This window comes from Grampus griseus (assembly GCF_964374135.1).
Source record: "Grampus griseus genome assembly, chromosome: 19".
Taxonomy (NCBI): domain Eukaryota; kingdom Metazoa; phylum Chordata; class Mammalia; order Artiodactyla; family Delphinidae; genus Grampus; species Grampus griseus.
In genome coordinates this window covers 51,552,246-51,624,334 of record NC_139013.1, presented here as the reverse complement: position 1 = coordinate 51,624,334, position 72,089 = coordinate 51,552,246, and the positions used below count along the sequence as shown (strand labels likewise).

At 46.8% G+C, this 72,089-nt stretch overlaps 2 protein-coding genes across 2 annotated transcripts in view; both read right to left on the bottom strand.

The window, feature by feature from the left end:
- Positions 1–8,463, bottom strand: part of GAN (gigaxonin) — a 53,465-nt gene extending 45,002 nt beyond the window's left edge. The window contains exon 1 of the mRNA XM_082676592.1: positions 8,279–8,463. Coding sequence (XP_082532718.1) covers positions 8,279–8,445 — 167 coding nt within the window. The 5' untranslated portion in view covers positions 8,446–8,463. The remainder of the gene's footprint in view (positions 1–8,278) is intronic.
- Positions 8,464–26,243: 17,780 nt separating this feature from the next.
- On the bottom strand, positions 26,244–65,743 carry BCO1 (beta-carotene oxygenase 1; the record flags this gene model as incomplete). The annotated part of the gene is given in 13 exon segments (XM_082677839.1): positions 26,244–26,376; positions 28,343–28,486; positions 30,447–30,558; positions 32,125–32,166; positions 32,170–32,219; positions 35,264–35,369; positions 42,174–42,431; positions 44,977–45,200; positions 47,475–47,622; positions 49,178–49,325; positions 50,904–51,033; positions 60,703–60,831; positions 65,734–65,743. Coding segments are annotated over 13 exon segments (1,542 nt in total). The 3' UTR covers positions 26,244–26,335.
- Between the last annotated feature and the right edge of the window lie 6,346 nt (positions 65,744–72,089).

Genomic DNA, 72,089 nt, shown 5'->3' with positions numbered 1-72,089 from the left:
CGGCAGACGGACTCTCAACCACTGCGCCACCAGGGAAGCCTTCTTTTCCCATTCTTAAAATTCTGGTACTACCACACTACACAGTACAGTAGTGAAAAATTAAGTGAACGTCAAAGATAATTTAAAAACTGTTAGCTTTATGTTTCTTTCCTTTACTGGCCACACAGGTGGAAAAAATAAGTTGAGTGATTTTGATCTCCACGTTCTCAGTCTCAGTTTTGACAGTGTTTGTGCGAGATCATTGAATATACACTCAAATGGCAGCCAGCACCCAAGAAAGACAATGGAGCCTGGGAAGGTGTAACACTCCGCAAACCATGAAATACAAACTCCTGCCCGTCTCGCCCCAGCACCCAGCTGTTGCTGATACCCAGTGTCTCCTGTGTATTTGTTGAAGGAATGATTAATCCTAATTAGTCAACACTAGTTATGTAAGGTCCCTTGACAGGGAACTCCGTCATGAATTAATACATGACACATTTCAACATTATGACAATGCTAATTCTTGAACTGTACTTTATTATTGGTGAGCACAATCCCACAAGCATATGGGTTAAGGTGGTGCTGACATTTCTAAAGAATGTACCAGCAGCATGACAATAGTGCACATTTTCATAGTCCCCTTTCCTATCAATAGGAAAACAGACAGTAAGGAAAGAGAACAGAGCACCTATTCTTCTCCTGTTCCATTGCAGGAGGTGAGAGAAATGAGAATTTTGCTCCCTCTCGGCCAGCAACAGGGATTCTCCCTTTTGGGCAAGGAACAAAGTTGGTAGCTCTGCTCATACAAGCAGCAGTGTTAAGAAGTCAGGCAGGAAAATAAACAAACCAACCAACCAACAACACCTGCAAGAAGTCTCTAATCTGCGAGGTAAGTCTGAACTTCCCATACCAGCTTTAGCACAGGAGGAAAAGCTGGACGGAGGTGGGAAACTCTTCCCTTGACTAACCAAATGGAATATTCAAGAAGACCCTGGGTTCTGCTGGCCTCCAATTCTATCCCTGAAGCAGAAGTGGGCTCCAGCGAGGAAAGAATAGAAATCAGTGATCAATGACCTTTCTTTCTAAGGATTCCCATGGCTTTTCTCAATTCCACCTTTCTCACACTGCCGGCCACTCCCAGTGAATGTGCTCTAAGTGTCAGAAGAGACTCATCCCAACCTCACACCCTAAATATGCAGTTTCCTCCAATTCAGGGACGGACTCATATAAACAATTTCAGTGACAAAAGTCTGAAAATATTTGGAACTCAACAGTACTAGACAATTTACAATTATTCAGAGGCATAGGCAACTGGTTAATGATGAATGCGAATATGACTATCAAACTATGTTTTACAATATTTCTACTCATCTTATCGTGTTAACATAAAAATCACAAGTGTCAAATGGTCTTTAAAAATGCTCCTAAAAAGATACCAAAATACTTAGTAGTTGAAAGAATCACAAAATACCTATGAACAAAGATGTACATTTAAGGTTCTGTATCCATTAGCACATTAACTCTAAACAGAAAAATGAAGGACACTGTATTGGTCTATATCCCATCATAACAGTCTGTTTTTAAAAACCAGTCTTCCCCCCTTCCACCTGATATGTGCTGCCTCCCAAAGCTTTACTGCCTGAAGGCTAACTGTTTTATCTAACAAAATACTTCACCAAGATCTCATTTTTCCCTAAGCATTCTATTTTTCTAAAACTCTCTGAAAAGAAGAAAAAAAATTATAATTTACTCCCACAGAGAAATGGAAGCAGCAAACACGAGACATTAGATCATTGTGTGGTGAAGATATTCTTTGGCAACACTTAGGAAAACGACTTCAGTCTCTGCTCTTCTGAGCATGGGGGTCAAGAACTCCACCTGAGTGACAGAGGACGTTTAGATGGACACACGACCTTTATCCTCCATAGAGCTACAGCTGCCATCTTTGATCTCCTTCCTTCTTTGGACTCATCGGGTCTTAGGAGGCAGAGGACCCATGGGAAGCACTCAAATTCAAGGCTGCAGCCCTAACCTGCCAACTGTCACACCCACACCTCCGCACCTCCACCCTTAACCTAGGATTCCAACTTTAAAATTATGCATTTATATTATAGCTCTAGTGTACAAAATGATAGATTTGTATCCTTCTGAAGGATGAATCCAAACAACTCCTTATTTGTCCTAATTATGTTTTCTTTATGGATTATAGATTTTAAGCCTCACTTTGATATCATGAGACAGACCGACGAACAGTGTACACAACGGATAAGGCGGTTTTGTAATCTGGATGCTCAGTCTCTATTACCCAAATCTAAATCCAAGGAACCAACCTTTCTATGTGGAAAAGCACTTTGCTTGACTCTCTAAATTATATAATGAAAATTACTTTAAGAACACTGAAGAGGACTTGCAGAGGAAAATACACACTGCAAGAAGAGGTAAAAGTCAGAGGGCACAGGTAAAAGGGGAGAACTTACCAGCTGGTGCTCAGTGGAGCTAGGATTTACTTCTATCACATTACTATCACTCAAAATGACAACCCTCAGGAAAGTTCTACAATAAATCTAAACATTCAACACTTCACTTTATGTTAGATTCACTAGTCTAACAAGAATTTTATTGATTTGTTTCATCGTTTGAAACCTTCCGAGAACCCGTCCAGAATTAGAGCATTCACTGCTACTAAGAGTGGCAACCGCCGCCTTGTACAAATAAACACATATATTTCACCTGAAATAAGTAATCTATGTTAAACTTAGAGCTCCAATTCACAAGCTCTTAGTTTCCTTAAGAAGCCCAGAGAAAATACTTCTTCGATCTTCTAAAAGACAACATACTTTAATATTGGTTTTGGAAAACTCACGTTAAGAAAAGGGTTTAATCAAATATGACTGCAAGTACTAAAGAGGAGGAGGGGGAGGGGGAAAGGGAAGGGAAGCAGGGGGAGGGGAGGGAAAGGGGGAAAGGGAAGGGGAGGAGGGGGAGGGGAGGGAAAGGGGGAAGGGGGAGGGGAGGGAAAGGGGGAAGGGGAAGGGGAGGAGGGGGGCAGGAAGAGGAGGAGAAGGATGGAGTCGATCATTTTGAACCATGGGACTGTAAGCCCTTCAGGACAGATTTCATCTTTTTAAGCAGTTGTAAGGGATGCCTTATAGTAGGTGGATAAAAACAAACAAGCCTAGATCCATCAAAAGATATTCAGGCCCAATGTATTTCCCATCACCATCAGAGGACAGCAAGCGGTAGGTACAGCGGATTTGATTTAAAGACTGCTCAGGATTCAGCAACAGTCTCAGAACTGGGAGCTTCTAGCTGAACCCTTGAGAACTAAGAAACTTAACAGGTTACAATTGCTATACAAAACCCTTATGACAATCATTCATGAGTTGCTACATACACAGGTGACTATGAACTCAGAGCACAAGTGAAAGAAAAGGGACTTGGGGGCTGACAGCTTGCTCTGCACATAGCAGACAACACTAGTGGACTTTACTGCTCATAAAATACAGGGCAGATTTCAAGTACCTAAAGAAAGGATGATAACAATTTCTGCATCACCATGAAACTTGGACTCCTACAGAGATCACAACCATCTCCTTAAGAAGTTTCATCAGCATCATCTATGAGTCAAATTTTAGATTTAAATGGCAAAACAGGCTCATCAATAACTAGGCCTTGGAAAGCATCCAGATTAACAGCATAAAATAAATGCTTGTTACAAAACAACTCTGCAGGGCTAGATTTATACAGCAGAATACCCAACCACGTCCTGTGTGACAGGGCAAAGGAAAGGCTTTAACATCAATGGGCAACAAAACTTTACATGATACAGTAAAGCCGTAAGAACAGAGACAGACCCCCTCCCCACAACACAGACACGCCAAGCGGACTGAAAACAGCACGGAGCCCAATCAACCTCACTTCACAGATGAGCAGACTAAGGCCCAGAAAAGTTGTCCAAGATGATCCAGGCTGGATTCTAGGCCCAATGCCTCCACTCCACCCCAACTAGACCAGCTTTCTCTCAAAAAACAAGGGCAAAAACTGCCATTCTTATTGTTGGCTAACTCATCAAAGGATCCCAAAATCCTGGGAATCTTTCTTTCCTTTACTATGCGGGACTGGAACCTGTACAGAGCCACTATAATGCCACTGCAGAATCACACGGCAATTCATTGCCAAATCCTTTCACATACATTACCCCCGAAGAACCACAGCTCACGAAAGAGAGGAGTCTGAACTCCACATCAGATCAAGGGAATTGTGCCAGAATGAGAAGAGCCTCAGACATGAAGCAAAGCAAACTTTGCAATATTCAAGAGAAAAGGAAATTTCCTATAAGCCTCAGGGAACCTTTCCCAGGAGGTCTCAGGGTTGCTGAGAAAGGAAAGGGTTGCTGTGGGTCGTTGTTACAAGCCATGAATTCAATGTCATCATTCTTGAAGGTCGTCAGCTACATTTAGATTTTGTTTTCCCAACAAACCAAAGGAAAAATGTCATTCAGGATCATGAGAAAATGCTGGGCAGAGGGCATGCTGGGAAAGTAGCTTCCCACTTACTGGGGTGAGTGATGAACTATGGAAGCTCCTGCCTGTCTTCCCTACAGCATTTGAATCTTAGGCTGCATGACACATACCCTACATAATCTTCTTTCAGGTTATCACTGGGGTTTTGTGGCCGAACTTGGGTTTTTTCTGGCTTTTTCCTTTTATACTGAAAGTGTTTCTAAGGCAGTATGATTGCTAAGACGACCCGGAGGAAAAACAAATGTTAAACCAAAGATAAAGCACAGGAAAAGAGTAAACCAGTAAGGCTAAAAGACTTCTATATTTAGTAGAAAGTATGCCAAATGAGTTGTTTTAATTCCTACTGCAACAGTGTTGGATTGGTTCCCTTGGTTGATGATACAGAAGCAATATATAACATTGTTTCTAAACTGCACAACTTCAGACCCCTATGACAGTTACTAAAACCAGGCTAACTGAAGACATTAAACAAAACTCAGATTTTTATAAAACTTCAGAGACTACCAAACTTTTGAACTCCCAATCCCTATATTAATGATATCACAGACCTAAATGCTTCAGCTTCCCAAGGGAAAATGAGAAACATCAAGTTCTAGAACATACAGACTCATTTTGTTTCAACAGAATTCTTTAAGTTCCATTCAAACAAAACAAATATGTTATAAAAGCCCAACATCATTGGTGTCAAAAATTAAAGTTTGTTTCTAAGCAGTAACACAAATTAGTCACATTACTTTGAAGTAGCCTTGAGATTGATAATTTTAAAAGAAACCCAAGAACAAATATACCACTTCAACAGTCAAATAAAGTTACAGCAATTAGTCACTGAAAAAACACATATTGACTAATTCATATTTATCTGTAAAATGTCAAAAATATCTGCCCTGCCTACTGTACAAGATGGTTGAAAATGAAAATCAAAGTGAGACAGCATGTGAAAGTACTTAATAAGCACGTAAATCATAACATTGTGTAAACTCTACCGCTTACTGACTTGGAAAGAATAGTTACATGTGAGTAATGCTGTAGTTTGGTATGGTAAACGAGTAGGAGACTAGGTGTCATTAACCTGCAGTCTAATCCTAGTTCAACCATTAAGTGCTAATAACCTCACTGTAATACAGATCACTAATGCCCACCGAGCACCACTTCTTCATCTGGAAAGTAACAGAATTGGATTAGAGGGGTCTGAAGTCCCTTTTGGCTCTGCTACTACGATTAGTAATATTTCACATCTAAATTACTGCTAGCAGGACTTCCCTGGTGGTCCAGAGGTAAAGAATCCGCCTTACAATACAGGGGACACGGGTTCGAGCCCTGGTCGGGGGAACTAAGATCCCACATGCCGCAGGGCAACCAAGCCCGCGCGCCAGCCAAGCCCGCACGCCACAACTACTGAGCTCGCGCGTCTCAACTAGAGAGCCCACGTGCCCTGGAGGCTGCACGCCACTAGGGAGAGAAAAACCCGCAGGCCACAACTAGAGAGAAGCCCGTGCACCGCAACGAAGAGCCCACACCGCAACGAAAGATCCCACGCCGCAACGAAAGATCCCACGTGCCGAAATGAAAGATCCCGTGTACCCCAACAAAGATCCCGCGTGCCGCAATTAAGACCCACGCAGCCAAGAATAAAATAAATAAATAAATAATAAATCTTAAAAAAAACTAAAAATAGAGAAAAAAAATACTGCTAGTCTAAATAACATTTCACATTACTAAATATTCTCATACGTGCCACCACGTCACAAGCGGATGCCCCACCTTTCCTAATTCAGCAGATATAGCAGTGATACCACTACCTTTGGAAACCTGTGTGCAGACCCGTGAGCGGCTCAAAGCACTATTACCTACTTCTTCACAGTGTGGGTCAAAGATTAAATGAGATGAAGACGCATTTTATCCCTCATTTATCAGACTAGTGAGCTGAAGCCAAGATGAAGTCATCTATGGACAACTCGCAGAAGAGTGAAAGCTGGGAGCAGAAAGCAGGTGCAGGGCTCTTCTCAATCAGGGACAACTGAGCATCTGAAATGGAAACGCACCAGGGCCGGTCCTCTCATGTCCAGTCTTCTGTGGCATAAAGGAAGGCAGTCCTTGCTTCAACCCATCTGCTAACCACTAGGCACTGGTCTTTCTGTGTGCCAGGGATACGGTAATGAACGAAAGGAAAGTCCCTGGCCTCTTGGAGCTTACACTGTGGGTGGGGAAGATCCACAGAGTAAATGAATAAAATATAGGGTATATTATAGTGGCAAGTGCTCTGGAGAAAAATGAACCACGGAAAGGGAATAGAGAGCATGTATTTGGTGATTTGCAATTTTCTTTTAAGCCAGCTGGATGTCACTTACAAAACTACACTAATACATCTAAAGTAGTTTTCCTAACCATTTCCCCAAACAGGGAATACTTTGGATACAGGGAAGACGCTGGCTTGCTGATGCCAATTTTATATTGACTGCTCAAAGCTCTGAACTGCCAGCTATGAGATATCTGTCATGTTGGCAATCTAAATCCACACTAATGACAACTCACCCCAACCGCACCTTTAAATCCACAAAGAAAGAGTGCAAGTGGATTTAAGAGAGCCAGGAGGAGCCAGAAGTTACCAGAGCGCTTGAACTGCTTCTGACTTAGCACAAATGTCTGCCAATGCAAAGGTTAAAATGCAGTTTGTGTGCCGAGTTCTGCTAGGACAATGCACTAAGAATGCAGCGCACATCATTTTGCCTTTTCTGACCTGTCAATTCTAGTGACATTCTCTACTATTAGTCTATATTTAACCAGCTTACTAGGCAGTTTCTCCAGCTTCTAGCATTTTTTTTTCTTTATTTAAAGAGTAACCCAGTTTGCAAGAAAGTTGCTGTAACATAACAGCCCTCTCAAGATGTGACACACTTGTATGAGCACTGTCCTATCAACCTTTAATTCACCTCGTTAGCTGAGCTGGCAAACCAGGTTAAGCTTTGTTTTAAATGCTTTCTCTAAGTCGCTAAAATCTCATGGTCCTCGGGCTGTAACAGCATCCTGAGAATTACAGTAAGTCTTTTAGAATGTGCTACAGCTTACTTTAACGTCTATAACGCACTACCCTTCTCTTTAAAAGGAGTTCCCACAAAGGGTGGAAAGTCACTTTTGCGAAGAACTTGGGGCTGGGGGGGAGGGGGTGTCGGATCGTCCATCCTAAGAAAAAGATCCGACAGGGTTTTCCCTCTGCCAACACCCGGAGAGGAGGTATTTGTTTGGCTTCTCCGCGGGAGGGACGCTCCCTGGCCGCTTTCGCGGCGCTGGGCCCGGCCCACTATGTGTCGATTTGGAGGCGAACGGCCGGCAAACTTCACCAGGGATCCGTGGGCTGGGCCGGGGCGAGGAGGCAGCTCTTCCCGGGCGCCGCCCAAGCCCTGCTCGCGGTCGCGGGGCCGGGTCCGGCCCAGGACGGCGTCTGGGGGCCTCCGGGGTTCTGAGGCCCCGGCCAGGGCCGGGCGGTGGGAACTCGAGGAGGGAGGGCGGGGGGACTGAGGTCCGGGGTCAACTCCAGGGGGAGTGGGGTCCTGTGGGGGGCACGGGCCCGGCCCGGCCGAAGCCATAGGAGCTGTCCTGCGGGGAGGCAACGAGTGGGGCCCGGCCGGGGTGTCTGCCGGGAGGGACACCGCGCTAAGCGGTGACCAGAGGGACCCCGGCAGCTGGGGGGTGGGGACCAGGGGCTCCGGGGACACGCCCGCCTCGCCCCGCCCCCGGGCTCCGGGCAGCGCGGCCCCGCCCGGCCCCCTCTTCACCTGATGTACGGGCTGGCAGCCGCCAGGATGTTCTTCTGTACGGGTATCTCCTCCCCGTCGAGGACCAGGTGCGCGTCGCAGAAGCGGGACTCCTCGCGGAAAGAGCTGAGCGCTCGCAGTAGGCGCGTGGCGTGCTGAGGGTCTGACACTGCGCTGCCCTCGGCCATCGCGGCGCCCTCTCCTCAGCCCGCCGGTCGGGCTCCGGACGCCGCCCAAACGGACCCCTCGAGCCGCCCGCGTCCAACGCACGCCCCGTCTGCACAGCCCGCTCGCGCCCGTCTGCCCGGGCCGGCTCCCAGCGATGCGAGCAAAATCCGGAGCCTCCGGAACGCGCCTGCGCCGTGCGCCGCTCGAGAGTCCGGCGCCTTTAAGGAGCCGCGGTGTTGCGTCATTTCTGCGCGACGCCCCTGCGCCTTTGTGCCCTCCCTCTTCCCCGGCGTCGCCGGAGGCTGCCAATCCGAAGCCTCGTTCCTCCTACTGAGCTGCTGGTCGCCGAACGGGCGCTGCCGGGCGCGGTCCGCCGCTGAGAGCGGTCGCTGCAGCGATGGAGGGGTGTGCGGGCAGGCTGGCACTCGGTGGTTAAGCCCGTGGTCTCTGGCGCCGTGAGTCTGAATCCGAGTCTCGGCTCTTCCACTCACTAGCTGTGTTACCATGGGTAAGGTGCCCATCCGTAATTTGTCCGTCTGCAAAATGAAGATGATATCTTAGTGTTGTTGCGGATTCATGTGAGATAACGCATGTAAGCGAGGGCGCGGTAGTTGTAGCGTTCACTATTTACGAGAGAAAAGGCGCTTCCCAGGTAAGAGCATAGAGACCCGAGAAACCAGGCCCTGAAAAGAGCGTTTGGGTTGCCGGCCAGGGAGGAGATGGAGCAGAAGCAGGGCCTCCTTAGCAGTGATAAGGAAGTTGGTCTTGATCCCGTAGGTGTTAGGAACCATGAGAGGGTTTTTAGCAGGTCGTTTCACGATCACTTAGCCGCTGCGTGGAGAATTGGTGTGTGTGTGGGGGGGGGGGGTGCCAAAGGCAGAAAAGTGCTTAAATATTGCCGTACTTGAGGGAAGAGAATGGTGGCCTGGATGGAAGGGTCATGATGGAGGTGGACAGTAGTGGATGGATGTAAACAAATAGGCAGAATTAGAAGGGAGAGGGAGTCCAGGATAATGTTCTGGGTTGAGTAACTAATTGCATGATGTTGGTACATTTCAGAGAGAGAGAGAAACGCTGAAGGGGTGGAAGGTAGAGAGGCCAGATGTTCAGATGTGACCAGGCTCCCCACCCAATGGAGATCAAGGTGGTGACAGGAAGCAAATCTGGGGCAGCTTGGCCTGCAGAGCAAGCCCCATACTGTCTGAGGTTTCTGGGAAGGTTGCTAAGGGCACATGGGAATGTGGAATGTAGCACCCGTTTTGTCCACACATTAGGGGCTCAACAAGCTTATAAGAAATTAGCAGTTTTACAAAGGCCAAGGACCAGAAGAATATGTTCAGTATTCCAGATAAGGCAGGATGGGGTTTTCACTGGATCAGCTCAGGCTTTTCCTTCTGTCAACTCAGAGGCTCCAATAAAGTCTTGGATCTTTACCCTGAACCAGTCAAGGATTTGGGGTTACTGGTGGGAATCAGGGTATATAACTCTGGTGGAGTAGTCACTGGCAAAAGAATAGATTGGGAGAAGGATGTTACTAGCGGAAAGTCCAGACATTTCCAGCTCAGTATTATGGATGAAATGATTAAAACGTCTAGGATTGGCTTCCAAACAAAACAAAGGGATGGAGTGAAGTGGGTGGAGGTATAAATGAATCAAAAGTGTCTATGACAAAGTGAGAGAGTGGCATGGACATATATACACTACCAAACGTAAAATAGATAGCTAGTGGGAAGCAGCCGTATAGCACAGGGAGATCAGCTCGGTGCTTTGTGACCACCTAGAGGGGTGGGATAGGGAGGGTGGGAGGGAGGGAGATGCAAGAGGGAAGAGATATGGGAACATATGTATATGTATAACTGATTCACTTTGTTATAAAGCAGAAACTAACATACCATTGTAAAGCAATTATACTCCAATAAAGCTGTTAAAAAAAATAATAATAATAGAAAAAAAAGTGGCTATGAGTTACTACTTTTAAAGCCGGGTCATTGGGTACATGGAGATTCGTTGTACTCGTCTCTATATTTTTGTGTATGTTGTAAAATGTCATGATACAAAGTCAATAAGATAGGCAGCTGGAGCTTATCTTCTCCGTGATACCTGCCCAGTATTCATGGGAGCAGTCAACACTTCTTTTTAAAGTTATTGCTGTACTTTGAACGTTGCTCTGGCAGGAAAATTACTGTAAGGGGTTTATTTATCCATGTCTCCTGCTAGCTTGTATATTTCAGTGCATCTCCATTTCTAGGTGCCAAGCTCACTGCCTGGCCCTATTAGTGCTCAGTAAATGTTGGATGGATGGAGGTATTTTAAAAATTGTGAATATCAGGCATTTAATAAATGTTTTCTGAATTGCAGTCTGTTTTCAGTTTGTGTTTGTCTTCTTTCTCAACTGGGTCGTTGTTGGAGCCAAAAATGATATATATGACAGAAAGAGTTCCAATCAAATACATAGGTGTTTGATAAACACTTACTGATCAATTACTTGGAATGCTGGTCTATTCTTCAAATGTCAGAGGTTCCAAAACAAAACAAAGAGCTCAAATAACAGAATCACCCTCAGGTAGCCAGTTTTTCCAGAATGGGAGTGTTGCCTTAGTTGAAGTAACTGGAGGTGAATGGGGATTAGTCAGGCAGGCTCTTCCTGGTAGAGGTAACCTTCTCTGGTGTTTTGACAGAAGGAAGGTATGGGAGGACTTGGGCAGAGGGTTGTAGACAGACCAGGATCAATCAGGGGAAAGGTAGTTGCTGGCTTGAGAGTTTCCCCTGTGCAACAGGCAGCAATTCGGCAGAAGATCTTATAAATGCTCTCCATTCCACCCCCACTGTTTGCAATATTCCCCACCAACCACCTGCCTGAATCATTCATATTCATCCTTCAAAATCCAGCTCAGTGACCTTCAGAGAACCTCCAACCAGTTTCTCAGGGCAGAGACCCCATGCTGTGCCATGGTCATGCCTTCTGTGCTGCATTTAGCTCACTGCACTGTAATTAACTGGTTTATACGCGAGCTCCTCCAGGGTAGTAGCTGTGTTGCGTTTACGTATTCCAAGAGACTTGCACAGTGCCTGGTGCTCAGTTGGTTATCCCTGAATGCGTCCCGTAATCTGTTAGAGGTGGCAAGTTGGGTGAATGAGCCCAGGAGGCAGGATATAGCACAGTAGGGGCAGGTGGGACCACAGGGAGCTGAAGAACACAGCCCCTGTGTCAGGTGGGAGGCTTGCCCTCACTTCCAGCTGATTGCTCCAGGTGATGAGGGCCCATGGGTGCCAAATCCAGCGATTTTTCAAGAGATCTGAAAACTCAGATCCACATGTCCAGTGTCCCAGTTTTTCAACATTAGCCACGAATTCCATCTGAGAAAAAAAGATACAGCATGTGTCTGCAGACAGGATCTGGCTTCCATTCATTTCCAGAGGCAATCAGAAGACCATCTTGGTTTACTGAGAAGGGAGTTAACAATGGAAAGAATGCTAGATTCTCAATAAAAATTGTTGAGTTGAACTCAAGTGCCCCAAAAAACCTCATCTTGGTTCTGTAGGGAAGGAAGAGGGCCCAAGTGTGGGAGGAAGGACTTGTGGGGCAGCTGCTACCAGAGCTACTCCTGGTTAGACCATGGACTGTTTCGCAGCCTTTCTTGACATTGCTCAAACCGAGACACCCTTGATATTGTTTATGGCCATCAGAGTGGTGTATTTAGTGTTATTGTTTCCCTACATTCCATAGATAACAGACATCAGCTGTTGTGAAATGTGTAATCTCAGAGATTCGATACAGTCCCAGCAAGTTTCAGTCTCTGGTGGCTATAACTATAGCCTCTTCAGAGGCTAAACAACCCCAGAGAAAGGATTCTTTTTTTCCTCTGAAGACTAAAAAGGATGTTTTCACAAGATACTAACAGTAGTCATTCATTCAATAAATATTTATTAAGCACCTGCTAATACGATACCTGTTGCAGAGGCACTGATGGTGAAAACAGACATAGTTACCTCCATGGTATCATTGTAGGGACTTTTTATTCTCTGTGCTTTTCTGAACATGTATCATTTTACAGTCAGGAAAAAAACACGTTTCATTTGCAAAAAGAAAATACTTTGCTTCAAAAAATGAACCCTCAAAAGAAAGAAGAATCACCTTGGAGTTTGGGGTTTTATTTTTAAATAAATGTTAGAAAGAGGAATAAGAGTCCAGGAGAAGATAATGCAAAGAAAAAAATTAGTAGTTTGGAAGCGCTTTGGAAAATACTGCCTTCAGTGGATTCATTTTATTGAAGTGAATACTGAAGCAAGATGATGAAGGACTCAGTCAAGGTCATACCTGTGATCTAGTTGGGCAGGACAGACAGGCCCAGAGCTTCTGCCTTCCAGCCCTGTAAGCTTTTCCATTACACCAAGTTGACTCTTCATAAACATTAATTTGGTTGAGGCAGTCTCTTCTGATTCATTTTAAGGCAGTCTTCAAATATTTTATTAGGTAAATCTGTCATTTGTCCAAAGCTATATATAGCTCCTTTCTTTCCGAGAATCTGAGCTCTTCCAAATTGCTGAGTCAGAGAACATCTCAGTATTTATAACTCTTGAGAGTTGATTCTATATATTTACACAATATTCAGAGAAGTGTCTCAGAAACCAGTGAACTAATTAAGCTGTAATGAAGATAGTGTATGTTTCTGGGCAAATCCATGCTGTATTCCCAGCACCTGGCACAGGGCCTGACACACAGTAGGTACTCAATAAATATTTGCTGAATGAATAAATGTTAATAAGTAGGGAGAACTGGGATTTTTCTATCCACAAGGGATTACTTCGCTTGTTGTTTTCCACAGTACCCCCATGAACTCCAAGCTGGTCTATGCAACAGCAGGCTAACATCTCTGGTTGAAAATAAACTCCTGATTTTACCCCTTAAACCTAATCATTCCCCAAATAAAGTGGTAGCTTCATTCGTTTAACCAAGGACAGAGATTTCGGGACATTCTTGCTCTTTTTTCTCATGCCCTTCATCCAATTCACTAGCAAACCCTGCAGCTTCTCCTGCAGACCGTGTCCTGAGTCCAGCCTCATCTCCTGACCCCCATCAGTACCACCTGAGTCCAGCCACCAGTCAGCTCCCCCTGGACTCCTGCAATAGCCTCCTAGGCTGTGCTCCCTGTTCCTCTTGCCCGCTTATGAGTTCTTTCTCGCTGTAAGTTAATCAGATCCAGTTGCTTCCCCAAACAAAACCCTCCAATAGCTTCCAATCAAACTTAGGGAAAAAAAGTCCAAAGTAGAAAGCCCTGAGAGATGTGGGCCTCGTACTTCCTCTGTGATGTCATTTCCTACCACTCTTCTCTCCCTCGATGTGCACTAACCAAACTGGCCTTCTTGCTGTTCCTTGGACAGGCCTCACAGATGCCCACCCCAGGGCCTTTGCACTGGCTGATTTCTAAGCCTGGAAATGTCTTTCCTCATATTTTCAGACTTTGATCTTTCCTTCTGCATACATCAGAGCTCAAATGTCAGCTCCTCAGAGAGGCCTTCACTTATCTTCCTGTATAATGAATGCTTCCCTCAACCTCCTTCATTTTTCCTCACTGCATTCAATGAGTACCTAAAATAATATATGTTTATTTGTGTATCGTGTGTCTCCTCTGATTATAAGTTTCATGAGGCCTGGCAGGAACTTCCTAGTTTATTTATCACTGTATTGCCAGCCTCTAAAACAATGCATGGAATATAACTGATACACAATAAATATAGACTTACTGAAAGAAAGAAACAGACTGAAGGAAGGGAGGAAGGGAGAAAATCTTCCTGGATCTTTTCGTCCCTTGCTGCCTAACCTGACCTTGCCAATGTGGAGAAAGATGAATTATCAAGAGTGATTCAAAGGACATGAAACTTCCAAGCCTCAGAAGGTCACGATATAACAGCTATGGGCAGAGGTCGCCCCAGTTACTTCTTTCAAACCAAGTCCTGTGCAAGAACCTTTATTTCCTCCTTCGAGCCACACCATTTTCCACTTTGTACTCTTTAAATTTAGTATGTTGTTGATATGCCCAAAAGCATGCAAAAGATACTCAATTTCTGTCCTCCCTCTAGAATTCTAGCCAATACGCTGCTGATTTATTCTGCAGCATTTATATCATGTAAGTCATTTGCCTGCTCCTTAGACCTGTTTTAACGTGAAGTCATTTGAATTCCTTTAAGTCATTGGATTTCCTCATTACCTCCCCACGGGGTCTCTTTCTCCTATTCTTGGAGGCTCCGGGTTAATTACTCCGCTTCTTCAGTTTCTCCCTCTGTAAAACTAGCATAATCGTAGTAACTTCCCAGAGCGGTTGTGAGGATTAAATGAGATGATACTAGTGAAGCACTGACAAGAAGGTCTGGCACATAACAGGTGCTCAGCAAGTGCTAAGTGTTCTTATGTTTATGATCGCTGTCATCACCACAGTCGTCCTCCTGGTTTTTAATGGCATTTTTCCCAGCTCACGAATTATTAGCTTCTGGTTGACTTTCAAGTCAAAAATCTAGTCTCTTCACCTCTACAGTCCGGGCTCCGCCAGCTACCTCCTCTCGGGTCTGGCTTGACAACTTCACGTCTCACTTCTCCCTGATGTAAATGCTGGACTGTAGTGAACGTTAATCTATTTTCTGACTCCATCTGCCATTTCCCCTTCCTATTCCAGCTCTTTAAACATCGCTATTCTACTGCTTTTTATTTCATGCTCCATGTATTTAATTTGATTTTTTAACATTTAAATTCATTCTTATATTTTCAGAAATATGTTAGACATCTTTGCCTAGCAAGGTTTGAAACTAATTAACACTTTAATATATTTATTATCTTGGAAAAACATCTTGATTGAGGTATAACATAAAGTGTACGGCTCAGTGAATTGCTCCATGTGGATACACCTGTGAACTCACCATCCGGGTCAAGATAAAGAACATTCCCAGTAACCCAGAAGGTTCCCTCAGTGTTTCCAGTTAGTACCTCCCCCAGGAAACCACTGTTCTGACTTCTATCACTATTGATTGGTTTTTCCTGTTCTTGAACCTTTGCATTTGGCATATTTCACTCCATACAGTGTCTTTGAAATTCTTCCATTTGTTACTTTGAAATTCTTCCATTTGTTACTTTGAAATTCTTCCATTTGTTACTTGTAGCAATAGTTGGTTCTTTATTACTGTGACTCTACCACTGCGTGAATATACCACCATTTATGTATCTGTTTCCCTGTTGGCAGATACTTGGACTGTTTCCAGTTTGGGGCTATTACAATAAAGCTGTTACGAACATTCTCAAACAAGTCTTTGTTTGGGTGGACACATGCGCTTTTTTCCCTTGTGGATGTGCCCGAGTTCAGTTGCCGGGTCACAGAAAAGGCATATGTTCAGCTTCAGCAGACGCTGCCAGTTTTCCAAAGTGGCTGTACCAAACTACACTCCCACCAGTCGTTTATGAGAGTTCCAGTTGCTCCACATCCCTCAATAATCGGTGGTGTCTTTGTTTTAATTACACCCATTCTGGTGAGTGTGTAGTGGTATCTTGTTGTTTTAATTTGTATTTCCATAACGAATAACAATGTTGAGCACCTTTTTATATGCTTTTTGATCACTTGTATCTTTTTTTAAGTGCTTGTTTAACCTTTGTTTCATTTTTAAAAATTGGGTTTTCAAATCGATTTTTTTAGGAGTTCTTTTATTATGTATATGGAACACAAATTTCTTCTCCCAACGTGTGGCTTCTGGAGGATCTTACAGAAAACCCCAAACGCACTTTTTGGCCAACCCAATACTTTCCCCGTAGAACATCGGCGTAGATTACATTCCCTGCGTGCCATGATCCTGTCTTTCTCATCCTTCACTGGTCCCCCAAGTCCCTGTGCCTGACTCATGAGGTGTCCCACCATCTGGCCCACTCCTCCCTCCCCACCCTCACCTTCTAGACCCACACTGCCCTCCATCCCAGACCCTGTGCACAGACCCAGCTCTTCATCCTGCCACCTCTTCCCTCCTGCCTGGACTCCTTCTCCCATGACTTTGGTGCCTGAAAAACTGCTCGCCGCTCCAGCACCTCCTCTGTGAAGCCTCTCCTGGCTTCTTTCTGTCTCTTTGTGCCTTGAAATCTGCCTCTGGAACCAGACTGCTGGGTTCAAACCCTCCTTCTGTCCCTTTCCAGCTCTGTGGCCCTGAGGTTTAAATGGCCTAAACCTCAGATTCCTCACTGGGAAAAATTGTGGTTCCTGCTATATATGGTTTTGTGCAAATAAATGAGATGATCCAGGTACAACTGTTTAGCACAGTGTCTGGCACATAGTAAGTGCTCTGTAAATGATTTTTAAAAAAATGTCAAGGGGTTTCCCTGGTGGTGCAGTGGTTGAGAGTCCGCCTGCCGATGCAGGGGACGTGGGTTCGTGCCCTGGTCTGGGAAGATCCCACATGCCGCGGAATGGCTGGGCCCGTGAGCCATGGCCGCTGAGCCTGCGCGTCTAGAGCCTGTGCTCCGCACAGAGGCCACAGCGGTGAGAGGCCCACGTACCGCAAAAAAAAAAAAAAGTCAAAAATAGTCATACCCATCACACTAATGCCATTTATCTGTTAACATATTGGTCTTTTCACTAGACTGGGTGTTTCTTGAAATCAGAAGTCATTACCTTAACTTTTGGAGTTTGTGGAGTTCTTAGTGCAGTTTGCTGTGCAGGGAGCTTTACGTCCATTTCCCCAACAGATGTTTACAACAACCTGCAAGGTAAGTGTTAGGATCTCCATGCCATGGGTTACAAAACTGAGGCTCCAGCCCACATCCCTCAGCTGATTCATAGAGGAGCCAGGATTTTGACTCCCTGATTCACTGCAAAGTTTTTAAGCCATTCATTGGACATTCTTGCCTCTCCATGTGTCCCCAGCACCTACACAATGAGCTTGGTAAATATCTGATGAGTAGAATTGAGTCTAATAAACCCCAACGTACCCAAGCTTGTCAGAAAAGAACATGGGTTTATCTGTGCTGCTGAAGTTTTGAAGCTGACCCTCAAAGGCCAAGCAATTAGAGACTGAGATCCTTCTGGCAAAACAGACAGCACTAGAGCAGGTGCCTGCTTTCAACTTTTCCCTCTCAGGAAACAGTGGTTTCAACATCAGTAAGTTGAAGGTGTGCTCTTTAATTGACACAATGCTACTTTTCCAGAGGAACAGGTTGTCGCTTTTCACAAAATTTGTCCTATTTAATGAAACGTTGTTCGCTATCTTAGTTACCTACCATCTCACCTATCGCTATATTACAGTCCCAAGCTTTTAAAATGCTGTACCAAGAGTCTTGGGAAGATCCTTTTCAGGCAGATTCTGGAAGCTTGGCCTCTCCAGCTCAATTGTAAATACCTTGAGAGCAGGAATCACCTCATATCCGTCTTTATCTCCCATGGCACCTGACTCAGTTAGGCAGGAATTCAATAAGTATTTGCCAAATCCGTTACTGCCTGCTTATTTCATGCTGGGGACTGGGCTAAGCCTTGGGAAGGAGAAAGGAGGAATCACATTCAGATCTTACCCTCCAGGAGCTTCTAGGCCAACCCAGGAGATAAGAGTCAAATGTAAACAAAAAGCATCTGATATGGAAAACGGTGTTTGTAATGGGGATTATAGCAGAGAGCTACACTGGGGTACCGCCCTCCCCCCACCCCAACACACACCCAAAGCACCATTTGTACCTAAAGATTGCTGGGAAGTTCTTTGCTATTAAAATAAGCATGGACATACTGTGGAGTACACTCTAACATGTATATACACTTTAAGGTAAAATGCAGATTTCAAGGTGCTGTATTTGGTAGACCTGTGCCCCCAACCTTTCTTTAGCTCCCCTCTCCTCTGCCTCTAGGAATGTTTTGGTGGGTGTGATGCTGAACACTGCTATTGGCATCAGACAAAACCGGGTTTTCATTCAGGCTCTGCTCCATCACTTTCTAGCTGTGTGATTTTGAGCAAATGGTCTGAGCTCTCTGAACCTCAGAGTATTCATGATTTTTATGAGGGTTAGTGTTTCATGTAAAGCTTTTGTCACATACACAGTAGCTTTTATGCCTGTTGTGAGAAAACAAGTGTGGGACGGATGGATGGATGGATGGAGCAGGGAACAGGCCAGCCTTGCCACAGCAAAAAAGGCACATTCCCTCTGACATGAACACTTTGCAACTCTATAGCATTTTATACACTTGAAGCATTTTCATAATCACACAAAAATCAAAGAAAGTAGAGCCATCCCAATTCTACCTATGAGAAAAACTGAAGCCTCAAGAAATGCCCAGAGGGACTTCCCTGGTGGCGCAGTGGTTAAGAATCTGCCTGCCAGTGTAGGGGACACGGGTTCAATCCCTGGTCTGGGAAGATCCCACCTGCCACGGAGCAACTAAGCCCGTGCAACACAACTACTGAGCCTGCGCTCTGGAGCCCACGTGCCACAACTACCGAAGCCTGCGTGCCTAGAGCCTGTGCTCCCCAACAAGAGAAGCCACTGCAATGAGAAGCCCACGCACTGCAACGAAGAGTAGCCCCTGCTCACTGCAACTAGAGAAAGCCCATGCGCAGCAACGAAGACCCAATGCAGCCAAAAATAAAGAGTCTTGCAAAGACTGAGATCGGTCATCTTGAGATTTGAGCCACTGCCTGGTTCAGCATCTTTAACACAACAGCTTGGGGACTTGTTAGGCGATAGAGGATGGGGAGAAGGGAGTCTGCCTTTCAAACTGCTGCCTTTCCTTTCTGAGCTGTGTACGGCCTGTTAATTTGACCTACATGTTGTGAGACACAGAGTCACAGAATCCTCACGGCTGGGGTAGTGCAAAAGTCCTTCACTTTCCCTGTTGAGAAGCTGATACAAGCGATGGACTCTTCTCTCCTTAAGAACATACAGACACACAAAAACTCACATACAGTTTCAGGAAGCCCCGGGGGCCCTGAAGCCCCTCCACCATGCCCCCTAAGGCACTCAAGCCCCCTCTACAGAGACCATCCTGAGCCTGACCAACTGCAGAAACCACAAGCTCATTTCCTCCAGCAGACCGGTAGAAACAGTATAACCCAACATAACAAAGCCCTGCAACTTCAGCCAGGGACAACTCCCCCACCCAGCTCTGCAATCATCCGAATTCTAAGTCTATCCTTCAATAAATGTCCAAAGTCAAACCATCCATTTCCCTCCCAGACTTTCGCAAGTCTTGGTGGAGATAATTGAGGTTATCTGTGTTTTAGAAATAAAAATTGCCAGTGTGTTAATAGAACGGGGAGACCCGTGAACAGGATTAATACAGAGGTTACCTAGAGTCGATTGGCTTCACCACAGGCAATGCCTTCATTGTCATGAAAGCCAAGATTGAGCACAAAAGGTAAAGAACCGGGTCGGCAGCCGAGGGAAATTTGGTGAGGTATTCAGTTCATGTGTTCGTTCAGCACTCATGTATCGAGCACTTACTACGTGCCAGGCACTGTTCTAGACCCCCAGGATACATCTGAGACTAAAACAGAAAAATCCTCACCCTGAATGTAATCTTTGAGCTTACATTCTAGTGGGGGAGATGGACAAATGCCAATAAACATAATAAATAAGTCAATTTTATAGTATGCTAGAAGGCAAAAAGTTCTAGGGGGGGAAAAGGAATTAAGCTGGATAAAGGGATCAGGAGTGTGTGTTCAATGGAGGAAGCACGTTGCAGGGTTCAACTAGGGTCAGGAAACCTGCATTGAAATAACATTTGAGCAAGACTTGAAGGCGAGGAGACCACATACACATCTTGACCAAGATGATGCCAACGACAATACTCAATGGCTAACATTCACCTATTCACTCAACCAATATATACTGAGTGCATTAAGAGCTAGGTGCTTGTGGTCGGCTGAATAACGGTCCCCAAAGATATCCAGGTCCTAACCCCTGGAACCCCTGGAACCTGTGTATGTCACCTATATGGCAAAAGGGACTTTGCAGATGTCACAAAGTTAAGGATTTTGAAATAGGGAGATTATCCTGGATCATCCAGTGGGCCCTAAATGTAATCATGAGGGTCCTTATTGCAAGAGGGAGATTTGACTTCATAGAAGGAAAAAAAGTGATGTAACAAACGTATGGATACCAAGGGGGGGAAGTGGCGGGGAGGGGGGCGTGTGTGATGAATTGGGAGATTGGGATTGACATATATACACTAATATATATAAAATGGATAACTAATAAGAACCTGCTGTATAAAAAAATAAATAAAATTCTAAAATTCAAAAAAAAAAAGTGATGTGACGATGAAAGCAGGGGAGAAAACGTGAAGTGAGGCGGGACCATAAGCAAAGGAATGAGGGAGCTGGAAAAGGCAAGGAAACCAACTCTCGCCTGGAGACTCCAGAAGGAAGCTGCCCTTCTGACACCTTGATCTTATTCCCATAAGACTCACTGTAGACTTCTGACCCCAGAACTGTAAGAATAAATCTGTGTTGTTTTATGCCACCAGTTTTTGGTAATTTGTTACAGCAGCCATAGGAACCCAATACAGTGCTATTTTAGACAGGGATATAGTGAGAAAAAAACTGATGGAAATCCCTGCATGTGGATGTCCCGCCCTTGACCACTCATTCTGCACCTGGCACTGGCCTGTGCCTTTGATACACAGCATCCTTTTAGTGATCACATCCGTCCTAGGGGACGGCTGCTATTTGAACTGAGACCGTGTAACTCGGAGACCCTGTTCTCTGACCATTGGAGGGTCTTCTGGTCACGCCCCATCAGACTATGGCTATTTTGGGTGTGCCAGTGATCTGCTTATGTCATCTCTGATGCCACTGGTCACTCTGGGTGCCTGGGACACTGTCCCCATCCTCTCTCACCACACCAGGAGGAAGGCCCTTCCGAAAGAGAGAAGGAACAGCCTTCGCTTGGGGGTTTACGAGTAGCATCCTCTGCATGAACTGCCCCCATAATTTTCTCTAACTCAGATGGTTAGAGGCAACTAACAGGCAGACACTTCTTCTAAGGGCTACCAGAACATTATTTAATCCCCACTGTAGCCCTGCGAGGTGGGTTCTAATGTTATCCCCATTTCACAGGTCAGGAACCAGAGGCACAGAGAGTTTAAATAACTTATCAAAGGTCTTATGACTAGTGAGGGTTGGGAGCCAAGATTCAACCTCTTAACTGTTTTTAAGGCCCATAAATAAAATAGCTAAAATTTATTGAAAACTGCTATGCGTCAGGCAATCTTCATTTAAATTTCATGACTCTCTGAATGAGGGACATGTACTATCTCTATTTTACGGACGATGAAACTGAGGCATCATGAGGTTTCGAGAGGATCAAAACCCAGGCAGTGAGCCTGGAGTCCCTGTGCCTTTAATTAACTACCCACTTTGTCCCAGGCACTAAACGAAGCCCTGAGGGTGAAGAAGTGAATAAGATTAAGACAGTAAAAGTAGTGGTTAAGAGGTTAGACTTGTGGTCTCAGGAGCCACCTGTGTGATCTTGGGAAAGTTACTTAACTGTTCTGAGACTCAGTTTTCTCATCCCTAAAATGAGAATGGTACCAGGACCGACCTCAGGGCTGTTGCGAGGATTACATGAGAACCAGCACTTACAGTGAGGTGTCAACACACATCAGCTGATGTTATCCTGTTGTTACTATTATAATAAGCTCTGTTCCTGCCCTTAACCACAGAAGATGCACAAACAATGTAGACATCACTGTTCTTTCCACATTGATTCTGATGATAATTTAAGGAACCCTGAACTAGGCTAAGACCTCCTGCCTGCCCAACCCAAAGGGCAGACTGAAGACAAAATCAGGGAACCCATGCCTCTCACTGGTCCCAACCTCCTGGAATGGATTAGCATCTCTAGGAACACCCGTCACCCTCGGCCCTCATGGGACACAGTAGATGTACTTAAGGAAAGAAAAAACCTGGAAAATCCTACCAGGGGATGTGACTCTGAATTGAACATGCATACACTGGACTTACCTGGAACTTCTCCAGGACCCAGCGATGAAGATGGAGGAAGATACTAAATCTCCACTGACTGAGGCTCCGTCTTGGTTTCCTTGTCTCTGAACCAAGGCCTTGCTGGAACCAGCAGAGAGCTGCCCTACAGTTTCTTTTCACTGGTTGAAGGAACAATCTTCAAAGGAATGGTGGAGGAAAAGGAGATACATTTTGTTTCCTGTGTGGAAGGAAGATTTATCAACCCTACATGGTGACTTTTATGTTGGGACAATTGGATATCCATATGCAAAAAAATGAAGCAGGACCCCTACCTCACACTGTACACAAAAATTAACTCAAAATGGATCATAGACCTAAATGTAAGAGCTAAAACTATAACATTCATAGGAGTACATCTTTGGGACCATAGATTAAGTTATGGTTTCTTAGATATAACACCAAAAGCAGAAGAGATAAAAGAAAAATTAGATTAAATTGGACTTCATCAAAATTTTAAACCTTTTGTATTTCAAAAGCACCATCAAGGCTTCCCTGGTGGTGCAGTGGTTGAGAGTCTGCCTGCCAATGCAGGGGACACAGGTTCGTGCCCTGGTCTGGGCATGCCGCAGAGCGGCTGGGACCGTGAGCCATGGCCGATGAGCCTGCGCATCCGGAGCCTGTGCTCTGCAGCGGGAGAGGCCACAGCGGTGAGACGCCTGCGTACCACACACACACAAAAAAAAGCACCATCAAGAAAGTGAAAAGACTACCCACAGAATGGGAGAAAATATTGCAGAGCATACATGAGTAGATACTTCCCCAAAGAAGATATACAAATAGCCAATAAGCACATGAAAATATGTTCAGCATCATTAGTTATTAGGAAAATACCAGTGAAAACTATAATGAGACACCACTTCATTTTATCTAGGATGACTGAAATAAAAACAGCCGACAATAACAAATTAGGGAGGATGTGGACATATTGAAACTCTTAAATGCTGCTGGTGAAACTGTAAAATGGTGCAGCCACTTTGGAAAACAGTTTGGCAGCTCCTCAAAATGTTAAACATATTGATACCATGACCCAGCAATTTCACTCATGGGAATATATTCAAGAGAAATGAAGGCATACGTCCACATTAAACACTTGAACATGCGTGTTACTCATGACAGCTCAAAAGAAGAAACAACCCAGATGTCTCTCAACTGATGAGTGGATAAACAAAATGTGGTATGTTCATGCAATGGAATATTATTTAGCCACAAAAGGAAAGAAGTACTGATTCATACAACAACATAGATGAACCTTGAAAATATTAGGCTAAGTGAAAGAAGCCAATCACAAAAAACCCTACATATTGCATGATTCAATTTATATGAAATGTCCAGCCTAGGCAAAGTCATAGAGATAGAAAGTAGATTTATGTTTGCCTAGAACTGGGGGGAGGGGATGCACAATGGGGGGGGACTGCTCATGGGTACAGGGTTTCTTTTGGGGATGATGAAGATGTTCTAAAAATAGACAGTGGTGATAGTTACACAATAGTCAATATACTAAAAATCACCGAATTGAATACTCTAAAAGAGTGAATTTTATGGTATAGGAATTAGATCTCAAAAAAGCTATTATTTAAAAAAATTACTGGGAATTCCCTGGCGGCCCAGTGGTTAGGACTCCATGCTCTCATTGCCGAGGGCCTGGGTTTGATCCCTGGTTGGGGAACTAAAACCCCACAAGCCACGTGACGTGGCCAAAACAAAAAAAATTACTGTCGGTCCTTGAAGAAACTATTGGAGACTTCTCTTTAGTTAATGCCAATTCCACTTCTTACCTGAGTACAGATAAACTGGGGGGTTCTGGCTGAAACTTGTCTTTTCTGCCATCTTCTACGCCACAATTCTACGCCCACAGTTCTTGGTAAACTTCTACCTTTAGTTTACCAAGCTCTCTCCTGATTCCATGCCCCTTTCTTTATCTGCATTGCCCATTTCACCTGGTTGCCTGCTACCATGCTTCACATATCAGCCATCCCTGGCTCCTGAGACAGTATTGGGGGTCCCCGGGGGTTCCCTTTTTACTGCCAGTCCATTGAATTGTGTTGGTTTGTTCCTTGGTGCTGTCCTTCACTATGCTATACGCTCCCTGAGGACAGTGGAGGTACTCGTTCTGTTGACCCTTACATGCCAACATAATCTTGGTCATCACTGAATGAATGAGTGAGTGAGTGAATATATGCTTGAAAAGAACAAGTATCTGAATGGAGTGGAAAGATACAGAGGATAAGAAGGAATAGAGGAAAGGAAGAAGGGAGAATTTGGATTAAACTTACATTCTCATGTACCTACTTTTTTTCCCTATTGCCTGAGAAATGTGGATTTCTCAGCCCTATAGCCACATTGACCATTTGAGCCTCTCAGATTCTAGAATGGCTTCTCAGTTTCCTATGAATCAAACCAAAACCTTTGGCCTTTCAAAGAACACCCGAACCTTGTTTTTCCACTCTTTGGCTCAGAAATCCAAAGTTGGGAATCTAGCTAAAGAAAATAACAATAACAAGCACCTGAATACAGAGAGGGATGCGGTGTGGACCCTAAAAATAGACACACATTGTATATAATACAATCTGGCATTGTTTATAATAGTCAAAACCTAAATGTCCACCAGCAGGCGGGTGTACATCCTGCCATGTCCCAAAGATGGAATAATATGCACCCATTAGAAGAATTTCATGATCTGGGAAAATCAGTGTATTGTATAGTAAGTGAAAAAAGCAGGTTATAAACTGGTAGGTTACAAACCTATCACCAATATGTAAACTGTGCATAGAAAAAATTTTTAAATTTGGGAAAAACCACACCAGAATGATTTCAGGGGTTTTCTTTCGGTAGTGGGACCCTGGGTGCCTTTCTCGTTTCTTTTTTTAACATAACGAGGTGCTCTACTGTGAACATATATGACTTTTATAATCAGAGAAAACAACACCCCCTAATTCTCTCACTCTTTCCACTGCTCTTTCATGGGAAATTCACTCAACACCTGCTTTGTTCAGTCAACCCACATCCGCCTTCAGATCCTCATCCCAAGCTTCACCCTCAGAATCTGGGCAGGCGCTCCCTCCAGGAGGCCTCTCCTGGTCGCCAGGAGGAAGGAAGGCTGGCTCATCCCCACCTGTCCCAACACAGGGCTCCCACATCTCTCCCTGCTCACCTTGTCCAAGAAAACTCCAGCCTCTCTGCTGATGCTTGACCTCGAGAGACTGCTTCCTGCTGCAGCCCAGCAGCCAGGGCAGTGGCCCTGCGTCTGCACCTGGTCGCTGAGTCCAGACTCCTGGAAGGAAGCTGAAGAGCAGAGGCCATTGGTCTCACTGTCGTTGGATGATGAGGAAGGCGGTGATGACTTTTCTGTCTGCATGTCCTGATTTGCCATGGGAAAGACTTCCCCCGGCCATTTAAAAACCATCCAAACTGTCTTTAAACAGCTGAAGAAGTGATCAAAGGTGTTTTCACTTAATCTGGACAAGCAACCTTCTCAATAGAGTCAGCCCACTGCTCGGTAGCTTTGGGAGGAAACGAGTACAAACCAGTAATGCGGATGGAGCTTGAATGCACTTGGATTTTTTGTGAGTTGATTTGTTCACGTATACAACCAGCTTATTCCTGAGATGGAATCAAATTAGAGAAACCCTTGAGGGAAAAATTAGTGGGTCAAACATCTGAGGGCTTACCACATACCTGACACATCTTAGAGCGCTTGTGAAAAGCTGTGGCTTTATCAAAGGAATAAACAAATCCAGGGTGATTTTTCCTGCAGAACTTCCTGGACATGCACTACACCCACATGAAGCATAACAAGGAAGGCTCTGAGGATAAGACGGATGGTCTCGGCTTCAAGAAAGGCGCATGCGTCTTAGCTCCTGTGGCCTTTTGAGCTAATTACCCTGGGCTGTGTCTGAAATACGACAGAATTCAGGATCAAGGCAAATTGGACGTCCCGGCATTGATCTTTGGTGTGTCTGAAACCAAGAAGAAAAGATGTGGTGTGCCAGGCTTCCTCATTGGTCTGGTATTTTACCTGTCTTCCTAAACAAGGAAAACAAACCACGGAATACTTTTCTTCCCCGCAGAACTGCGTCCTTTTTCATGACTAGGTCTGGGTATTGTTTGGCAATGGGAATTCAGTAGAATAGCGGTGGGGAAGCATTTTTTAAATACCACCCTCTTCTCAAACGTTTAAAGTAAAATAATGAATAGGTGAGTGACTGTCCCATTTGTCAACTCTTTTCCATTCTTGCCACCCAAATGCAGGCCTCCATCACATGTTTCTTAGGCCACCATGGTTGACATTTCTTTCCAATCCATCTTATCAAGGCTGGAAGTACTGAGGTCTCCAGAGGAGAAGAGTAGATGTTCTTCATTCTGCCATCCACGGAGTTTGGGTTTTTGTTTAATGGGATCTATGAGCTGAGCATGAAATGGAAATGCTGGGATGGTAGAGGAGTTTTTGAGGAACCAACAGGGGAAGAAAGAGAGGAGAGATGAGGGACAGCTGGGAGAGGAACCCTTGTTGGGAATTTGGGGATGGTGTTCCATGTGAACTGTCTTCCTTGTCTTCCCAGGAGATCCTCAGTAAAATATCCTGTTATCTTTTTCTTTTTTTAAATATCCATCCCTTTTTGGTACATTATGGAGTTGGATTTCTTTGTTGGCGGAATTCATTCGTTCAACAAATAGTTAATTTGTTGGTAGAGCCTGCATCTACCAGGCAGTGTTCTAGAGGATAAAGTAGTGAATAAAACCTACCCAACACAGGACAACTTGGATGAAAACAAACAACTTGGATAGCACTTCCCTGGTGGTCCAGTGGTTAAGAATCTGCCTTCCAATGCAGGGGATGGGGGTTCGATCCCTGGTCGGGGAGCTAAGACCCCACATGCCACGGGGCAACTAAGATCACGTGCTCTGGAGCCTGCGCGCCACAACTAGAGAGAAGCCCGGGAGCCGCAACTAAGACCCGACGCAGCCAAATAAATAAAAAGGAGAGCAAAACAACAACGACAACTTGGATGAATCTCCAAGGAATTCTGCTGACGGGACCCCCTTTCCTGTAGGGCTCTGGCACGCCCCGCCACCCTGGTTCTCAGCATCAGGCAAGACAGGACTCAATCCTGGATTCCAGCCCCTCCATACCCTCCTGCAGTGGGGGACGCCCACACCAGTCTGCTGTCCCACTGGGTGTACAATGAGGCACCTGGCGGACTATGAACCGTCTCGCTCTGCCCCTCTGTTTTACTGCCTTAGAAGATCTTCAGAGGAAAGAAGCCATGTAAAATTAAAATAAAGTCTGAAAAGGCTTTAAAGTTTTATTATTTTATACTATGCCCTGCCTTGCATGGAATGACCACAAAGTACACGCCTTCTGGGCCACGTAGTCTACTAACAGCACAGGGTTGAGAAAGCTAGAACTCACGATGTGGTCCACGGGGAAGAAAGGAGGGAGGGAAGGGAAAGAAAGCTGGGGAGGGAGGAGCAAAGATAAATATTTCTGTGTCTCTTCTCCAGTGGGTCAGTGGCTGCCCATTCTAGGAGCAATGATTATGTGCCTTAATACAATTGATGATTCATGGTCACGGTCTTTATACTAAAGGAAAGGGGCTTTTAGAAGTACTAGAGCTAATCAGTAAATATTTGATCAACTTTCCAACAAGGTTCTAATGGCCAAAATGAAATGAAAGAAAAGATACTGATAAAAGCTCTATTTCCGTAACTTTGTCTCAAAGCAACCATGGAAAGAATAAGTGCAAAATAAAATGAAGGGCCCTCCTGCCCCCCACCCAGGGAGGGACCACCCTTGAGTCTGGTGGAGCCATTCTCCAGGGCCCAGGCCCCCACCCTGTCAGGTCCTTGGGGCCACACGGCGCTCAGCAGCCCTGTCCCGCTCCTCCCGGGAAGGGGCCTGCTTCCCTGCATCCCAGTCGGCACCTGGGATGAACAGCCCGTGGAGATCCAGGTGCATCTCTACATCAACGGAGGCACGAGCCAATTCTGTAAACGTCTTGGCATCCAGAACCAGCAGAAAAGGCAGCTTCTGGGGATCGGTAGAGACAATGGCTGATAAGATAATCCCTTTGGGGAAACAAAAAGAGACACTTTGTAAAAGCGCAGCCTTGAACCTGGTCCAGCTGGGGGGATAGTTTCTCAGCTCTATCTCCCTGTCCTTTGAATGTAAGTTATCTAATCAAAACAGAAGGGAAGTGAATTTGGTATTCTGTGGGAGCAGAAGGGAGAGGCCAGGGAAATTGGAAAGCTTGGCTGAACCAGTCCCCTCACCTTTCTGAGCCTCAGTCTCTGCATCTGTAGAGTGGGGATAATCCTCCCCACCCTCAGAGGGTTGCTGAGAGGCTCTTGCACGGTCAGTTATGAAAGCACTTTGTAAATCATTACATGCACTGAAGAATGGCTATTTTCCTACTATCTAGAAACTCCAGTTACAGAGAATCAGCTTTGACGCTGCACTTAGGCTAATATCCGTCACTCAGCTAAACCCGGACCAGTTGCACTCAAATGGCGTTTGAATGAGTCCAGTTCATCTCGTGCACGTGCAGCTTTCCCCTCTGTAAAATGGGAATATTCTAAACACCCACTCTCAAGGGACAGAGGGCTAAATGAAATAGTGCACATAAACTTCCAGCGAAACTTTGTGATTCTTCCCAAGGCCTCCCGGCTTTCAGAGTGGCCGAGGGCAGCTGAGGTCAGATCAGCTTGAATTCGACCCTCCTCTGTATGCACTGGGCGTGTGACAGACCGTGGGTAAGACCTCACTCTCTGAGCCTCTCCTTTGGTGGAATGAAGACCAGGTTGCTCCCTGCCCACAAGAATTGTGCAGGACGCACTTGCCCAGCCCAGGGGGAGGCCAGCCTTAGCAGGAGGTGGCACCAACCATCCCCCACCTTGGAGGTGACAGTGACACGGGGTCCCTTACCTGGCGTGCCGTGCAGTGCAGGTCAATAGGAAGACCCAGGTAGAAAACTACTCCCTTCTCACCTGAGGGAAGCAGCTGGCAGGCTCAGCAGGGGGCAGCCTGCCCTTCCCCATAGGCGTGGGCAGCCCCACCCAGGCTTGTAGTACCCTCCTTAGCATCCCTAGGGGGTGGGCAGGGCATTTCTGGGGCAAAGGCAGAATCAAAGAGGGAAAGGACCATTTGGTCAGGTGGAAACCTGGACAAGAGAGGAGGGCCACAAGCATTTCTAGGTGCTCCACGGAAAACTTACATGCTTAGAGGAGTCACAAATTCAGACCCAGCCATTGCAATGGATTTTAAAACCAAGATTCTATACTCTGGGCAAAGGTAGGGCAGCTCCGTGGAAAGGAAGTGGGCTTTTGTGTCGCAAACAATTTAATCACCCCGGAAGGGAGGTCTGACCTTCTGCTCCTGGGAGATGACCTCTAAGCCTTTGGACTGACGGTCTGATGAGAGTGCCTTTGTTTACCTGGGGCCACTGCATATAACCCATCCTAGCAAAGTGATTTAGGGGGAGGCCTGGGCCACAGGTGTCAGCTCAACCTCCAGAGGGGCCGAAGCCTGGAGGTCACCATGTCCGCATGACCACGCCCCACACGGGCTCCGACACAGGGCTTGGAGAGCTTCCCTGGTTGGCCATGCTCCGTGGACGTCGCTGGGGAAGTTGGTGTGGTCCTACCCCCCAACAGGAAAGGACCAGCAGAAACCCCAAGCACAGGACTCTCCTGGATCCCGCCCCACTCGCCTTTTCTCTTTCAATCTGCACCCTTTCGCCGAGATAAACCATAACCATGAGTACAACAGATTTCGGTGTGTTCTGTGAGCTCTTCTCTTGAAACTGAGGGTGGTCTTGGGGATCCCCAAACTTGCAGCTGGTGTCAGAAGTGGGGGTGGGCTGGGGGACTCCCTCATCCCACAGCTTTGGACTCAGACACACCTGGGCTTCAAAGCATGACTCCACCAGCTGTGTGATGGGGGGTGGTCACTGCCCCCAAACGATGTCTCTGTTTGAGGGGTGATCACAGGTACAGTGCAGCAAGCGGGCTGCCCTTCCTGGAGCCTTACCGTGATCCTCGTCCTCGGCACCTGGTGTGGGCACGAACACTGGCTCCGCCGGCCAGCAGTGCACCTCTCCCCACTTCAAGGATGACTTCGTGAGAATGTCGTATTTTATTATCTGCGCATCCAAAGGGGAGAAACATGGGGATGAGTGGTTGGAGAGCATGCTTATTCCCTGCGAACAGGAAGGCATCAAGGCCCCAGAGAGAGGGGAGTGGACTCTGGTGAACGTAGACCCCAAACGGCATCTGCCTCTGGTCAGTGTAACAGCAGAAAGAAAAGCCGCTTGCTTCCTCCTCTGACTTGAAGCAAAGGTCCTCCTGCCACTGCAGAGCTGACAGTACACACTGAATTCTTTCAGAAATAAAACCCCTGGATTTATCTGGTACTTGGCACTATATTGCTTTTTTTTTTTTTTTTTTTTTTTTTTTTTGTGGTACGCAGGTCTGTCACTGCTGTGGCCCCTCTCGCCGCGGAGCACAGGCTCCGGACGCGCAGGCTCAGCGGCCATGGCTCACGGGCCCAGCCGCTCCGCGGCATGTGGGATCTTCCCGGAGCGGGACACGAACCCGTGTCCCCTGCATCAGCAAGCAGACTGCCAACCACTGCGCCATCAGGGAAGCCCATATATTGCAATTTTTATACACATTAGATAAACTATTCAATGCAAACCTTTAAAGTATAATATGATTCCTTTGTTGTTTTAAAAGTGCGAGTCCCTGGCCTTCTCTCAATCTCTAATAGGCCTCTTTCCCCTGAGGGTGTGGGATTAGAGGGGAGTGACTCAGGGTGTGCGTATGTGTGTGGGGGAACCTTAATTTTTTGCTTTGTACATTTCTGCACTGCTTGCATTAAAAAAATTTTTTTTCCATTTTATTACTAAAAACTGAAGCTACTAAGGAAAACTGATGTCTGTACAGCACTCAGCATGGTCCCTGGGAAACAGCAAGTGTTCAAACAAATAGCAGTTTAAAAAACAAAATATGAATCGCTATGCTGTACACCTGAAACTAACACGATATTGTAAATCAACTATACTTCAATTTAAAAATAAGTTAAAAGGGACTTTCCAGGTGGCGCAGTGGATAGGACTCTGCACCCCCAAGGCAGAGGGCCTGGGTTCGATCCCTGGTCAGGGAACTAGATCCCACATGCATGCTGCAACTAAGAGTTCGCATGCCACAACTAAGAAGCCTGTGAGATGCAACTAAGGAGCCCACCTGCCGCAACTAAGACCCAGTGCAACCAAATAAATAAATAATTAATTTAAAAAAATAAGTTAATAAAAAAAAACGTAAATCGTCCTAGTTTCAGCTCTACCCTCTCTGCTTGAGACAGTGAGTTCCTTGAGGGCAGGAACTGGGATCTTCCTGTTCACTTCCTTTTCCTCGGTGCCTACCACATTGTAGCACATAGCTGGTGCTCAATAAACATGCATCCAAAAAAGAAATCAATGGATAAACTCCAGACACCACATCCTTCTTGAGCGACAGCCCATAAGGTGCAATTCCCTCCCCTGGATGGTCCATCGTTGCTTCCAGTGTATTTTGTCCCAAGCTGACGTCACTTTCTGACTTACCCCCACCCAAAGGGGACCTCGGTTCTGACCTCCCTGAGAACCTGGGAACTCAGCTTTGCAGACAGACACGATGGTTATAGGCTGCCATCTCCCAAGGACTAGTACCTTGGTTGGGATGGGGCTCCACTGGACTTCAGCAGCAAAGACCTAACGGTATCGCTTCCCGTTGTGAGCGTAATTGATCCGAGGCAGCTCTAAGCCTAGAGAGAAATGGCACAGCTGACAAAGCCCCCTTCACCGAGAGCTGGGACCACGGGTCTTTTGTGGTATCCAGGCTGGGCATCCTTTTCACAAAAACGGTTCCCAAGCCAGGATCCCTGAACTTGATTCAGGCCCTAGATTGGATCAAGGGTGATCACAGGGCAGGAGGAAGGAACTTCTGATAACTACCCCAGCTCCATTAGAAGCTCCATTAAGAGCAAGGTAAGATAGACCTGGGTTTCTAAGTGTATAAACATCTTTAATTATCCAAGATAAAAATCAAAGAAAATTGCATTTTTAAAATCAGAGGCTACTGCAATTTTTTAAAACTCTTTTTAAAAAAAGTGTGTGCGTGCACATGTGTGGGTGTGAATAGAAACTTCTGAAACTGTGGAAGGAGCATCAGTGGGGAATATTTAAATAAATCTGGTGAAATCATATAATAACATTATACAAAAGTAACATTTACAAAGAATTTTAATAACATGGGGAAATGTCCACATCATAAGATTAAATGTAAAAGGCTGCTTATGGGATTATCTCCACTGTGTTATAAATGAAGAGAAAAAGTTTGGAAGCATTGCTGGGGTGATAACTTCCTCATGGTGGTTTATAGTTTGTACTGTCCATTCTAAGTTTTTCATTGTGTGAAATTTTCATTGTACCTATTACTTTTGTAATCCAAAAAGCCTTAAAAATGTGTCCATGTCCATGCATATATATTTATATATGCTTGTGTCAAATTGAATTTCTAAGTCTGAATATTGAAATGAAAGTCCATCTTATGAAATATTGCAGCGAGTTGGAGCCAACTGCTGGTGAAAATATAATGTCCAAGAAAAGAAGAAGCAGAGATGGAAACATCTGCCACATAAAAGCCTCCTGAAGAGGACCCAGGGCCTAACTGGTTATCGGGCTCAGTGGGGAGGGAAGTGGGGTGCAGCAGTAGGAAGGGAAGATGTCTGATCCCACAGTCGGGTAATCACGAAATTCCCAAGGTCAAGATGAACGTGAGGACGAGGGACCACCCACACACTCAACTCAGAAAAAAGATGCCCACTGTCGGCCCCAGAGTCGGTCTGAGACTCCCTGTGATGCTCTTGGGTCCCTCGAACCTGGTCTGGAGCCCCCCTGTCCTCCACTCTGTAAATGACCAGCTATACGCCCATGGTTAAGTAAAATGTGATTCATGCCTGTGAATTCTGTCCGGCTATTAAAGCCACGCTCTTGAAGAATCTTGGGGATGTGGGGAAATTCCCAGGCTATGTTCATTAAGTGGAAGAAGCCATTTCAGAACATTCTGGATGGTATGGTATGCATTTTGTATAACCGTAAATGCAGAGGTTAAGGGTTTTTCGAGTCAGTGAAGCCTGGGTTCAGATGCTGGCTCTGCTGCCCAACTTCAGGCAAGTTATCGAATTATTCTCAGCTCTGCTGTCCTTGGTTCTAAAGCATGAACAGTACATGGCAGCCCCTGACTCTTAGAGGTGTTCTAATCACGGCTGCTTTTAGCTGGACCCTCACTGCGGGCCAGGCCCTCAGCTAAGCCCCTTACATGCATGGACTCACCTAACGTGATAAGAACAGGATGAGACTGGGGAGGAAAGGACGGGAAGTTGGGGAGCCCCTAGAAGAGGGCCTGGCATGCGCCAAGCAACGCCTACGTGATGGAAAGACTGCGTGGATGTTTCCAAACGGCCGTCACAGGTGGAGGGATTATGAAGGATTTGTCTACGGTCATGCTTTTCAGCGCTGCCCAAGGTTGCTACGATAAACAAGAATTCCCTTCCCAGAAATAAAACGACCGTAGTGTTTTACTCCTCCATCTGCCCATGTGAGTGACAGGTGAGCAGAGATGGAAGTTGATGCCTTAAGAATAGGGACGAACATGTCTATATTCACTTCCAAAGACTCTGAGGGGCTGGGGCACCACACAGAGCCCATTATGGGATCCATGGGATGCCATGTGTAGACGGGGTTCTTAGTGGGCAAATCTGAGGTCGTCCTAGCAGAGTCCCCAGGACTGTCCTTCCAGACGCCTGGCCCTGGCGTGGGGCAGCGACATGGGGAGCCGGGCTCCCAGCCTAGAGCCCCGCCCGCCGCTCCCCAGCCCTGTCCTGGGCAGGCCTGTTCATTCCACACTGCAGTACTGAGCACACCCTGCTCTAAGCCAGACTTCTGTCACGTGCCGGTGACAGCACTGAGCACACAAACACGGTCCCCACCCCATGGGCTTCTATGCTAGGGCAGTGGTTCTCAATCAGGTTGGAGGCCAGGGACGCTTATCTACATCCTCCAATGCCCAGGGCAGCCCTCTCCGCAAAGAACGACCCGGCCCCGGTATCAGCAGTGCCCACATTGGGACGCCCTGCTCTGGTGGGTGCTTCTCTCTGGGGGGGTTTATGCTCTGGGTGTAGCTCAGGCTTTCTGAGGCCCAATTTTCTCCTCTGGCAAATGGGGCTGATAGCACCGATTCTGCAGGGTGTTCTGAGTGTGCACAGGTAGAAATCTGCATGTGCCATGCCTTTCAGTAAGTCGGCGTTCAATACACAGCAGCATTTGATACAGAGAACAAACTAGTGGCTACCAGTTGAGGGGGGCGATATAGGGGTGGGGAAGAGGGAAGTACGAACTATTGGGTGTAAGACAGGCTCAAGGATGTATTGTACAACACAGGGAATACAACCAATACTTTGTAATAACTGTAAATGGAAAGTAACCTTAAAAAACTGCATTAAAAATTTAAATTCAAAAAAATAAAATAAACTTTTAAAAAGAAAGCAAAAAAAAAAAAAAAAAAGCACGGAAGCATTTGAAAGGCTAGCCGTGAAAGTCCCTGGGTCCAACGACCACCCAAGTACCTCCCTGGGAGGGGTATGAAGATACATGAAAGAGAAGTGTCCCCAGATGCCTTCCCCTGGGCGTCCCAACAGCCTTCCTCTCAGTCCCTCGTCCTCGCACATCTCCTCTGCATCAGAAAGAGGTATCATGTAAAGAGGACATTCAGCCCCTCCCTAAACACAGGAGAGAGGATGCACTTTACCTTCATAAAGCAACTCCGGCTGGCAGTAGACTTGGTCCTCTTTTTCCTTCAGGGCTCTTGCTGTTGTAGATGACAGTTTGATTAAATTGGAGCCCGCCTCTGCGTTCTGAAAGAATCGGTTTTCCAGAAAAATAAAAACTTGGTATCCAGAACAAATATTTGTTTTACTGTGCACATGTTAAAAAATGCTTTAGTGTCTGTCACCTTGTTCCGGCCTCACATTAACCACCGGAAGCAGCTATTATACGATTGGTATTTTCAGTTAAAAATGAGAACTGTGGGCTGGAAGTAACTCCCCAAAGAGGGCAAAGCTGGTGGGTGGTAGAAGGGGGGCCCTAAAAACCCTGGATCTTATCTTCTACTCTGGGGTGCCTGATCCCTCACAGGTGAATTAATGTACTTATAAGTTCTCGCTTTTTAAATACTGGATGATTCACCTGTAAAAGGCTGCATCAGTCATTCAAAAGGTGTTTATAAAGAGTTCATAATAACGTGTGAAATGCTCATGATAGAATACTGAGTGAAAAAAGCAGCAGAGTAAACTGCATACACAGTCTGAGCTCAACCATGTTAAACAAAGAAAAAGAAAAAGAAATTACATTGAAAACAGCCTGGGAGAAATACCAAATAGTAACAATATAGCATGTGGTGGGATTATGGAGACTTTCATTTCTTTTTCTAGGCTTTTCTAGATTTTCAGTATTTTCTCCTATGAAAATGTACCCCTGTTGAAAAGAAAACAAACATGCAATAAAAATTACTTGGGAGAAAAATATCTATCAAGGACATCTCTTGGTCTCAAGTGACAATCAGACTTTGTTCAGTACTTTACCATCATCGTTGTAACACAGGAGAGAGACTGAACACAATTAATAAAATATCTATTGAGCATCTACCACTCCCTGTGTCCCCACATACTCTCTACGGGACCTTGAACAACTTATTTGGTATCTCTGAAGTTCAGTTTCCCCATCTGTATAATGAGGTATAGCACAAGCGTCGTATAAATAGTATGTGCGTCTCCGAGTTATTATGCAGGTTAAATAAAATAATCCATGCAGTTGGTTTATAAGAGGGCCTGGTTAGCGGTAAATGCTAGATAAATGTTAACTGCTATTGATAACATAATTGTATTATTATTAGCATTATTTTTACTACTACTACTACTGCCACTACCCCTGGGGGTGGGTTCAGGTTAGCTGCTGGGGGAGAAGGGGTAACAAGACTGCAAATCCCTGCATTCATGGAGTTACGGGAGGAGAAGTATGGTCATGTCTGACTTCTCATTTAAACTTTTCTCTACTTTCCAAACTTTCCAAAATAAGCTTTTATAATGAAAACAAACCTATTTGAACAACAGCAGCTTTTTGCTGAGAAGGTGGGAAATTTACTGCATCCTAGAAGCTGAACTGTAGGGCCCCTCTGAGATTTGTTCAGGGCGATCCCAATTAACAGAAGAGGAAACTGAGGCCCAGGGAAGGAAAGTGACTTGCCCAAGGTCACACAGAGGGGAGCAGAGGCTGGGCCCAGAGCTTCGCACTGAGATTCTTCTGCTCAGAAGCCAAAGCACTACAGGCAGCAGGCAAAGCAAAGCCCCTGAGGCTGGCCTGTTCCCATCCCATAGTTCTCGGCTCAAACATCCCTTTCCCTGACAAGTTAGTCTGCAGTGTCTCCAAGGCATGTGTCCCAAGCTGTAAATATCTCCTTTATGGACCTGCTTCCTTCTTTCATGCTGTCTTCCCTGTGCAGACAGTGATCAGATTTTATTCAGTGCATGGCACATAGTCAGCTCACAGGAAGTAACTGCTGAAGGAATGAGCAAATGCATGACTCAATGAGCTTTTCCTTCAACTCTTAAGGGGCAGAACACGTGCTTTGCAGGTGGTTGTAAAAATCAAACGAAGGGCGTGAAAAGGTCATCTAGCGCCTAGCACATCGGGTGACTTGGAAGCAGAGGCTCTGTTTGCCTACATCTGTATGTGCAGCCCCACATGTGAGAGGCCCTGCCCTGTGCCTTGCTAGTCAAGAGGCAGCCACAGGCCTCTTGTGCATGTCCCGGGCTTGATTCTCAGGGAGTCAGTCCGCAGAGACATTTTCTAGCTGCAGCATGAAACTGGTCAGACTGGTTGAGGCATAAACTGTGAATTTTTCCACACACAGCAGTAACGAACATGACTTGGCAGCCTTCTATGGCCAATGTGCTCAACTTTGGGAAGAAATCACTTTCCAGCCAGAATTCAACGAAATCCTGCAGTCTGGCTTTGAAATTCCTCAACTCGAGGGAACTCCCGTGAGAAGCAGTAATCTCAATAATCCCGCAAAGCACTGGCTTTGGAGTTTGGCAGCCTTGGGTGTGCAGTATGACTGTAGAGCTTTCTACGTGAACTTGAGCCTGCTTCCTCGTTTGTATAAAGGGGGGCAATCCGTAACTTTTGGACGGGTGCTGAGTACAAGCGAAGGTCCCTTTGACCTGCGTCTGGGGATTGTGGTTAGGATTAAATTAAATAATGGTTATGAAAGCACCTGATCCAGGGCCAGACCATCGTAGTCAGTGATTTGGAGCCAGACAGACATGCATTCCAATCCCAACTCAGACCCTCTGGATGATTCTGCCATGTTGGGCAAGTTACTGTCTCTCTCACCTACAGTCATGGGGATGATAAATAACCCCAAGGACTGTCATACAGATTCGGTGAGAAGCATGTGGAGCATTTCACAGGGCCAAAAACGTTCAGGACCCAGGATGAGAGCAGAGGCCCACCAAACCTATGTCCACATATAGCAAATTGTTAAGTAAAATACCGTTCTCTCCCGCCTTCCTTTATGCACAGAGCTTCAGAATGTTGTGGAACTGTGCTGTCTGATATGGCAACCACCACCAGCCATGCGTAGCTATTTAAATTTAAATTTAATGAAATTTTAAATTCCCTTTCTCGGCTGCACTGGCCACATTTCAGTAGCCTAGATATCTGGCTGCTACTGCTTGGACAGAGAATATTCCTTCATTGCAGCAGGTTCTAGTGCCCAGTGCTGGTCTGGAAGGATGCATGTGAATTCAGAATCCCAGGACTCCTTGGCATTCTGAGCTAGAAGCAGGTGGCAGAGTGAAGGCTGGCCTCTGGGCCCAGGCTTCCTGCCTCCTTTTCTTGCCACTGCGTGGAAGCCCCAGCCAGCCCTGGCCTCCCTGGTGGGTCTGAGGGCTGCATCCAGCAGCACAGCCTGCCCTTAGGAGGACAGAGGCAGCTGCTGCAGGCTGGCTTGGGTCATTTGTGCAGGGAATTCAGGGATCCCAGGCCACAGTTGGGGTCGGAAGGGTGCCCCTCTGGGTGGGCACCCTGTGGCCCTGTGAATTCCTCACCCAGTGAAGAAGGGACACTGATGGAGAAAGGCCAGAGCAGGGGGCCCCTCTGGCCTGGGTCTAAGAGCAGAAAAGGCATCTGACACAGGGCCACGCACAGAGTGAGCTCTTGAGAAATGGTGCCTTCTCTTATTATTGGGTCTTCATTTTTGCATTTGAAAACAAGACAAAAACCGAATCTACTGAGCCAGGAGTTGGAACCATCCCTTCTAGCTCCAAGATGCCAGCCCCGCCCCTCCCTGGAGCCCTGCAGGATGAGGGCAGGGTGGCTGGCAGGGACTGTTGGCACCGCCCATGCCCCTTGGGGTCCAGCCCCGCCTTAAACAACCCCCGCACAACCCCTACACAAACAGGCAGAGGGTGTCAGTGGGCCCCTCCTTCCTTTGACCCCAGCTGGCCCAAACGCCGGAGAAGGTGGGGCAGCTGGGAGGCCCCAGACTTTTGAACACACTTCAGTATAGCCCATTCTATGTGGAAGGTACTTTCCACTTGGGAAATGTTCCAAGCGCTAAAGGAAGACCTTGTGCCCTTTTAGAGACCTTGCTTCACCTTTTTCATTCATTCATCGTTCATTCATTTATTTAAAATATCTAAGGGCTTAATGAGAACCCTCTGAGTACCAGACCCTGTGATGGGCTCAGAGGATAAACTGCTGACAAAACCAAGAGTCCCAGTCCTCTGGGAGCTTTAACAGGAAGCTCATTACACCTGCCATCAATGTGAGCGAAGAGCTGCAGGTGCCATTAGAATATACAAACCCGCTGAGGGAGTCAGGATGCCAGACCTGAAGGACGAGAAGGGAGTAGAATCCCCTGGAGCTTGTGCCTTCACTGGGCTGGTCTCAGAACCCCCAGGTAAGTTCAACCTGCAGCCGGGACAGGAGCAGAGGTCTCACGGGAACAGGACAGGGTTGCAGGCAGAGGGACAGCGACGTGCAAAGGCCCCAGACTGAAGGGCATTTGAGAAAGGACAGCATCCCCTAAGGCCCTTCCCTAATATGCTTTTGGACGGGATGGAATCAGAGCCGCCGGATCTGGACACATAGGCCATGTCTGTAGCTCAACTTTCCCCTTTCAACACGCAGGTGGGGTGACTTGAAAGTGAAGCAAGGAGACATTTTTAAGGGACAATAAACAGCAAATTAAAAAGCGTGGCCGGAGCTACCCTTCCCAGCACTCGCTCTTCTTTGCAGACGGCTCACGCAGTGCCTTTTTAAAATACACGTGCTAAACTTCTTAGCTTGGTTCCAAGGAAGCAAATCATTTCTAGAGCTTGATAAAAGGTTATAAAATCCTGCAGTGTGTGGGCAGTGGAAGGGAGTGTTTCCTCTCTGTGTATCAGCCGCAGGCTGAGGCCTCCACAAGGTGGGGGTGGGGTGGGAGGTGTGGTGGAGGTGCGCAGGCCTCAGGATTTGCCACCTGTGTGCTTTGTGACACCCCCATTGCATCCTGGAGCCAGGAGACACCCCAAGCGCTGCACTATGGAACTTCCCAGAGTGACGGGCACAGAGGCCAGCGGCTCAGATGATGATTTTGTGGGACACGGCCGTTCATTCAATAGCCCTGAATCACATGGGGAGAAAGTTAATCCCTTTTTCTCTTCCAATCTTTCCGTTGGGTCAAGGCGAGAGTCTCAGTTAAGTGTCACTATGTCTTTGACACCTAATACTTTTCCAACGTTCTCTTTAAGGAAGAGATCAGGTCTTGGCAAGAGCATCAGCATCAGGCTAGAGCTCAGGACCTCTGCTTTATTACCAGCCCTTCACGCTCATCTGCTCTTCCATCTGCAGCGCGCAATGGCAGCGCGCAATGCTGCCTTTCCACTGGGTCGTCATGGGTTTCCTTCCAAATGAGTTAAGGGAAGAGTGAGTTGATTTAAATGAAAACATGATTTTGTAAATGTTAATAGAGGTGATAGGAAATACAGTGAAAATCATGACAGAGATACACAAATGACTGCAGCTGGGGAAATGCTGGAGAGAGGAGAAAGGACCCAACTCTGGAGTTGGACAAAGCTGGGTTCAGATGCGGGTCTTCCGCCCACTGGTTGGGAGGTGCCTGAACTCCTGCATGGAGGAGCCTGGAGGGTGAGAGAAGCCTCCCTGGGCATGGAGGAGTGTCTTCTGTTCCCTAGGCCTGCAGGGCCCTGAGAGCGGTCAGGGTGACCCTCTGGGACTCTTTCCAGGAGTTAGGCCTGCTCGGGAGATCCGCAGAGTTATACCCCTTACCAGCTGCAAGGAAGGGTTTAGAGCCAACCTTGGCTCTGCCACCGGGCTGTGTGACCTTGGGCACATTCCTTAACCTCTCCGTAAAATGAGGCTAACCTGAGGATCTCTCCCATAGATTGTTTTGATCATTAAGTTAGGTAAGGAAAATACAATGCTTAGCAAAGTACCTGGCACATAGAGTGCATTGAGTAAGGATGAGCCATCAAAACTGAATTGAATTGAATTTGGATTCATTTAAATTAATTAAGTCATGAAGTCAGGAAGTTCTGGAGCCAGAAGCCTCTGTAGCCTTTAAAACCAAACCCAGAGCCCTGGCAGCATCAGCCTAATTAAGGATAGCGTCTGGCCCAGGGGTCATTTTTAATGTAAGAACAGGACTGTTCAACATCAGGGAGACGGGTAAGCAACTGGTGATGAATCCCCACCACGGACTGTCAGGCCAATATTTAAAATGATGTCATAGAAGAATATTTAACGTCATGGAGAGATGTCTACATACACAAGTAGGTGGAAATAGTATGTATAGCAGTAGACTAAATAGTAGGTACATATTCAGCCATGAAAAAAAATGAGGCCCTGATACGTGCTACAACACTGATGAACTGTGAAAACATGCTTCGTGAAAGAGGCCAGCCACGAAAGACTACATATTGTATGATTTCATTTATATGAGATATCTAGAATAGGCAAATACACAGAGATAGAAAGTAGATTAGTGGTTACCTGGGGCTGGGGGGGGATGGAGGGGTTGGGGGGTGGGGAGCTGATGGTTAAAGGGTACAAGGTGTCTTTTGGGGAAATGAAAATGTTTTAAAATTGCTTGTGCTGATGGTTGTACATTCAACTCTGTGAATATGCTAAAAACCATTGAATTGAACATTTTGTTTTGTTTTTTTTAAGTTTTTTTTTAATGTTGACCATTTTTAAAGTCTTTATTTAGCTTGTTACAATGTTGCTTCTGTTTTATGTTTTGGTTTTTTGGCCGGCAGGGCATGTGGGACCTTAGCTCCCTGACCGGGGATTGAACTCTCACCCCCTGCATTAGAAGGCGAAGTCTTAACCACTGGACGGCCACAACTAACTGAAGCCCGCTCGCCCAGAGCCCATGCTCTGCAACAAGAGAAGCCACCGAAATGAGAAGCCCGCGCACCACAATGAAGAGTAGCCCCGCTCGCCGCAACTAGAGAAAGCCCGCGCGCAGCAACGAAGACCCAACACAGCCAAAAAAAAAAAAGAACAGCTCATTTTGAATTTCAATATTAACGAAATTAGAGCCAAAGTCACTTCCTGAGTGGGCTCACATCTCCCAGGACTCAAGCCATTACCTTGTCCATGTGGAGGGGCACTGCAAACCTCTTGAGGGCTGGGACGGAGGTGAGCCTGGAGTTCTCCTCGAAGTTCTTGTTCAGGTTGGCCAAGTAGAAGAGCTGGTAAAGGCTGCTGTCCTCGTAGGCAATGACGTCGAACAGAAGGCAACCGTCCTCTTCGTAGGCATTGACGTGATGAAACACCACCATGGGGTCCGTGTAAAATTTGGTCAGCACGGGCTTCCTCGTCCTTTGGTCAATGATGTGAATGTAAGTCTGAAAGGAGATGCACATCAGTGGTCAGCTCTTCCTCTGCAGGCCCAACACAGCGGCATCAGGCAGGGGACAAGACCCAGCCCTGCCATCCACTTGCTTGTGACCCTGAAGCATTCCCTCCCCTTTACGAGCCTCTCTGTACCACCTCCAGACACACGCAGAAGTGCTGAGGGAGGAGGGAAGCTTTGCTGCCAGGGCCCCTTCCTCACCAGGAGGACAGTACCCAGGGAGATACAGGATCTGAGAGTGTACCGTCTCCCCAGCCTTCACTTGACTGTGATCCAGGTGGGCAGCGACAGGCCAGCTCCCAGGCCAGGCCAGGTTGGGGAGAAACAGTCAGGTCCAGCCCTCTAGGGCTCCTCAGGCCCCATTGGTGGCCAGCGCCCCTAAAGCCCCTCCTGGGTCCCCTCTCCTGACCTTTGCCCGCTGCAGGTGTGGTTTTCCCAGTAACCCGGCAGCCCTGGAGGGCTGCGGTGCTGAGTGACCGGTCTAGTCAGGGAGCCCACGTGAGTATCGGCTCATTAGCCATCCTCAGGCACCTCTGGGTGTCACAGGCAGTATCACTCTGGGTGTCAAGTAGCCATATCTGCAGCCCCAGTTGCCTAATCCAAGGAAGAAGGGGTATTTTCTTTCGTTTGGCAGCTCTGGCCTAACCATCCTCCTTCTGAAAGGAGGGAGGGGCTGCTCCAGGCTGCCATTTCCCCACCTCCTCTGGCTCATTGCTTCTTTCTCTCCTTTCCCAGAATCAGGCTTTGAAGTTAAGTGGGGGAGGGGCGAGGAGTAGTGTACAGAGGAGGAGGGCATTGGGAGGGAGGGTGGGTTTGGGGAGGTGAACACAGGCGTGGTTATTGTAGGCTTTCTTCCCCATAAACCCAATCCCAGGGCCAGCCGCAGGGACTTCTTGGAAAGTTCTCCAAATGCATTCCAAAGCCCTTCCCAGGGCTCTGTGCCCCGTCCTCGGGGGCTCTGTCTTCTCACTGTGGGACTCCCCAGGGCCAGAGGTCCCCAGGGGCTGCAGACTGGAGGCCTAGGGGGCCCCAACACTCCTGCTGGCGGGACGCTCGTGGTCCTGCGGAGCAAACCCACTTCTGCAGGCTCCCTGCTGGCCCCCTTGCCCAGCTCATTCAGTCCACAAACATTCATATGAGGGCCGAAGACACATCAGACACTTTCGGGGGAACTGGAGAGATAAAATAAAACCACCCGCCCACCTTCATGGAGCGTATAATTCAGTGGGGGTGAGGCCAAGGTCAGTGATCAATATATACAACACGTCAAGGATGACGGATGAGCACGACTGAGAAAATGGAGTGGGGGATGGAGAAAGCCTGTCGGGGGCTGGGGGTTCTGTGATAGACAGGCGGACCTCAGGGACGGGGGAGCGTAGAGCGAGACCGGGATTGATCAAGGGAGGAAGCCATCTGGGGAAAACCATTCCAGGTGGAGGGGACACAAAATCAAAGGCCCTGAGGCAGGAACGTGTTTGGCAGTTTTGAGGTGTAGGAGGCGACCACGTGAGCAGGAAGCCAGCGGTTGGGATGAGGGCATGTGGGCCTTTATGGGCTGGTGAGTGAAGCCTTTGGATCCTATTCTGAGGAAGACGGGAAATCACCAGAAGGTTCTGAGCAGAGGAGGGATCTCGCCTAACCCCTTTGTTCCCTCGAGGACCTCACTCTCCTCCTTGAGAATACAGGCATCATAGAGGCGGCAGTCACACACGGGACACATATTTGCATGGGAACATGAAGATGCACGTGCTGCACAGAAAGAGGAGTAGAAGGGTGTCGGATGGATGGTGGTGACTCCCTCTGGAGGGGGCTGGACGGGGAGGTGGGAGGAAGGGGACTTGATCTGTTGCTTTCTACGCTTGCGTGCTATTTGAATAGATGACAGGGAGAATTACTTGATTATTTTTCACAAGTAACAAGAGCAAATAAATACTTACATACACCTATACACGAATAATGTATTCATACCCACATGTATACACACATGCAGACATCACATATACAGGACACGTACATGACAGGCACACAGATATTCTGAGCACTCCACTCAGGTGTACCTAAACTGAAGACGTTTCTGTTACACCATCCGGTGGGACGCCCTATCATCATGATGTCTAAATAATCTGTGACATCCCCTCCCCGCCCCCCAGCAGGGATGCTGGAAGGGCCTTGTCAATGGGTGGCGGAGGCTGGAGGAGGCCAGGCGCCGCTCAGGGCTGACGAGCAGTCCCTTTGCTGCTGGGCGAGTAGGGGCTGCCTTGGATGCTGAGGCTGCCTCGCCCAAGGTCCCACGCTCTTCTGCGGATGGTCTGCTCTACTGACTTATGGACGTCGGGGCATAAAGGCCCAGCCCCTTGCCCTAACTGGGGACCACTGTGAAGGACCATCCCAGCTGCAGAACTCGCTGGAAGGTCGGCTCATGCCTCTGGGGAGACTGCGTGGCAGCTGAGGGCCTCCCTCCTGAAGCCACCGCTGCCTGCTGACCTCCATCTTGCTCTCGCCATCCTCGTGCTGCGGGGTCGCCGGCCCTGCCTTACCTTGTCCTCCCTGTGGAAAGCCAGGCAGGAAGCCCAGCTCGCGCCCCGGAGGTAGGCAGTTGCCATCTTGAGGATATCCATCTTGAAAGGCTGCTCGAGGAAAACGATGTAGCTTTCGGTGACTCCGAAGCTGTGGTAATAGCTCGGGGAGAGGAGCGAGAGCGAGGCGATGGAGCAGAACACCTCCATGTGTTTCAGGGGGCTCAGCCCCTTCTTCCTGCCCCCTAGAGAGAAGCCAGCCTCAGGGGCAGCACAGGGCCTGGCGGCCCCCGACGGGGCCACCGTCTCCTGCAGCGCGGCCTCTCAAACCCACCCGGCCACTGAGAAGAACCTTTGAATGAGAGCCGACAGGAAACGGGGTGAAGGGGCTGCTGCCTGGCTGATGTAGGGACAGGGCCCTTCCCCCGTGAGATCTGGTCTGGCATCCAAAACCACTGCATCCCCAGGCTCTGGGCCTCTGGACCGCGGGGCCTCTGGGCCAGGCGTGTGCAACTCCAACACAGGGCTAACCCAGCCTCCACCTGTTTTCTACGTAGAGGTTTATCTGGACCGTGGCCCCTGCAGGGTCCACGGCTGCTTTGCTTTCGAGATTCAGAGTTGAGCACACGCAACGGAGACCATACAGGCAGCAAAGCCTCAAATACTTATTTTGTGGACGTTTACGGAAAACATTTGCCAACCCCTCCTCTGGAGCAATGTTCCTCACTTTCACGTGCACGCGGATCATCTGGGCGTCATGACAAAATGTGGAGTGTGACTCAGCCTGTGGGGTGGGGCCCGAGGCCCTGCATTTCCGTCAAGCTCCCAGGCAGTGGGCTAGCTTCCCAAGGTTAGGCTTTGATGTGTTACTGAGAACCATCATTTGACGTGTACTTCACGGGGTTTCTATGAATTTCTTTTGGCATTGCCCGTTCTGAAACACCTGGGAATGAGACTAAGTGTCTATGGTAATGTGACAGAGTGACAGTCAAGGTAGGCTGTACGATTCCCATTTTACAGGTGGGAAACTAGGGCTTGGTGGGACGCTCCATCATTACAGCCAGAGGCACAGGGTTAAGCCGGAAAGACACAGGCTCCTTAGCCTGGCTGCCTACTCTGTTATTAGAGGGAAGGGAGAGACCAAGGGAAATCCTGCAGGAGTCCAAGTACCTTGCTCAGCATCCACCACGAAGGTGCTCAGAACTATTCTGTTTTCTTTTTCCTCTGCAAGGATGAGTCACCCGCTGGCCAAAAGGCCTCCCAACCCAGGCCTGGGGCTGGGTTATAATGAGTTACATGCAAGCGTCGCCACCTTTCTTGTGGCCACCTGTGCACACTGTAAACAGCTGGCTGGTGGGAGGGATGCTCTGGGTTGTGGGGCAGTTCTTTTCTTCACCAAACCAATGGAACACAAAGCAAACTGAAAGGAAAGGCACCCGGGCCTGGGAGGCAGGACACAGGTGTGAATCCCAGCAAAGCTGCCAGCCTGGACCAGGTGTGCAGAGGGTACCTCCTGTGAGCCGTGCGCATGTCACCTGATGCCCCTGGGACTCGCAGTGCTCTGTAATATGAGGTGGCAAACTCAAATGGCTAGACCACCCCCAGGTCTGCATTCTAGGATCCCAAGCCAGACCCTATATCCCTTTATTGGCTTAATTAATGGCAGTTCCATTTAACAAGAGCATTGTACCTTCTGACCTCCGGGGCTCCCATCTGCCAGCAGAGCCTGGAATCTGCTGGGGGGGGGGGCGGGGGGGGGGCTCTACGGGACTGTGAGGGAGGGGAGCCAGCAGGGATCACAGATGGAAACCAGCCTTCCTAAACCAGAAGGTCTAGCCAAGCACCCTCATAGTTCTGTCTCCTGAGCCTGCGCAGCCACTCTTGGAGGCCTGGTCTCCTGGGTGTGGCTCCCAAGAGAGTCCTGGACAAATAAGGGCTAGGAGCCCCGCCCTCCTCCCCCTCAGGAACATAATCGGTCTGGGCTCCACGCCGGGTTCCCGCCCCTAAATGGAGAAGGTCCAGGAGGCCAGCAGAACAGGGTGGGGATCTGGAGTGAGTGCCAGCAGGGCTGAGCTCCCTGAACAACCCTGGGAGCCTGGCTTCAGGCGCTGGGATGAAAGAGGACAGCACAGCCCTGACATACAGAGGTTTGTCAGAAAACTAAAAAAAATGAATGAAAGAAAGGAAGGATGGCTGGATGGCTGCATGATGGCTGGATGATGAATAGATTAATGGATGGATTGATAGGTAGATGATTAATGAATAATGGATAAATTAATGAATTAATGAACAGGAACCTAAAGAAAAGGAGGTTGGAATAGCAAAGGGATTCACTTCTTCCAAAAGGAAGCCTAGCATCATTTCTTTTCTCCTAAAGGAGAAAAGTGAGTTCACGGTCCTCTGAATCATCTGTGCGGGTAAGTGTCAGATTGAGTGCTGTGTTATCAACCAAAATCAGAACTCTTCCGAAAGAGCCACCCTTGGTGTCTGTACTCCATTACAGCCTCAGAATGACCCACCTGATACTGTGGCAGGGATCTTAAAGATCACATATTTTGTCTTCCCCTTGTCCACGATGGACGTACCAATGTTGAGAACATTTCCAGCGTCATCATAATGAGGATGTGATGTTGCCAGATTTACAGCCACATGTTTACGATAGTCAACCTGCAAAACATGACAGCCACCTGGTTTTTGAAAGGGGAAAGGGTGAAATCCTATGAAAAGCTGACTGACTCCAGGTTCAGAGAGATGATGGTTATTTTTGCACATCTCCTGATCTGAAAATAAGGCAGACATCACCTTTAAAGGAGATGTTTCCTCTTGCAACCTGATGTAACCTCGAGGGGGTCTCCCACAGCTAATAGGCTGCAGGGGACTTGGTGAGCTACATGTGTTTTCTCTGACAGCTGTTCCTACCCTGCCACCTGGCCTTGCCGGCAGAGAGGCAGCCTTAGGGCTAATCTTGGCCACTTCTTTGGTGAAGCTATTTAAGTTCTCCCCTTTTGCATCCCACAGAGGCATAAATCTCCAGGCCTCTCTCATAGGGTTATTCTGGGAACAGAAAGGTTACAAAAACATTTGGTCAAAGGGAAAAGAGACTAAGGAGCTCAATAATGATCCCGACTCCTAACAGGCCACAACCATACAGCAATGGGGTGGCCCGGGAGCCAACTGCCTGCCCTTCTTCCCCCAGAATAGCACAACCTCCTCCAGCCAAAAGTCAGGCGATACCTCGTTCTCTCCTAGTAATTCCTCTCTGCAGCTCTGTGGAAAGCGTACATCAGTTGGACCTACGCCGCCTAGCCTAAAAGGAGCTGGACGTAATTTCACAGCTAAGGAAAGCACTCCTTCCAAGGGATCGTTAAATTGTATTGCAAAGACATCAAGGCTTTGAACTGCCAGCTGGAGAAAACTGAAAGTGGGTCTATTGATCTTCACGAAAATGTAGACTTGATTCTACCCAGGAAAGGTATCTGCTTGGGCACTGATTTTTGCACCCTTGCTCTGTGCCTAATGCCTCCCTCTTCAGGTCAATACAAGGCAGGGCTGCTGGGAGTCCTGGGTGGCCCAGTATAGTCATTCATTCAAATTTCCATTGAGGTGCCACTCAGTGTCAAGGAGTATGGACGCTGTTAGGGGTTGAATTGTATCTTCCAAAAAGATATGTTGAAGTCCTAACCCCTGGTGCCTAAATTTGGAAATAGGGTCTTTGTAGATGTAATCAAGTTAAAAAGAGGTCATTCTGGATTAGGGTGGGCCTTCACACAATAATTTGTAGCTTTGCAAGAGATTGGATTACAACAATTATTCGTTGTTCCTATAAACCAAGGAACAACCACCAGAAGCTGGAAGAGGCAGAGAAGGATCCTCCCCTAGAAACTTCAGAGAGAGAATGGCTCTGCCGATACCTTGATTTCAGACTTCCAGCCTCCAGAACTGTGATAGGATACATTTCTGTTGTCTTAAGCCACCTAAGATACATTTCTGTTGTATTCCTTTGTTATGGGAGTCCTAGGAATGAATACAGACACAAAGATGACAGGACACAGTCCTGCTGTAAGGAAGCTTAGAATCTAGTGCTAAGTGCTGAGCTGGGAGAGCCCAAGACCCAAGGGCATCAGAGGAGGGCTCCTCTGTGAGTTCCTGCAGGCTCCTGGCCTCCTGCAGGGGGTCCCTTTCTTGAGTCAAGAACTGAGGCTGGCTGTAGATTTACTGATACCTTCTCCAGGGTTTCCAGGGTCTGGGGATTGATTTTCCTGATGTAATTGGTCTCTGTGGTTGCATAAAAGTCTTCTCCACACTTCATGATGTTGATCAGACAGTTATCTGTGAAATCAGGGATGGTGTGGGACAGGTAGGAGAAAGCTCTGGGGAGGAAGCAAGTCAACGGGGTCAATGGCTGTGTCCACCCAGCTGGAAAGTTCTACTCGAGATGGTTTTAATTTTCCCACCACTTAAAACACTCTACTTCAACTAAGGGAGAAAAAGTACTGGGTCCTAATGGGTTCCTTGAGGAATCCTGAGGACTCAGAGATCAAGTTACCCAAAAATACCACCACATTCAATCAGCTAAGGAGGGAGTCAGCTGAGACAACAAGGCTGCCCACTGAGCCCTCCTGGGCTCCCCAAATCCAAAAGTCTCCTGCACCAGAGCCATCAAGACCTGGTGGATTGTTCTGAAGTATTTTAAGAAGCTCTACAGAAATCATATTCATACCCATAACAGCCCCCCAAAGACTAGCAAACCAGCTAAGCTGCTTTGCGCAGGAATGTGAGCCCACCCTGGTTACCCAACTTTGTCCAGGATATTAGATTTTTGAAAAAGAAGAGTAAACTAATTATGAGTTAAGAACTGATCACTTGATTAGAAGGCAAACTCAAAGCAGGAAGTCCTGACCCCGTGTACTGGTTAGTGCTCCCCCTACTGGCAAACAGTGTAACAGCAAGGAGGCCCCACAGGCTGCAGTTTTAAATTCATTCCCTCCCCCTCCCCCAGGCTCCTCCCCCAGGCTCCTCCCCCAGCAGGGAATGGGAGTTCCCCGCTTGCTGTGTGCCGGACTCAGCACTGGACGCTAAGACTGGAGAGATGATGTCAGTTCTGGAAAAGTAGAAGCCAGCCTCCCTCTCTGGGCCAGTCTACCCCTAAGACATTTCACAATCCTTCTATGTCTAAAGAGTATCAGAAAGGAGGTACTGATGGCTGGCCTGATTCCCTGGCCAACAATTTAAGTGTTGAACATGTATGTAATACATTCATATACATCACAACCCAGATGATTTTAACTGTATACAACTGAAAATTTCCCCCATCCTTCCTCTCATCAGTTCCCCACTTCCCTCATGCATCCTTCCAGAGTTTCTGCACATACGAAAATAAATCTAGATTTCCCCGTGCCTTCTTACACAAATTATAGCATACTATATGCTCTTTCTACACTTTGCTTTTTTTTTTTTCCACTTAACAGTATATCTTGGAAATCTTTCATTTGGAACATAGAGAGCAACCTCATTCCTTTATTTATACCTGCCTGGCATTTTCCTGTAGTGTTACTGTGATTTATTTAACCACTCCTCTGTTGATGATCATTTGAGTTATTTTCAGTTCCTCCTCATAACAAATAATTCAGCCATGAATAACCTTGTACATTTGTCATTTCAGACACAAGCAAGTACCCCTCTGGACTGAAGGGAATGTGCATTTGTAATTTTGGTAGATAATTCCAAAGTGCTCTCCCACCAGCTATGTGGGAGAACACGTAACAAATCTGTCAGATGCTCTTTGCCTCTCCTGCTGTCAGTGATCAAAAACTGCGTAGCGTATGTGGTCAAAGGCCATCACGGGAAATTTTCCACCCAACCTACAGACAGCTATCCAGAGCAAACGCTGGTTGTTTTGACTGCAAAGGACATTGGAAAGCAGGACTAGATTCAAAATGGACAGTTACTTGGAAAATATGTTTTTGCAGGGGTCCGGATAGGCCATTGTTCCAAATTCTGACACCACAATCCTGTTCGCTTCAATATTGGCATTGTAGGTATCACTTCTCAGGTATTTGCTCCTGTAATAGACTTCACCTGAAAGAGAAGCAGCAGAATCATCCCAGACTGACACCTTTACAGGGCTTTGAAGTTGATTTCAGCCATTCCAGGGATTTGATGGGCAGCGGGGGGGTTGGGGGGGAGGGGGTAGGGAGTCCACTGGGACAGTCCCTTTAATGTGTGTGCTAGATAAAACAAGCATTTGGAGGGAACTCTCACACACATTTCAGCAAGGTTGAGACTCACAGCAATATGTCCAGGTAAGTATTCCTGTTCCCAGCCCCATCTTCATAGGAGGGAACTGAGGCTCAGAAATGTTCCATCCCGTTGCCCAGCATCACCCAGAGAGGTGCTGACCCAGGCCATCAACCACCCCTTCCACCATATTTGTATCTTTCCAGGTAAGGTCCAGATTTGGAGGATTAGTCCAGAAGGCCCCGTACTTAGGCTAGGTTTCTCCAGGGCCCAGTTCAGTTCTGGGGGCCCTACACTGGCAATTTAGCCCCTGGAGTAACATTTCATATCTCTTTGCAACCAGGGAGCACCCTTATACCCAATTCTGCACACAACAGAGGGTCAGTACATGTGTTGATGACACTGCAGAGAATCTGACTCACTCCAGAAAAGCATGGACTCTTGACTAGTCCACCAAGACCAACCTGAAAATATACCAGATGGTTCTAGACCTATATTAATTTCCTATGGCTGCTGTTACAAATGATCATAAATGCAGTGGCTTAAAACAACACAAATTTGTTATCTTACTGTGTTAGAAGACATCGTCTGAAATGGGTTTTACAAGGCAAAAATCGAAGTGTCAGCAAGGCTAGTTCCTCCTGGAGGCTCTAGGGGAGAACCTAGAAGCTGCCTTTATTCCTTGGCTTGCGGCTGCATCACTCTGAGCTCTGATTCGCTGTCACATCTTTTCTGACTCTGACCCTCCTGCCTTCCTCTTTCCTTTATGACTACACCGAGCCCACCCTGATAATCCAGGAAATCTCCCCATCTCAAGGTCCTTAACTTAATCACATCTGCAAGACCCTTTTACCATGTAGAATAGCACATAATATATTCAAAGGTTCCTTCTGGGGAGAGAAGGGGGAGGGAAGGGGAGAGAGGGGAGAGGAGAGAGGGGAGAGGGAAGAAGGGAGAGAGATATGGAGGGAGAGAGATACATATACTTTTCGCGGGTATGGGTGAGTCAGGAGAGGCTTCACAGAGGAGGTAGCACTTGACAAAGCCCTTGAAGGATAAGTAGAATTGAACTGCAACAGATCCGGGAGGTGGGGCTAGGAAGAGGGTCAGGTGTTCCCATGGACTCTCCCCAGAAAGTCTGTAAGCAAAGACCTAGGGGTGGGGAGTACAGCCCACTTCCTGGAAGGGCTAAGTCAGTGTGGGCTGGAACACCAGGCACTTGGGAGCAGCAGGCATGAGATGAGGCTGGAGTTCAGGTGGGGACCTTACTAAGTCTTCAGGGCTGTGAATACTGAGGCCTTTGACCTTTGTAGTGGCCTATCCGGACCCCTGCAAAAACATATTTTCCAAGTAACTGTCCATTTTGAATCTAGTCCTGCTTTCCAATGTCCTTTACAGTCAAAACAACCAGCGTTTGCTCCGGATGGCTGTCTGTAGGTTGGGTGGCTCATTTGAAACCTCTAGGGTTTTTTTTTTTTTTTTTTGCAGTACGTGGGCCTCTCACTGCTGCGGCCTCTCCCGCTGCGGAGCACAGGCTCCGGACGCGCAGGCTCCGGACGCGCAGGCTCAGGGGCCATGGCTTACGGGCCCAGCCGCTCCGCGGCACGTGGGATCCTCCCGGACCGGGGCACGAACCGGCGTCCCCTGCAATCGGCAGGCGGACTTGCAACCTCTGCGCCACCAGGGAAGCCCCTCCTCTAGAGTTTTTGTTTCATTTTATTTTGCCATTAGTTAGCAAATGACATTATGTTGACTTTTCCCCTCTAGAGAACACATTCCTTGCTGTAGTATAACCTATGCTTCCAGGGTTGGTACAATGATAACATGCAAAAAAGTAGGACCCAGGATATACTGACAGTTTGTTCCCATAAAAAAGAGGTTCATCAGAGAAACGCCCATCATGTATCCACTGTCACAATGATGGCCTTCAAGGAGAGACTGAATCCCAAGAAATTCCTGCCCAGGGCCTCTTTATATTTTCAGGAGAGGAAGTGAAACTAAGAGCTAACATTTATTGAGCATGTGTGTGCTAATCACTGTGAGGGCACTTTATGTGTATTATCTGGTTTAATCCTCTGAACATAAGAAGTATGTAGAAGACTCTAACTAGAAAAGTATTCTTTAGGGAAAAGAAAATCAACTTAATGTCATTTGCTAATTAACAGCCAAATAAAACAAAATTTAAACAACACTTGAAGGTTTCAGATTTCTTACAAAATGAAGGGCAAAGGGCTTGGGCACTCACAACCGACCCTGCAGGCCCATTTCCCAGCTAATAAACTGAGGCACAGGGATGTTAAGTACCTTGCCTTAAGCCACACAGCTAGCGAGTGGTAAACTGGACTCAAAAGCTGGCAACTGGAAGATCCTGACACAGCGACCACGTCAATTGACCATTCTATCTGTTCCTTGTTATTAAAAATATACCTATAGAAATATGCTACCATAACTGTATGGTTTGGTGAAGTTTCACAAACTAAACCTACCCATATAAACTACTTCCTGATCAAGAAACAGAATGTGAGCAGCCTTTGGGAAGGCCGCTCATATCTGATCCTGTACTAGCCTCCCCGATCCCAACCCTGCAGGGGAACCACTATCTTGACTTCCAACAGTCTTGGTTAGTTTTGCCCTCAGGGTTGCGTTTTCACCTCTGTTTCCAAAGGATGTGAGTGTACGTTCCAGCAGTGATGACTCCAACCTGTGCATTTAAGTGGCAACAGCAACAATAATGGTAACACTCGTCATGATAAAATTAGAAGAGACCATGAAAGACCTTCTGGTGCCTTCTCCAGTCTTCAGGAGGTAAACTGTGTGTCAGATGATCATCTGTTCTCTTTGCAAGCATCTTTCCAGGGGTGGCTACTGTACATCAGGATCTCTGAGATATTTGGTGGGGGGAGCTTTGTTCCTGGGGCAGCGGAAAGGAACATGGAGGAATGGTTAGGAGCAAGGGCTCTGAGTCTAACTGGGCCCAGGGTTCATGCATTTGATCACTATTTGTTAAACACCTGGATGGGCCAGGATGTGAGTATGTAATGGTGAGTGGGACAGGCAAGATCTCCACCCCAAGTAGGTTCGAGTCTCCACGTGGATATGAATCCTTGCTCCATCATCTACCGGCCATGCACTTGACCTTGTGTCAAAGGCAAGCCTCAGTCCCCTCTGCTCTGACATGAGAACCCTGATACCTTCCTCACAGAGCTGCTATAACATTTAAGGCCTGTAAAGCACTTAGCACATAGTAGGTGCTCAATAAAAAGCTACATATGCTAGTCAGATACAGTAGGTAGCTGGGGCAAGGCTTTGGCTCTGGGCAAGTCCCCATCCAAGCCATGTGACCTTGGGTGAGTCCCTTTATCACTGAACCTCAGTTTCTTCAACTGCAAGCTGGGGATCATACAGTCCTCCCCAACTAGGGTTGGCAGTTTTAAATGAGATGGGACGATAGAAGGAGTTTGGCTCCCTGGCGCTTAGCATGCACGTGATAAGTGATGGCTGCAGTTCTGCATTCTCCAAAATCCTGGAGGCAGGAAGACTCACCTGGGGGCTGGTGAGGCCACACCTACTGGTCTTCATGCTACACAGGACCAGCTTTAAGGCCACTCTGGTCTCCCCTTGAGCCAGCCTGCCCTTCACGGTCACTCTCTCTGAGGGCTGCCACCCATAGGTACTGGCTAATGTGCTTTGCCTAAAATGCTGAATTCTGTTCATATGAAACATAAACACCCAGCCCAGGCTGGTTGTCAACAGGCAGCCCATATCCCAGCACCAGAGCAGGGAGCGCTCAGAGGGCCATGGGGAAATGTGTCTCTGGAATTACTCAAGGCTGACACTTACTTTGAGATTGAGATTAAAGAAGGAGGCACGGAGCGTTCTCTAGCATCCTGCTGTCGGGAGCCCAATTAACCACATTCCTTCTAAAGGGACACAAGTAAACAGACGCGTTCCCGCCTGGGATCTTCCAGAACTGGGTCAAGTGTTATTATTTGGTGGGGCGGGAGATATACATATATATATTTTTTAATTAGAAAAAAATTAAAGCAAACTTTCCAAAAGACTACACTGGAGCTACAACAGTTGAAAAAGTCAGTTTGGGAGAGGCTTTGTGCCCCTAAATCTCTGTGACTCTGCTGTTGGTAGGAATGTAAATTGGTACAACCATTATGGAGAACAGTATGGAGGTTCCTTAAAAAACTAAAAATAGAGCTACCATATGATCCAGCAATCCCACTCCTGGGCATATATCTGGAGAAAACCATCATTCAAAAAGATACATGCACCCCAATGTTCATTGCAGCACTGTTCACATAGCCAAGACATGGAAGCAACCTAAATGTCCACTGACAGAGGAATGGATAAAGATGTGGTATACACACACACACACACACACACACACACACACACACACACACACACACACACACACACAATGGAATATTACTCAGCCATAAAAAAGAATGAAATAATGCCATGTGCAGCCACATGGATGGACCTGGAGATTGTCATACTGAGTGAAGTAAGTCAAACAGAGAAAGAGAAATATTGTATGATATCACTTATATGTAGAATCTAAAAAGATGATACAAATGAACTTATTTACAAAACAGAAATAGAGTCACAGATATAAAAAAAACAAACTTATGGTTACCAGGGGGAAAGTGGGGGAGGGATGAATTGGAAGATTAGGATTGACATATACACACTACTATATATAAAGCAGATAACTAATAAGGACCTACTGTACAGCACAGGGAACTCTACTCAATACTCTGTAATGACCTATATGGGAAAAGAATCTAAAAAAGAGTGGACATATGAATATGTATAACTGATTCACTATGCTGTACAGCAGAAACTAACACAACACTGTAAATCAACTATACTCCAGTTTAAAAAAAACATCTCTGTGACTCTGACTCTTGGAATTCACACGTTCAAATCCTCACGGAACACCGACTTTGCCTCTTATTGGAAAAGTATCAAATGTGCTGCTAAGAGGGACCTGGGTTGACTCATCTCCATGCCTGCTTTATAAAAATTTTCCATTTTGAAAGAATTTTAGACTTACAGAAAAGAGCGCTCCTGTATACCCTTCACCCGGCTTCCCCATCTCCACTCTGCCTTTTTTATTCAAATCTTTTTTAGTTTTTTAAAGCATTACCTTCTAGTGACTTCTCCTGAAGGCTATGAGTCATTTTCCTGTCTTTTGCTTTCTTACTTTCTTCCTCCAGTCCTTTCTTCCTGGTTTGGCACTAATTTCCATTCTCCATGCTAGCTGTGCACTAGAACCACCTGGTACTTTTAAAAAATCATGGAGGCCCAAGCCCCAAACCACCAGTGTGCTCGGGGTCATCTGGGAAGCGTGTTGGAAACATAGATGCTCTATCCCTACCCTTCAAGCCCTGGGTGGGGTCTCAGGATTCACAACCTAAATGAGCATCCTGGGGGATTCTGGTGCAGGAAGCCCACAAACCACCTTTTGAGAAATACTGGCTTTGTGTTACCTGCAAATCAGAGAACCTTGATTGCACTGTCCTCTTAAATTGGGTATGGTAGTACTTAACATTTTTGGTTTATATTTCCACTGTTAGACACTGGGGAGCCATTGAGAGTTCAAGAGGAGAGGAGAGACGACGCCAGGCTGTGCTACACCAACACTGGCAATCTGGCAGCCTCAGGAGGATTAGGCTGGAGAGTTGGGGAGAGATGGTAGCTGGCAGGAGTGGGGAATGGGGGCAGAATTGCATAATGCTTAGGACTTAGGATTCTGGATTTAAAGAGCATTGAGTTTATAACTGACTACCACTGCTTCTTAGCTGTGTGCATTTGGGTAAGTTCTTTGGCTACTCTGGGCCTTAGACGCCCGTCTGTAAAATCAAGATAGTAACAGTGGTCCCTTCCCCAGGAGCTGCAGTGAGGGCTGAGTCGTGGATGGCCATGAACCACTTAGGCCAATGGCCAGCAAGCACTCCCTGTAGCAAGTATTGAAGAGATGGACTGGGGAAGTATTGCCTCCTTCTACCAAAACATCTTCACCTTGCTTGTGTCATTTCAGCTCCACAGAGTTCCTAAGTGCCCCTGTGGGCCAGACCCTGTGCTAAGTGATGAAGATACAACAACCTGAACAGGGACCCTGCACTCTGGGGCCTCCGCCCTAGGCTGGAGAACGGCACACTGATCATTGCAAAGCAGAGTGGGGCCACACACCCTTGACACACGCCCAGGTTCAAGAGCAGGACAGGCAGGGGAGGGCGAGTAATTGGCTATAGTCTCCATTCCTCCCACTTTCTAGCCAATTCCAGATTATGAACAGAACTGTCTTTCATGCTGCTTTATTGTATATATTTAAAATTTTCTGCATATTATGATGTTTTCACACCTTAAAAAAACTTTCTGGCTGGAACAAGACTGTGTCTCCCTGGACCAGACAATTCTTAGAGGCAGGAAAGAGCCCAGTATGTCTTTGATATGCAAACTAACCAATCCTCCATCTGGTCCATACACCCCCGGAGACAATGTCCCTCCGCCTTAATCAGCCCAGGACTGAGTACCAGGCAACTAGGAACCATCCCTCTAGCCCAAAGTTCACTGAATTGTTCACCTAGCCAGTCCTAGGCTGTTCACTCTGCCCTTTCCTGCCTTGCCCTCAGAAACCCCAATAAAGGCCTCAGTCTCAGAGTTCACCCCGCTCCTGTCTTCTGTCTCCTGTCCACCCTGGTGTCTTTTCCATGTGCCCTGAGCCACTCGCCTCCTGTCTCCAGCACCTGTGGATAGAATAACCTTTGTTTTCCTGAGTCTCTCTGTGTCTCCTCTTGTGGTTGCACCTGACCGACCATCTCAGAAAAGAACAGAAAACAGCTACTTGCCTCTGACAGTAAACTTTTAGTTTGAAAACCTACTAGAAGCTTTTAGAAAGTCTAAATAGTATGGGATAACTTTGGTCACTGGCCCGTTTAGCCCACTCAAGGGTTTTGGTGGACAGCAGCCATACTTCTGTAAGACGGCTAGGGCTCGGTCATCCCCTGCTGGTTCCCTTGTCCCTGGATTCTCTACTGAAGGATACCATTTAAGCATCTGCCATTTCTCAGAGGTATGTGTGTATGTGTGTGCGTGTGTGTGTGTGTGTGTGTACACGTGCACGTGTGTGCTGGGCTGAGGACAGGAGAGAAAGCTGCAAACGAACTCCAGACAAGTTCAGATCCCACCCCTACGTCAGTGACTTTGGATCAGTCACCTAACCTCCCTAAAGTTTCAGTGTCACATGTGCAAGGAGACAAGAGTACCCCCCCACACATGAATGTGAGCTCGGAAATGGACCATGAAGAACCTGGCAGCAGGTGAGGCAGGGCCTCAGAGAAGGGACGCCTCTCAGACACCTCATCCAGAACAGCACTTCTGTCCCCAGGAATCACTGGGAACTTCTGTTTAGGAAAAGAGGGGACTGTTAAGGCTCAAGGCTGTCGGGAAATATGGAACTACCCACCCTGTAGCTGAGTCACAGTAAAAACTGTGAGTTTTTGCAAACTCGGAGCTCATGGCATTCACACACGGTGTCTCTTCATGAAATGCTAGAGCAAGTTGCTGGCGGAGTCCGCACTCAAAAAATAATTGCCGACTAGCTTGAAAGAGATGACAGTCATGTGAAAATTATAGCTAACGCTTATGGAGCACATATGATGAGCCGGGCATTATACAAAGCCCCTCACACGTATTAATTTATTTAAATTCCACATCAATTCTACGGGACATGCTACTAATAGCCCCATTTTACAGATGGGGAGACTGAGACACAGATAGGGTCAGTAACTTTGGCCAAGTCACACAGCTTAGGTATGTGTTAGTTAGCATGGTGGAGCTGGGATTCAAACCCAGCAACAGTGATGGTGGTTTTTATTTTATTTTACTTTTCAATAAATTTATTTACTTATTTTTTGGCCGTGTTGGGTCTTCGTTGCTGCGCGCGGGCTTTCTCTAGTTGCGGCTAGTGGGGGCTACTCTTCGTCTCAGTGCGCGGGCATCTCACTGCGGTGGCTTCTCTTGTTGCAGAGCATGGGCTTTAGGCGTGCTCCACGGCATGTGGGATCTTCCACGACCAGGGCTCAAACCCATGTCTCCTGCATTGGCAGGCAGATTCTTAACCATTGTGCCACCAGGGAGGTCCTATGATGGTGGTTTTTAATCAACTGAGCATCTACCAGGCATCAAATCCTTGCTGGACACCTAGTACTTCTGATCATCACAAAAGCTTTCCAGGGAGAACGATCAAGCTCCTTTTACTGATGAGGAAACTGAGGCCCAGGGAGGTGGAGTGGCTGCAGCTTGCCCAAGCTGGAACACAGGGGTCAGAGTAAACTCTCACCACGCTGAACCCTACCACATGGCCCTGAGCCTGCTGAAGCCTCCCAGCACCCACTCCAGACCTTTTAAGAACCCGGCTTGTACTTTGTGACATAAATCAGCTCAATGACCAATAGCACCTCCTGAGTCAGTCATCTGAACTCGGAATTTCACTTTAGTTGCGGCACCTCCTACCTTCTGCTCTGTGTTCAGTGTCTTCTCAGGGACATGACTGACCTGGCTCTCCCTGCCTGGTGAGCAATAGGCTCACTTTGCTCTTTTCAGCTCTACACTCCTATTTTAATTTGATGTGTGTCTGATTCCAAAGCCTGTAAACTTCCACCTGTCCCTGCCCACCTTACTGAGAATGCATATTATTTTTCCGGTTGAACTCGCTGAAAAACAACCCTGGCCACCTTTCCAGGGAGGTTTGTGCTTGTGGTGGGCTGAATGATGGCTTCCCGAGATGTCCACATCCCAGTCCCTGGAAACTCTGAATACTTTACAGGGCAGTAGAGACTTTATAGACGTGATTGGGTTAAGGATCTTGAAGTGGGTGATTATCCTGGATTATCTGAGTGAGCCTAGAGTAATTACAAAAACTTTTATAAGAGGGAGACAGGGGACTTCCCTGGTGGTCCAGTGGGTAAGACTCCACGTATGCGTGCCACAACTAAGAGTTTGCATGCTGCAACTAAGAGTCCACATGCCGCAACTAAGAAGTCTGCATGCTGCAACGAAGATCCTGTGTGCCACAACTAAGACCCTGAGCAGCCTAAATAAATAAATATTTTCAAAAAAAAGAGAGAGAGAGAGAGAGACAGGAGAGTCAGACTCAGAGAAAGGGATGTAATGATAGAAGCAGAGAGACAGAGAGAGAAAGAGAGAGACCACAAGATGCTATGCTGCTGGCTTAGAAGATGAAGATGGGGCCACAAGCCAAGGGATGCAAGTGACTTCTAGAAGCTAGGAAAAGCAAGGAAACGGATTCTCTCCCTGGAGCCTCCAGAAGGAATACACCCCTGCTGACACCTTGATTTTAGCCCAGGGAAATACATTTTAGACATCCGACTTCCAGAACTGTAAGAGAATTAAATGTGTGTTGCTTTAAGCTACTCCATTGGTGGTCATTTGTTATGGCAGCTATGGCAAATCACACGGTGCTCTTACCGTCTCTGATTGTGAAGCTGTGGAGCAAGGCCAGGCCATCGAACCAGTGGTTGTATCTGGTCTCGCCCACTGTGTGCATCCCAGGCCCATTGCGGAGCAGGGTCCCCTGCAGCCATGCTGGAATCCTGCCTGGTGAGAGAAAGAACATTTAGTTTCCAGTTCTGCACCTAAACCAAAAAGCTAAAAGAAGTGGCCATACAGCCCCTGTACCACTTGCTGCATCTGTTCATTTCCAGAAAGAATATGTCTGGCATTGTGCTAGCGCTGAGGATACCAAGATGAACAGGCATCATCCCTGTCTCCAAGTTGCTCCCCATTCATTAAAAGACAAAAACAAAGGAAAACACTCAAAATACACTGTGCTAAAGGCAAGGCAACAGACTCAGCAAGGGTGCTGCGTGGAACAGAACTCCACCCTGAAATTGGGTGATAGCAGGAGGGTGAGGAATGTTTCCTGAGGAGGCGACCTGGTTGAGTTTTGAGGGGGAGTAGGTGTTTGCCTTGCAAAGGCCTGAGGAGAGAACATTCTAGAGCTGTGCTGTCCAATGTGGTAGCCACCACCCCCGAGTGGCAACTTGGCACGGGAAATGTGGCTAGTCCCAACTGAGATGTGCAGTAAATGTGAAACGCACACCACATTGCAAAGACTTAGTATGAAAAAGAAATGTAAAACATCTCGTTAGCAGTTTAAAAATATTAATTACATGTTGGTCTGATAACATTCTGGATATGTGGTATTAAATAAAATATACTATTAAAATTAATTTCATCTGTTTCTTTGTATTTCTTTGAATGTGGCTATTAGAAAATTTTAAATTACACATGAGCAGGCGTTATATTGCCATTGGACAGCATTGCAGGTGCTGTTGGGGTCCCGCCCCTGTCCCCTTGGCGTTCACCTCTCCCTGAAGGCTGCTTTCTGCAAATACCTACAGCTCTCCACCTGAGGGCTTTGTTCTCACTGTGGAGCAGCTCTGCCCACACGTGGATGAGCTGGAAGCTCACTGGAGAGTTAATGCCCATGAAAGCTGCTCTCACCCAAAGATGGATGGGATGCTATGGGTCAAAGGCCACCACTTCCTTGCCCTCGGTTGACACAATGCAAGGCATACTTTATGCTTTGTCCAGAGGATTCGGCTCCAATGATTCCTGGTGGTCAATGGCTTGACAATGTCTTCTTCATTGGCTTCCCTCCCAGTGTTCCTTAGGAAGCACATCCCAAATAAACGACTTACACCTGAATTCTTATCTCTGGAGAAACCCAAACTCAGAGATCAAAGACCAATTCAAAGATCAGGAGATGTGCAAGTTGCTTAGTAAGAGCTGGCCTGTAACTTTCAAGTGAGGACATCATAAATATTGCAGCTGGAGAGTTAAGTAGGGCCAAGCGACCAAGGTCAACAAGACCACACCAAGCTTTGATTTGGTGCTCAGAAGAATGGGACACCTTTGATGGTTATAACAGGGAAAATAGGACCAGATTTTTTTTGCGATTTTAAAAATTGAGATAAAATTCACATAACATACAATCCACCATTTCAAAGTGTACAGTTAAGGATTATTATTCTTTTATGAACATTTACAATGTTGTGCAACTATCACCACTAACTCCAGAACATTTCCATCACCCCGAAAAGAAGCCCTGTTCCCATTAGCAGTCAATCCCCATCCCCTGCTCAGCCCCTAGCAACCACTAATCCACGGTCTGTCTCTAAGGATCTGCTTCTTCTCATGTGATCAGATTTGGGGGTTTCAAAAGTTATTTCTGGCTATGGTGTGGAGTGTGGACGGGAGGACCCAGAGGGAGGTGGGAAGGCCAGAGAGAGGAACAGGGTAGCAGCAGTGGGGATGGAGAGAAACCAATGGAACAAAGGGACTCAGAGTTTGACTAAATGTATGGGGAAGGGGAGGGGAACACTCAAAAAATGCAGCCAAGTCTCTTGCCTTGGGTGGGATTATTCACAGAGACTCAGGACACAGAAGGAGCAGGTTGAGGCAGAGCAGGGAGAGATGAATCAGCATATATTAAAGCCCTAGACATAATAAGAAGACCATTTATTGAGCACTATGTGTTTTAACAGATTAAATCATTTAGTCATTGCGGCAATCTCATGTGGTAGGTACATGTTGACTTTATTAGACGTGAGAGGAAACTGAGTCAGAAAATGCTTAAGTAACTCGCCAAAGAAGCCTCAGAGCCAAGAATGCGCAGCTGGACGTGAAGCCAGAGCCTTGGCCTGGCCCCTCGGGGCAGACGTGTCCACACAGGCACAGTGTTTAGTGAGCTGTCTGCCAGCGGACGCTGACCAGCTGATTAGACGTGACCCAGGGCTGGAGGCCTGCCCTAAGCTGGAGCCTATCCTCTGCTGGCCGCCGGGACTCAGACAAGTTGCTGCTTCTCCCTGGCCCTCGGCTTCACACCTGCGCAGTAGGGAGGCCTGATTTACAGCAGTGGTCCCCCACTTGGAATCACCCAGAGGGCTGTAAAAACACAGGTTTCTGGGCGCCACCCCCGGAGTATCTAATTCAGAGGGTCTGAAGTGAGGCCAGGAATCTGTGATTCTAACAAGAGCCCAGGGGATGCTGATGCTGCAGGTCTGGGGGTCCATCCTCTGAGAACAGCTGATCTAGATCTAGAGGTTCATTCAGCTTCTCAGGTCCTAGGATTCTTGTTTTCTAAAATTCCCAAGCATTTCCACGCAGTCACTAAACATGAGCTGTAAAGGGGTATAATGGCAAAATGTCCGTGGTACCCCAGAGAATAAAAGGATAGGCATCAAGGATCCCTTTTTTAAAAATAGAAAGTTAACAGTAAGTGTATATTTGTTTTTTGAAAAAGTATTTATATGTAAAATCTATTAATAGATCTTTGTACTCTCTATATTTATGTATCTTTTAAAAACTTAAATAGGCTCAGATATTAATAGTGCCTAAGAGATGGAAATACAGCTGAGTTTTATTTCCCTCTGTGTTCTCATTTGCACTTCCAAGTTTTATGCGTAACATAGACACGCATATAGATTTCACATTACCTCTGTAATCAGAAAAAATATACATAAAACCTTTTTTTTTTCTTTCAAAAGCCACCCAAGGCAATTCCTCAGCTGAGAAGCCCCAATCTGACTTGCCTCACAAAGGGCACTGTTGTCCTGTCCTTGTGAAAACTGTGCATCTATCCAAAACGGTGGTGTGGCTGAGCCAACTCCCTCTCTGTTTCAGCACCACTCCTGGGACGGGAGAGTTCAGATCCACTTACTGCCCTGCAGAGTCTAAACAAAATGGTCCCACGAAAGTGGCCACTAAGAAGAGGTGGAGAAAACCCATGAAACGTAGATTCCTGAGGAGGCTCCCACCCTGGCCTCTGCAGGTACTCGCATCCTGAAATCGCACCTTCTAGGAAATCACATCGGGCTCCGCGATGCCCCCCAGCGCGCATGTGCAGCAGTGGGCGCTCCCACGCGATTCTCTTATTACTTTGAAATTAACTTAGGACGCGCACATTTTTACAAATATATCACGCACTGGGGATGGAGCACAATTTGCAGAAGAATCCCATTGTCTGTATGCCAATTGCAGCAGTCCCGGGACTTTTCTCCTGGAAATAGTGAGAACGACTCTCTCTCCTTGAAAACTGTTATAATGCATAAAAGCACAACTAGTTCTTCACAGAGAATATATCTAGATTATGGATCATCTTCCCTCTATATACCGCTTTCCAGATTTTTCAAAAATAATTTATAATAAACATTACTTTTATAAGCAGAAAAAAAGTGTACATCTAAACATATAAGTACCCATCGCTTATAGAAAACGCTCACCTGTCACTCTGGCCCTCAGAGGCTCCAGTTGTTCCTTCTTATTTCTGCCAAATATTATATCCATCGTGCAGGGCGATGAGCAACAGTGGTATTAACAGTGAACAGACGCTCCTCTGTGTTCAAGGCGACTGCTCCTGGCCCCTCCTTGCCTTCCCGTCCTGCTCTCCTGCAGCTTCCTTTACATCTCCTTCCCTTCTGATGCCACTCGTTTCTCCCTTTGCTTTCCGCTCTCCACTCTCCGCTCTCCGCTCTCCGAGGGCCTGGGATCTCTTCGTGCACATGGTGGCGGGAAGCTGCACTGGCGTTATTTATGTTTGGTCAACGGTCAATTCCCCAGCCATGTGTCCCAGTTAATCTTTAATTCTCTGATTGTGTCCTCAACTCTCCCTTTCCACTTCCACTTTTGGTTGAATCAAGAAAAGCGAGTTTCTTGCTGTGTTTAAGCTGACAGGATCCGGGGGTTGCGGTGGCGGGGGAGGGATAAATTGGAAGATTGGGATTGACGCATACACACTACTATATATAAAATAGATAACTAATAAGGACCTGCTGTATAGCACATGGAACTCTACTCAGTACTCTGTAATGGCCTATATGGGAAAAGAATCTAAAAAAGAGTGGATATAAGTATATGTGTAACCGATTCACTTTGCTGTACACCTGAAACTAACACAACATGGTAAATCAACTCTGCTCCAATAAAAATTAAAAAAAACCAGCAGGTGGGATCATTTAGCAGTGCGTTCTGCTTAGGACACCTGGATTAGGGCAGCCCAGAGTGCATCAGTCACGTGAATCCCTACTGCGCAGCATGGGAACTCAGTTTGCCAGAGAGGGAAAGTATTGTTTTGTTTTGTTTTGTTGTGAATAAAGGTCCCTGAGCTTCCTCACCACGCTCCCCAGCACTCAGAAAGAAAAAAATCATATGTAAAGAGCAACTTAATTATACTTCATTTTTTGGAGAAGTAAACATAAAATGTTTCATGTACCCATTCAAACAATAAATTCAGGGAACCAAAAACTCTACTCAGGAACTACAAGGAATAGTAAAAAACAAACTTCAGCTCCAACTTTCTGGCCCATCAAGAGGGAGGTAGTATGCCTGTATTTGATTTTAAGGTTCCCCTACATTCATGAATCTCGAGGTGATGCCATTGCCTAAAATCCATATTCAACTTGCTATGAATGTTGGGTGATGAGTTACTGGCCTCACCTTCGCTCATGCTGCTTTAAGAAAGAACCAGCTGTTCCCTCTCTGGGTGGAGTGAGAAAAGCTGGCCTTTATGCAGCCAGCTGGGTCTAGTAGTATCAGGGCTGGGCCCAGACTGTTCCAGGATCGCAGAGCTCAGTCCTGAGAGCAGCATGGCCTGGCTTTGCTCCACCCTGGCTGCACATTCCAATCACCTGGCGGGAGCTTTAGCAATGCCCGTGCCGGGCCCCACTCCAGACCCACCCATTCAGAGCCTCTGAAGGTGCAGCCCAGCCCTCAGTAGTCTTAAAACTTCTCCAGAGTATTCTGCTTTACACAGCAGGCCCTGGTTAAGAAGCCCTGGTCCAGGGGAAGATGCTACGTGTTTGCGTTAATACCAGATTCACGTTCCTCCCTTTTCTGTGTCTGGGGTATGTTACTTACCCTCTTTGAGCCTCCATTTCCTTATCTGTAAAACAGAGGTATAACAATATTAAAATCTCAAGGTTATTCAAAGTCAAGGGTCTAGCAAAAGCCCTCGTCCTCGCACAGTTAGTGTCGGCCTTTCTTCCCTGCTATCTCTGAAGGCACTTCCCTTTGATCCACATTTTCCATTCAGTCCCACAATAGCTTTGCCAGTTTATTCTGCTGTCTGGTGTAAACACGTGTAACCATGTCAGGGTTATTTATTCCTAGGTTGTGAACGCTGAGTCCTTGTGAGGATTAAAGGAGAATGTCTGGCATACCTTGAGTGCTTGGGAAAAAATTACTCTACCAAGGGCGGCATCTCTGGTGCAGAAGAAAAAAGCTCAGGGCTTATGGGCATCAAAAGGCCTGGGCTGGAATCTCAGGCCCTAGGATCTAAAACTGTGATTTGTCACATGACTCCTCTGAACCTCACTTTATTCTGCAAAACAGGTTGGCGATGCCCTGTCACAGGGTTTGTTGAGAGGATTAGATTGAAGTTGTATAAGTGAAAACATGACCGTATTCTCCTTTCTTGTCCATTTTGTGTATTCAGAAGAGAAATGGTCCCCATCCATCAAGAATATTCTCTGAGTCAAGTACTTGGTGAAGCCCTCTGCATGTACTGGCTTGCTCTGGCCTTATATAATTCTATGAGATGCATGTTCTTAGCAGTGTTTTGGGGATGAGAAAACTCAGGGAAGACAACCAGGTTGCCTTAGATCACACAGCTGCTAAGAGATCGAATTAGGAAGCAAAGCCAGGAAGTCTGACTTCGAAATATATACTCTGACAATTCCACACAGCTCCAGCGCATGAGGGATGTTTGCTAGGTTTCTACCGAGTGAAGTGAAGGGTGGAGGACGAAGAAGGCCAGTCTTGGGTTGATATGATTGCCTTGTTATGGAATATTGAGCAAGCTCCCTTCATTCAGGTCCCAGCTGCTCCTCAGGGACAATGCTATGGTGAAACAAAGGACTTTTTCATGATGGTGATAATAACTTGATCATAACAATAGAGATCTATATATTTTCTAGGGCTGCCATAACAAAGTGGCACAGAAAGTCATCTTCCCAGTTCCAGAGGCTGGGAAGTCCATAATACAGGTGTCGGCAGGGTTGGTTTCTTCTGAGACGTCTCCTTAACTTGTAGACGGTCTCCTCACTGTGTCCTTACATGGTCCTCCCTCTGGATATGTACATCCCTGGTGTCTCTGTGTGTCCACTTTTCCTCTTATAAGGATACCAGTCAGTTTGGATGAGGGCCCACCCTAATGGCCTCATTTTAACTTAATCACCTCTTTAAAGGCTCCACCTCCAATGCTGTCACATTCTCAGGTACGGCAGTTAGGACTTCAACATATGAATTTGGGGGTGAACACAGTTCAGCCCATAACAATATCATGACAGCACGATGAGTTAATGCAAGATACTTTGGCTGAAAGTAACAGAATATCTGCCGACACACCAAAGATGTGCATTTATCTCAGACATCAAGTCACCTAGGGCTCCTGGCGGGCTCAGAAGCTCATTTGGGTCATCTCACGAGGCTCCCACCTCCCACACTGTCATCCTCAGAGGGTTGGTTTCTCATTCTTGGGCTTGTTCACTTTTGCTTATGAATGATTGCCTTCCCTCCAGGAATCATGTCCTTGCACAATAACTACAAAAGTAAAGAGATAAGATGGGGACGAAGCAGGCATTTTCTTTTTCCAGCTTTCTCTCTTTTTGTGCTAGAGACAACTCTTTCCCATGATCCCCTGAGCAGATTTTTCTCTTAGTCTCATTGGCTGAGCTGTGTCATGTGACCCCACCCCCAGGCCAATCCCTGGCAAGGAGGAACAGGAGTGCCCTGATTTCCTTAAACCTGTCATGAGTCACCCCTAGGGAACACGTTGCTACCTGAGTCATGTCAAGATATCATTAGCAAGGAAAAACGAGAGAATGGCTGGGGATAGGCAACTTACAGTGTCGTCTGCAGGCAGTACAACGTTCGTGCATCCTCACATTCATTCACGCAACATATATTTCCTCAGCACCTACTATGTGCTGGAAATACAGCTGTGAGCAAAACAGGAAAACAATCCTGTGCCTTCTCAGAAATTATACCAACTACATGCCAAATTCTGAGGATATGGTAGTGATTAATGAGAGTCAGTCTCTGCCTTCTCGGGCTCTCATGATGTTCTTTCTGTTTGGGGGGTAAGTCTGCATATCCCCCAAAATATGCATTTCCCAAGGCAGTTAGAGGCAGTGCAGGGGTTCACAGGACTGCCTTCATGTCAAACCTCCATCCTCCCTCTTTATAAACAAAAATAACAATCAGCAGCTGTTCTTTCCCAGGAAGCTCTGGCATCGCTCTGGAACCATGAAAGCCTGACCCCTGCTTTCCATGTCTTTGCTAATATGGGAAGAGTGGGACAAGGGACTTGTCACCAGTAGGAGCTGTCTCCTGGCCTGTCCTCCGCCCTCTGATAAACACCATTCACTGGATGCTTGACACATGCCAAGTAGCATGCTAAGTGTCTTATTAGCTGTGTTTTAGTTCATCTCTGTGAGGGAGTCATTAGCAATCTTATTTTTACAGCCTCAGAGACGTGGAGGAATTTGATCAAAGTCAATAGCTAGTCAGCGCATGCTCTCCCCCACTAGCCAGTAATGCTGCCCACATTTTGAAGCTGATAGTTGAGAACAGAGGAGATATGGGAGCAAAAGTAGGTGTTCCACGATTTCTAAAATGCATGTGCTGCCTTAAAATGGGACAAGAACTGGCCAGTGCATAAGAAAACAGAGCAATGGTAGTGTGAAGGGAAGTAGCTCTTCATACACAAGAGTTTGGGTCATTTTTTGCTGTGTAACACACCACTCTAGGACTTAGTGTCTTCAACATACAGATGGCCAAAAAGCACATGAAAAGATGCTTAACATCACTAATTATTAGAGAAATGCAAATCAAAACTACAATGAGGTATCACCTCACACCAGTCAGAATGGCCATAATCGAAAAGTCTACAAACAATAAATGCTGGAGGGGGTGTGGAGAAAGAGGAACCCTCCTACACTGCTGGTGGGAATGTAAATTGGTGCAGCCACTATGGAGAACAGTATGGAGGTTCCTTAAAAAACTAAAAATAGAGCTACCATATGATCCAGCAATCCCACTCCTGGGCATATATCTGGAGGAAACCATCATTCAAAAAGATGCATGCACCCCAATGTTCATTGCAGCACTGTTCACATAGCCAAGACATGAAAGCAACCTAAATATCCATCAACAGAGGAGTGGATAAAGAAGATGTGGTGCATATATACAATGGAATATTACTCAGCCAGAAAAAAGAATGAAATAATGCCATTTGCAGCAACATGGATGGACCCAGAGATTATCACACTAAGTGAAGTAAGTCAGAGAAGACAAATATCATACGATATCACTTATATGTGGAATCTAAAAAAATGATACAAATGAACTTATTTACAGAACAGAAATAGACTCACAGACTTAGAAACAAAGTTATGGTTACCAAAGGGGAAAGATGGGAGGGAGGGATAAATTAGGGATTTGGGATTAACATATATACACTACTATATATAAAAAAATAATCAACAAGGACCTACTGTATAGCACAGGAAACTCTATTCAATATTCTGTAACAACCTATATGGGAAAAGAATCTGAAAAAGAATGGATATATGTATATGCGTAATTGAACCAGTTTGCTGTATGCCTGTAGCTAGCACAACATTGTGAAACAACTATACCCCAATATAAAATAAAAATTAAATTAAAAAAACACTATTAAACGAAAAAAAAAAGACTTAGTGGCTTCAAACAACAAGCATTTGATCACGTCTGTGGGCTCTGCTCTGTGGGTTGACAGTGTTCTGTGGGCCAGTTCTTCTGCTTTCACAGTGTGGCTTCCTGGTGTGGCTGTGAGTCAGCTGGCAGTTGACCGGGACACTAGGAGGGCTGGGCTTGGGCCTCTCTCCCTCCCCATGTGGTTTCAGGGCCTTCCTTGACCCTCTCCCTGAGATCTCTCTAACAGGATAGCCAGACTTCTTCCATGGCAGCAAAAGCCCCCAAAAGTGAATATTTCAAGAGAGAGGAAGCAGAAGCTGCCAGTCTCCTTTAAGGCTGAACCTAGGACTGGCATAGTTTCATTTCCCCGGACTGGTTAGCATGAATCACGGGGCAAGGAGGGGCCACACCAGGGTGTGAATATGGGTCTGGGCTGCGTGGTCCCTTGGGGCCACCTCTGGAGACTCGCAACCTCAACAGACCCGTTTCCATTAGAGCCTCAGCTCTTCCACCTGCTAAGCTGAGTGCTGAGCTATTGGCTTAAATCTCAGAACCTCAGTCTCCTGATCTCTAAAATAGGAATTATAATATCTGCCTCACAGGTGGCTGCAAAGTTTAAATTAAACATTGTAAGCTCTAATCGTGTATGTCATGGTGCTTAGAATATAGTAGGAGCTCATAGCGTGCTCCTTTCCTATCGTTTCTTGGAAAAGAGAGAAAACTTGGAAAGGTCAGCCAGTATGATAAGCAGAAACATTAATTTTTTGGAGCAGCTACAATGTATACAACTCTGGTCTGTCCCTGGAAGGAAAGTAGACCCTCACGACCCAGTACAGGATTTTAAGTTTCTTCTAGTTTGGCTGTGAAGACACGTACACAGTAAGTAACAGCTAGTTCCCTATTATACCTGCTCTAGAAGAGGCACAGATAAGTATCGTGGGAGTTCTGAGGAGGGAAATCTTGCTCAGGCTGGGGAGGGTTAAGAAAGAAGGCTTCCTGGAGGACGAGGTGCACAGCCGAGACCTTGAGGGTGGGAAGCAGTTGGATGGGCAAAGAGGAGGCAGGTGGGAGGGCCAGAGTGGGCAATGGCGTGGAGCTGGACAATTCTAGCAGGCGGACAGGGAGGAAGCAGAGCCGGCGCTGCCAGGGACTTAGTGAGAGATGATGACAATTATAGGTACCATTTATTGAGAGCTTCCTAGGTGCTGGGCTTTCCTTCTAAGCCTTTTGTACACATGATCATGTACTCCTCACAATCACCCTAAGTATAGGTGTTTAGCCCCATTTTACAGACAAGGAGAGTGAGGCACAGAGGAGCTAAGTAACTTGCCCAACACCACAGAGCTAGGCTTCGAGCCCAGGCAGCCTAGCTCCAGAGCCTAGCACAGAGCTCCTCCGGGATGGAGGTAGTGGAAGTGAACAGTGCACAGTCCGATCCCCGTTTAGGGATTGGATTGTGCCAGATTGTAAGAATTTGGGCTGCACGCTGTAGGCAGTGGTGTCCTAAGTCAAGAGGCCAGGTCCAGGAAGGCATTTCTGAGGGAATTTTGCTGTGCTGTCCAACACAGTAGCTGCTAGTAGCATGTGGCTATTTAAACTTAAATATAAATTAATTGCAATGAAATTAAATTCCTTATCCACACTAGCCACATTTCAGGGGCTCTGTAGACACATGTGGCTGGTGGCTGCCATCTTGGCCAGTGCAAATCATTGTGCAAAGTTCTATTGACAGTGCTGAGTTAGCAGGAGAGCTGCCAAGATGGCATTTGTATGTGACTCAGGTGGACAGAAGCAGTTATGACTGCACAACAAGCCAGTTTAGAGAGTACAATTGTCAGAGAAGCCCATGGTTGTCAATGGTAAAAATGTGAATAGCCCACACATTCATTCATTCATTCAGCTGTTCCACAAATACGGAGGGCCACCCGTCTGGGGTGGGGTTGCAGTGGCACAGAAGAGGTGACAAAGAGGCATGAGTGAGAAATCCTCCAGGGTAGGGAGAGGGGTTTTCCAGAAGGCTTCCTGAAAGGGGCAATGCCAAGGCAAGAGCTGAAGGATGGCTGGGAGTTGGCCACGAGGAGAAGCTGGGAGGAGCGATCCGAAAGGGCCACAGCTTG